Source organism: Schistocerca cancellata, chromosome 1, assembly GCF_023864275.1.
Source record: "Schistocerca cancellata isolate TAMUIC-IGC-003103 chromosome 1, iqSchCanc2.1, whole genome shotgun sequence".
Taxonomy (NCBI): domain Eukaryota; kingdom Metazoa; phylum Arthropoda; class Insecta; order Orthoptera; family Acrididae; genus Schistocerca; species Schistocerca cancellata.
In genome coordinates this window covers 699,524,422-699,596,510 of record NC_064626.1, presented here as the reverse complement: position 1 = coordinate 699,596,510, position 72,089 = coordinate 699,524,422, and the positions used below count along the sequence as shown (strand labels likewise).

The window sequence follows — 72,089 nt, the reverse complement described above, 5'->3', positions numbered from 1 at the left end:
CGTTGCGGACGTCGGAAGACATCCTGTTCAAGTTCGGTGGTTGATCCTTCCACTCAGTTTTTTATTACAGAGGCCCTCTGACCGAACACGCTGAGCTACCGTACCGATGGCCAAGTGCTCTAACATCTGAGCTACCGAAGCACGACTCACGCCCGGTCCTCACAGAAGACGAGATACTGGCAGAAGTAAAGCTGTGAGGACCGGGCGTGAGTCGTGCTTCGGTAGCTCGGATGGTAGAGCACTTGCCCGCGAAAGGCAAAGGTCCCGAGTTCGAGTCTCGGTCGAGCACACAGTTTTAATCTACCAGGAAGTTTCTTACAGACAGTCTTTCCGCTATGCCCGTCGTACAAGCCGGGACAAACACTCTGAATGCAAAACACATTTTTTGACACATGGAAATGTGTCTACAAGGATTTATCATAAATTCGTGATTATTGTTTCACATCGTTCGGTTCATTTTCTAAAGACGCTTTCTCTTCATTCCCACAACTACCCTGATCCCAACGACTACACTTATTCCAAATACTGTCATTATTTACAACTATAAAAGGGCGGAAGTTTCGTATAGCTCCCCTGGTTTATATCTAAAACGGATTACGATTGCGATCCAACAGTACTTGAGCTCACAACATAAGGGGCAGTCAAATGGAAAAAGATGTAAGTAAGCTTGTAACACCATAGCTCTAATACTCTACTGATTTATTTTGCTTTTGTTTTATTTAATATTACATCGTTGAGCTTCTGTAAATGTGTTTGTTTGAATCGATAACATAAAATTGTATACTCCTTTCTTTGTTAAAACTTTGATGTCATGATTTCATTCTATGCAATATAGTATATCCGTCATTTAAATTCTTTGTCTCATTTGGAGGGAACAAAACTTACTGTATATAATTGTAATTTTGTGTGAATAACTTTTGGTAGAAATGTCAATATGTGCAAATGTTCTGTTTTAATTAATATGTCTGGTTACTGTTATGTGAACTGCTGATCCTCACTTAGGATTCTTGTTCTTTAGTATGTAAAGGGTGTAGTGGTTCCCCTCGGGACCGGAACTGTGTAGCGCGCGCAAATTGTGGTTGGCTTAGGTAGAAAAGGTGGAACCAAGAGTCAGTCGGGGACGAGCTACCAAACTGTGCACTTCCATGTAAAAGTGGCATATTGTCCTGGTTCCGAGAGAGGCTTTTTCTGCTACTTTCCAATGCCTCGGATGGATGGATAAATAGTTGGAACTATTCTGGAATTTGTATCTATCATCGCCACCAAGAAATGACAGAGTCCAGCAATTCTGTCTGCAATTCCACCTGCCAACATGCAATCGCCACCTCATTGCGCAATCACTGTAATGGAGCACTATAGTAATGTACAGTGAAGGATCAGCTTAATGGATGTGTTAGTGTGCTGAATTTATGTACCTACCTTGATTTTTCTCCTTATCATAGCACCTCTCAGGTTCCTCTCCGTTTGAACTAAAGTGATTTCCGAGTGTCCTTACTGAAAGAACATTAAAGCCCAGTGTTTTGCTAATTGATGCCTCTTGAACAAAGTAAAAAGAAAGTTGAAGTTAATCTGGCAAGAGAGTGAGTTAAAGTTAATGATGCTTGCTGAAAATAATTTTCCTAGTAAAACTGCTTATTAATGTGTTGTTGCCAACTTCAAATTAAAAGTTCTTAAGACTGAGGCTAATAAAGTTTTGCTTAGTAAATGATCACATTACTGCCTGTTGTAAATCGAAGAGGGTGAGTCAGTATCTTACATATATGTTAATTTTGTTTCTCACTGTAGTAAAAGTGGAAAACTGCAGTTGTTAAACGTTATATACTCATGTTTGCTAAGTGTTTGTCTCTGCTGTGTATTAGAAGTGCATATTAATAGTATAACAGGATCCACAGTTTGTCTATTGTGCTAATGCTCGGTAACAAGTAGCGGAAAGACCACTAACTATGAAAACCATAATTTCTTTATTCAAATGATAGAGGGAAGCAACCTGTTAGTGGATTCCAATTAACTTTCATTTTAAATAGTAAAGTATTTAACTGAGATAGACTTAACCTATATCCAATTAATGATCCTGCAGTGAATAGTAATAATAACGTTATAAAGACCATTCATTTTCTGTAAGCGCTGAAAGTAATAATGTGTTTCCTTATCTGTTATAATTTTGCAAATAGTTTGTGCTGCTCTAGCTGCTAGCTTCAATCTTAACGTAAGCATATGTATGTGTCACAGTTCACTGCACTCCCGTGTGACAAAGTATAGGTTGTGTTTATCCATTAAAATTACTAATAACTATTTTCTTGAACGAGAATGTTAATCATTCTCTTGCCTAGTTAGGCTGGCGACCGTTTTCTTTATCCGTTAAACAGTGCAGATAGGCAAAATTTTGTTTGTTACTGTTCAAATATTTACGTAATTTTGACTTTCATTTCCGATAAGCCACCTCCGTTAGGTACAACACGGTCAACATAACAAAATTCCTCTCAGAGTGTAACACTGCTCTGTTGCTTTATATCATAATTGCTTTAACAAGATAGTTTTATTTCACGACCTGCCTACAGCTTTGAGGTTATGGTACAGCAGTAGCAGACGGTGGTGTTATAAGCTCTTTATTATTTCAAAAGCAATAGCCGCAATTGTTAATACATTTATCCCCCTACGATTTAAGACTGTCTGAGCCTTCATGGAAAGATGTTTGCGGTTGATTACGCAACCCTGTTTGGACCAAGGTGTGCACCTCTTCGTCCGAAGCACATCGACAGCTACGAATGTCTTTCTTCAGGGCTCCAAAAATGTGCAAATCGCACGGGCAGAAATGGGGACTGTATGGAGGCTGAGGACTTTCCAGGGAAAGATCTGCAGCCTAGTGGAAACAACAGGAACGCCAGGTCTGGGAAAGTCGTGATGACCATTTCCTCGACTGCAAAGACCCGCTGCTCACTGATTTTCCATAACACGGCGCTACTATTAACACACAGCGGTACGTGGACGCTCTGCAGAAATTGAAGCTCGCAATCAAGTCCAAACGCCCAGGAGTGATGACAGACGACGTCATTCTGTTGCAGGACAACGCCTGACACAAGTCGCCAAGGTTGTTTAGATTACGCTGGAGAAATTTCACTGGACAGCCCTTACACATCGTTCACACAGTCCCGTTCTCTCCCAATGCGCTTTCTGTATTTTTCTAGCCCTGAAGAAAGACGATCGTGGCCGTCGATTCCCTACAGACGAAGAGGTGTAATCCTGGGTACAATCATGGTTCGGAAGCAACCGTAAACATTTTACCATGCAGGCACACACTGTGTGTCTATTCTTTCGGATATGTTCGAAAGAACAGACACCACACATTCATACAACTGATTCTTCCAGATAGGCAATGGATCCATTTTCAGTGCAGGTGCACAAGAACGTCCCACCGCCTGCGAGAATCACTGAGTAGCGAGCATGGAGGAAATGGACAAGGACTGTGGATAGATGGCACTCGCTGCAATGTGAGTCGAAGATAGCTGCTATAACAATTTGTTCCGGATGGCGCAGTGGTCTTGCACGCATGCCGAAATACCGCATGCACTTTACTAATTAGCGTTTTCGTAAAGAATCCCGCTAGTTGGGCAATGCGAGGCTGAGTGTTACGTACGGCGCAGCGTCTCATCGAAGACAGAGTGACCTGTATTGCAAGCAGTAATAAAGCGATTAGCTGATTCCAGGAACGCTGCATTCATTGAGGCATTAGCAACGAAGCATGAGCTTTTTGCAGATTCCAGGAACGCTGCATTCATTGAGGCATTAGCAACGAAGCATGAGCTTTTTGCAGATATTTTATACGGTATTGGTGCACATAGAATACGCTAGTGACAGTGGATAAAAAAACTCGAGTTCCACCATTTCTTGAAGAGGGATTCTTTCCTCTGAAGTAGCGCAAGCAGTATATCAACCTCTTTCACTTCGTACTTTGAATCACGTTTTTATTGAAACATTCTGTTTTATAACATTGGCTCATTTAATAATTGTAATCATGTAATTATATATATTAAATAAATAAAACAAAAATGAATTATAGACTCATGGACCCTACCACCAGGGAGAATTTTTGGGAATAGTTATGGGCAACGCCTGAATAGGGATAGTTTATTTTCTTTTTTATGGTAGAGTTAAAGTGGCGGTCTCATGCAGGGGTAGATTCGATTTCCGTTCCTTTTATTTTTGGAGATTAAATTAGCTCATTGAGAAGATAGGTTCACGATAAAAAAACACAAAAACAGAAGTGGATAGGCTGACGGTTTACGAAAGTAAAGGACGGCGTTCGAATCTAACTGGAGTCAACTGTCATTTTTATTTAGATCCGTGCAGGTAATATTTTAAAGCTTAATTCGCTACAAGCTGTGTAGTTGTAGGATTTTCTAAGTTCCATAATCATTAAAAAAGGCAAAACAAATGGTTAACGCACGTGCCTAGTAAGCAAGAGATCCCGGATACGAATCGTGGGTCAGTACACATTTTCGCTCGTCGTCGCTGATTCCCCATAATGTCCAGATGCAGCTGACATCTGTGGACCCTTCCCCTTCCTTTCCTTCTGCCCGCTTTACCTTCAGTTTACATATAATAAATTAACTGTTATCGGGATTACTTTAGAAATAATAAACAGGTTACTTACTTTTTCCACCTGTTTCGTTCTCATTGACTGGATCTTTGACTATTCCATTGTGGTTGAAAAACCGCTCGCTATCTTTCACACAAAAAACTTCCTCAAACTTATTTACCTTACTACTAATATGTACTACTTTAGTGGTACAAAATGTAGCTAGTTGTAATCTACTGCAGCTTACTCACTACATCGCACAAATTTAAATCAGAGCTTTAAGTCCATCACTGAGTTTCCAATTACCTTTGCAAGAATCAAGCACCTTTGTGGTATCGCATGAATCTCCCTACAGTGATAGGCTGCAACTTATTAGCATATGCGTGTGATGTCTGCTGACTGGAATATCACCACTTATCGCAGACACACACAACCGAATGAACTAAGTATCCCATTAAAGCTGTGCTCCGAGGGAACAGTATGACTTTGGTAAGTGCTTTCTTCTTTTGTTTCCAACACAAATTTAGAAGATACAAATACAGCGACAGGTTAATTCTGTGTTAGCCGTTTTCGATACAATTTATTTAATCCATACAACATCTGCAACTAGAAATAATTTCATTCTCAGTAACGATATTTTGTTTCAGTGGCTATTATTAAAGACGAAACGCGTGTCATAACTTCTGTATATAGAGCAGTAAATGTGGGCTCTAAATGTTTAGGGGTAAAATAAATATGTTTCCCGGCCCTTCCCGAATCAACAACAGAAGTTGTTCTGCTCGATATTCTATCGCCTGGAGCCAGATTTATCGTAGCTCGCTGATAACTGCTCGCAGTGTTTCATTGTTTATGATATCGTGAGTCGCCATAAAATTGCGGCTGTTCGTCTAAACAGATATATGTTACTCCGTGACAAGAGTTACAATGTAGCGATAGGAAGTGCACCATATCATATTTAAAAAATCCTGACGTTTTTAACACGTCGTCCTCTTTATCAGAGCCGCATTTATGAATGTGAATACAATGAAAAATCGTTGCTTTTCAGAATAAATATTTCTATCCTGTGTATCCTATCATTTTGCAGAGTGTCGTGCTAATTCTTTGCATTCAAAATTATACCGAGGGTAGAGAATCTCAAACTGAGAAGTTTCAGATTCGAAACTAATAGTTGGAAATGATTATTAACACATACATACATATATTACATATGATATCAAAACCTTCAGTACATAGCACCTGTTCAAAGAGGTGGTCGCCAGAGTCAAAATGCCGCTTGGGGGTTTTGCTACGCTCTTTTAATTAAGGCGCTTGGGCAGTTTCCACCGCTACATCAGTACCTTCTATGTTGGTGAGCTATGGAGTGAGGACTTGGTAATGTGGGATGAAATTCTTGATATATATTGCCATTCTATCCCAACTGTCAACCTATCAGTGCGGTAACACCTGTAGTCAGGAGCATTTGCACGAAGTACCGTAGGACGACGGTTCAATCCCGCGTCCGTCCATCCTGATTTACACTACTGGTCACTAAAATTGCTACACCACGAAGATGACGTGCTACAGACGCGAAATTTAACCGACAGAAAGAAGATGCTGTGATATGCAAATGATTAGCTTTTCAGAACATTTAGAAAAGGCTGGCGCCGGTGGCGACACCTACAACGTGCTGACTTGAAGAAAGTTTCCAACCGATTTCTCATTCACAAACATCAGTTGACCGGCATTGCCTGCTGAAGCGTTGTTGTGATGCCTCGTGTAAGGAGGAGAAATGCGTACCATCACGTTTCCGACTTTGATAAAGGTCTGATTGTAACCTATCGCGATTGCAGTTTATCGTATCGCGACATTGCTGCTCGCGTTGCTCGAGATCCAATGCCTGCCAGCAGAATATGGAATCGGTGGGTTCAGGAGGGTAATACGGAACGCCGTGCTGGATCCCAACGGCCTCGTGTCACTAGCAGTCGAGATGAAAGGCATCGTATCTGCATGGCTGTAACGGATCGTGCAGCCACGTCTCGATCCCTGAGGCAACAGATGGTCTCGTTTGCAAGACAACAACCATCTGCACAAACAGTTCGACGACGTTTGCTGCAGCATGGACTATCAGCTCGGAGACCATGGTTGCGGTTACCCTTGACGCTGCATCACAGACAGGAGCGCCTGCGATGGTGTACTGAACGACGAACCTGGGTGCACGAATGGCAAAACGTCATTTTTTCGGATGAATCCACGTTCATTTTACAGCAGCATGATGGTCGTATCCGTGTTTGGTGACATCACGGTGAACGCACATTGGAAGCGTGTATTCGTCATCGCCATACTGGCATGATGGTATGGGGTCCCATTGGTTACACGTCTCGATCACCTCTTGTTCGCATTGACGACACTTTGAACAGTGGACGTTACATTTCAGATGTGTTACGACCCGTGGCTCTCCCCGCATTCGATCCCTGCGAAACCCTACATTTCAGAAGGATTATGGAAATCCGCATGTTGCAGGTCCTGTACGGGCCGTTCTGGATACAGAAATTTTTCGACTGCTGCCCTGGCCAGCACATTCTCCAGATCTCTCACCAATTGAAAACGTCTGTTCAATGGTGGTCGAGCAACTGGTTCGTCACAATACGCCTGTCACTACTCTCGCTGAACTGTGGTATCGTGTTGAAGCTGCATGGGCAGCTGTACCTGTACACGCCATCCAAGCTTTCTTTGACTCAATGCCCAGGCGTATCAATGCCTTTATTACGGCCAGAGGTGGTTATTCTGCGTACTGATCTCTCAGGATCTATGCACTCAAATTGCGTGTAAATGTAATCACATGTCAGTTCTAGTATAATATATTTGTCCAATGAATACCCCTTTATCGTCGGCACGTCTTCTTGGTGTAGCAATTTCGATGGCCAGTAGTGTACATTTGCCAGAAAGTTTGACAGGTTTCATTCATTAAAACAGCGTTTTGACGTCAATGAACATACTCTACATAAGGCTGCGTGTAATTACAACTATTTTCGAGACAGCATGCCTAATTTATTTAGTTTACTTTGTTAAGGAACGTACGTCATCGAGTTTTACCGCAATGAACCACTTGTAAATTCATATGGGGCAGTCAAACGGAAACGTGACTGGTAGAGAAAAGTAAGTAAATTTTTTATTATTTCAAAAGTATTCGTCTAACTATTATCGCATTTATCCTAATGTCAGACAAGCAGTTTATGCCCCTATGTAAAAAAGGTTTGCGGTTTCCAACTGAACCATTCTTGTACCTAGGAGCGCAGCTCTTCGTCCAAAGCATATTAACGGGGACGAAATTATTTCTTCAGGGCTGCAAAAATCGCGACCGGCACGGAACTTTCTGCACCATTCAACAACGTTGGTTTTGGACGGCCATGCTGCCTCATACATATTCTCCGTTCTCCGGTGGATGCCTACCGGTTTTGTCCTTAGTAACCAAGAAAAGATTAACAGCACACTGCTCCTGGCATATGGTAAGAACGTTCATGTTTCCCCGTTTATCGAACGCACGTTGGAATGTCACGAATGCCACACTAATCCCTTGCCTACATGTCTGTGGTCACATTCAAACTTCTTTTTCTGACGGACACACGTCCAGATCGTCCGCTCCCAAGACTCTGCCATCTCTCTCCTCACATCCACCACTGCTGGCGGCTCACCTCCAACTGCGCAACACTACGCGCTGTTCACATCCAACAGCCCAACGCTACACAAGCGAATATTCCAACAATGAGTCCAACCAGACACACACTGCACACAGCACAGTCGGCGTTTTTCATACACAGCACTACGTGGCGATACCAGCATAAAAACCTGAACAACCTACTTAACAATATACCTGCCTATGAGTCGCGCTACGTTACATGTACGCTGCAGCAATGCCCTCAAACGGAAGCTTTCTAATCGCCCCTTGTAATGTATTTACACAATTTAGTCACCTCGGGAAAGCTGTTAACTTCCTTTCTCAGCGTTTGCTGAGATCTTTTACCTCAAAATTCAAATAGGTGTAGTTCCCTGGAAATGCATTTCTGTATCATCTATTGTTCTCCTTATCCTCCTAGGGATTCCTTCCTGTTGTTTGTCATCCTTCTGGGAATACTGAGGATAGTATTCGCTAATGTTTCTATCTAAAAATATTTCGATACAGATGTGTCATATCAATAGATTGCTTTTACCATATTTGTCTGAAACGTGGATCGTCAGAAATAACACATATGTTATTTTTCACTCATTAAACATCTGTGTAATTTGATTTCTTGCATACACTGACAAAAGAATAAACAAAAAGTTTTCAGAAGAGCAACTCTGCTATTACCGATGTTCAGTTATTACGTGGTGATTTTCTTCAATGTGATGAGAGTTCTGAATGTTGGAATTGAATGTGTGAGTAGGAAAATACTAATGCGTGTATGTGTATGTGTATGTGTGTGTGTGTGTGTGTGTGTGTGTGTGAGAGAGAGAGAGAGAGAGAGAGAGGGAGAGAAAATGGGAGACGCATTAAAATAAGGAAATACAAGACAAGTAAACGAACATGTCTGTGTGCAGAGTGATTTTACTTAATGAAAGGAAACTGCAGAAAACCTTACCTGAGACTATAAGGAGCAAAAAAGATATTATGGTCATACGGTTGCAAATCCATTCAATGGTTGTGACCCCAGTTAGACGTAGAGATAAAAAATCTTTTACGGAACAAGTTTCTGTGATTGAAAGCGCACATGAGAACGTCTCAGGCAAGTGGGCATTTTCTGTGTGCGCTAGTGTTACAGTTGTATTTTGACAGCAAATAATCAACACCGTTTCAGCTTGAATGTGTAGTGGGGTAGACGTTGCCGAGACGATTGCGCACGGAAATACGGAAGTAAGCTGGACCACGATTATGTTGTGGCCACTGTACCCTTTGTACCACCAAAGACACGTCTTCCAGCAGCCTTTCAGGCTCACCCGTTCAAAGTTGGGATGTGCCGTGCCTCCGAGGCGCTGTAAAGGATGACTTGTCCACAGGGCGGTCGCAGTAATCCCCGCCCATATACTGAGGCTGAACCGGAACTCATAGTTCGCAGCCACAGCACCATTAAAGCAGTCGTGCAGACAGAACGTTCGAATTTGTCCGGTACTGTGCTTTCAAAATTATTGAAATCTACAGTGTCAAAGATCTTTTACCTCAAAATTCAAATAGGTGTAGTTCCCTGGAAATGCATGTCTGTATCATCTATTGTACTCCTTATCCTCCTAGGGATTCCTTCCTGTTGTTTGTCCTCGTTTAGCAAAATCATTCTGTATAGAAGACTTTGTGCTCTGCAGAACCCAGAATACCCAAAACTAATCCCTACTATATCACGGCTTGTTTGGATATATTCACGGGTTTGTCCATACTACGGGGAATTGTCATGAACTCACAAAATTGAAAACGACGTCCAACACTTTAGTTGGGGTAAAACACTAGCTTATCGTGGAACTGTTTGGATAAGAAACGCCGACTTGCATCATTTACAGGTGTACAAATCGTTCTCATTGTAGTCCAAACTGCAGAAGAATCACATATTGTTCGTAAATGGACTCGTTCAGGCAATATTTTCTTTTAAATACATGAAAAATAATACGAAGCCAGACATGGCAAAATGTGTTTAAAGGATTTCCGGCAAGAGGACATAGACCGAAAATCAGTTTTGTCAGTCCATATTAACGAAAATGCTGGGTTACGAAAGCTGCCTTTTCGCATCACGTAATCCACTTCTTAGTAATTCGATACGTGTAACAAAAAAAATATACATTAAGGAGACCAAATCCACTTATTTCTGGATCAACTGTTCCTGTAAGACCGGTAGAAATCAAAACAATATTTCCTACAGCATGAAGAAAATAACTGACCATTTTAAAGGCGTTAGGGTTACAAATGAGCACACATACGCCAGTAACTATAGTCGCAACAGCCGAAATTCGCCGTGCAATTCAACAGGGAATTTAGTTATCGCAAGTTATAGATATTCGCCCCACGAAGCGCAGTTTGAGCGCCCTCTTTAGGATTCAAATCTTATGCGAGCGTCCCGTGGCAGGGGGTGGCTGGGAGCGGATGGGCGCGTGATGGGATTCTGATAGCGGAGTCACTGGCCGGGATGGCACCGCGGGGACGCCGGAAGCTGAATATAGGGCTATTCGGGGACTCGGCTGCGTTCTCAGTTTGCAGTAACGATACGTGCGATGAGTTAGCAGTAAACACATACAGAGAGGATATTGCTCCATTTATATCATTTCAGTAGTCTGCTGCGCTAACGCCAACATCGGCAGATGACTACGTACGTTAAAATGGTCCATTTTTCCTTCAGACGCTCGTAAGATTTTATTTGCAATAGACTTTGCGAAGTTTTTGGCAATCGGTTTCCTTTTTAGTTCGTTGCCGTTTGTAAAAACGGTTATAGTATATCTATGTGGCTCCAGAATTGGCTGTGCGTACAAATGATTCACATGAACGATAACCCAACTCAGAATGTGACACGGAAAAAAAAAAAGAGCGGGCTGCTTTGAAAATGAATTGTGTCACTGCTGAGGTCAATCTGAAATATTTCACGTTATGTGAATACACTATTGTATTTCTTAGAAAGTGACCAGCAGCATTCTTCTTAGGTAATGGAAACCCCCTTCCGACCTTTCCTCATGAAGTGCCCAGACAGACTCACATAATTATTAGCAATGCGAAGGTTTGTGTGTCAGTATGTACGTCACTACTTCACGCTCAAACGGCTGGACGGATTTGGCAGAAATATGGAATGGAATAAGCTTATACCATGAATTAACACACACACTACTTTCAAAAGTGTGTAGTACAAGATATTCATTTAATTGAAGTATATAACGCGAAATGTGCAACAATACTCTTAGAAAATATGTTACTCTTTGGCTTTTGAACTGTATCGTATTTGTGAAAATGCTTTTATTGTGTAATATTCAGTTAGTAATGTAATGCTTGTACAATCCTCAAAGTGTATTACGCATACTTCCAGACAAGCCCGTTGCATTTAAGCCACTGAGCCTCAGGTGCATCTGGGTCGGCCACAGGATACTTCGCCGTCGTATATGGACGAAACCATTGCGGGCAATGAAAAGCATTTTGCCGCTGTCGGCAAAGTTGATGTTGTTATTTACAGTTATTGTTTAGTTTCCCGTACATTGCTTTTCTATACTTGTACAATAAAGTTCATTATGCAATACTAGACGATATTTATTGTGAACCTACTTGTAACATACTTGTGAACATAACTTGTAACTCCTGAGACGCTTGAAGACACACAACGGTGACATTCAGACCCTGTACGAGACGAGCCTCTACATGTAGAACGTGATAGGCTTTTAGTGAGGCTGGATGTTATTATGATATGCGACCTTATCTGCAGGTAAAAGGTACATGTGTGAGGGGAAAATGACGTCGTTGCACGTACAAGTAATATAAAATTCTCGCTGCAGCAAAATAGAAACTGCTTATTTCCTTTCTGATTGATTTAATATGAAACCACGCGGTTTTCTTATGGATGTCTGAGGAAAACATTTCAGACACACGGTCGCTCAGAATCCACACGAAAATGCATCAGCGGGTGGCATAATGGCTGTCAATGAAAACACCCCCTTCCTTGGGGCGTTGATTCCCCTCACTTTTCGCTGTCGAAAAAGACAGTTCGCAATCGAATGAGCTACAGGATGGAGTCCTTGACTACCTTTGACGTTGTTGACACCCCTCCCCACCCCCACACCCCAGACGATTCAAACCTCCTACAAGGAATCATAGTCCAACAACCCCACTGAACATGACTGTACCACTTTGGGATTAAGTGTGACCGCAGTGTTTGCTCTGGTGTACAGAATGGAACCAACAGGGACAATCAAAAACCATTCGAAATTTTTAACGTGGTACTCACTCATACCTCAGTGTCACACTCCCCATGCTCAAGTCACAGGGAGGTGCAAAACAGGAGTGCTGCAAAAGCATAAGCACCCTTACCGCTTCGGATGGCGTTCAGATTTAGTTCAGTATTTTTGAAATGTGCTTAGTGGTTCCAACCTATACACCAGAGCAGAAATTGTGGTCGCACTGTACACCGACGGGGTATCACGTTCATCGGGGAGGGTGGACCACGATATCCTTAGAGAAGGGTTGAATCGAGTAGGGAGTGTCAGTTGTGACAACGTTTGTCAAGAACGTCGTCCTGTTGCTCGTCGCACAGTGAACTGACGTTTCTGTCAGCGAAATGTGTAGCAATCAACGCTACAAGGAAAGGGGTGGCTTCATTGACGCGCTTTGTAACACCCATTGAGATTCTTCCTGTTGAGCTTAAATGTTTACCTCGGTCACCAATACGAAAACCGCCTGATTTAAATGCCGGGCGTCTCGCTTCTGACCTCCATCGCAAAGACGTGAAGAGCGGACTGAAATGTTGGTAAGGTGGGGTGCGATGACCTCATCGTGTGACACTTCCGCGGTGGCGTTGGAAAATTGGTGGTGAATTTTGGTGCCAGTTTGACATCAGTTACCCACTTTAACGTCACATGAACCTTTTTTTTGCATATCTCGGCACGTTGGTGTTTGAAGCGTCACCGAACCCCCGGGTGATGTTGCAGGGCGGCACGTTTTACCATCATTACAGAGGAAGACTCTGTATGTACATCTTTCCAAAGTTGGTTTCGGAACTCGGCTGTTCACTAGAGGACGTCAAACGCCTATAGGCTGTCTAACTTGTTTTATTTGTCTCCCAGCTTCGGCGATTTACTACGCTATCTTCAAGTCCCTGATCCACATATAGGAAGATTCTACCTCGTTCTGGTCAAAACAGGGGCCAGCATTCTATAACTACTGGTATCTGTAGATTTCTGCTTGCTATAGCGATCACTTGAACCATCGTATGTCGGCAGATGACGGTTGAAGTTATTGACCAGTATTTGAATGCTAGACACTGCTTTGACCAGAACCGGGGTGGAATCTTCCTACACGTTGGTCAGTGGCCTGAAGATGGCGTAGTAAATCGCCAAAACTGGTAGCCAAATAAAATAAGTTTGGGATTTAGACAGCCGAAAGGTGTTTGACATTACAGAGGAAGGTCGTAGGTATCTTTGAGTCAAATTTCAAACTTCTGCGACGCAATGGGAGACAATTTCGGCATTTCGAGAAAGTGACCTTTTAATTGTGTTGCTGCGACAGATCACTCTGCAATTCGCACTTCAACGTTTGACAGAGGGTTTATCTCTTATTTTATTGCAATTGCCATTTCAACTACGGAGGAGGAACTTGGTGATTGAAATTTCGTGAAAAGACATTGGTGTAATAAGAGGCGCCTCTGTTTTAATGAATGCAACGCCAAATGGCGTACCATATCTGTGGCACTCTGTTCCCTATCTGCTGATAATACAAACAGACAATGACAGGGGGGTACGCTGGCGACACTGCAAAGCCGACTCCGTCTGCGCATAAAGTGTCACGCACCTCTCTATTTTACTTGCATGTCGCGGTAGCTGCGAACAAGGACGGGATAAAAATTAAGAAAAGTTTTGTTCGAATGGCTCTGAGCACTATGGGACTTCATCTGAGGTCGTCAGTCCCTTAGAACTTAGAACTACTTAAACCTAACTAACTATTGAACATCACACACATCCATATCCGAGGCAGGATTCGAACCTGCGACCGGACTGAAGCGCCTAAAACTGCCCGGCCACCGCGGCCGGCTAAGAAAAGTTTTGTTGTGAAACTGACATTTCCAAGAAAAACTGTTCTGTTAACACCAACAATTACAGCAACATTGCTCTTTTATTTGTACCAAGTAATTGCATTTTTCCACGTCGTATTCCGTCCACGCGTTTCAGCATTGTGGCTTTCTATTGATTTATTCGTGTCTGACAGTCTGTAAGACATTTATTTCGCCAAGTGAGCAACTTTCATTTTCGGAGGCTATCCTCGTAACGTGGGATCCTTTGTCCCTCCTTTGAGGCGGTTTACAACTCGCAGAGAGGTAGAGCGGCGGCATTCGGCGTCCATATCCATTAGCCACGTTCGCAAAACCGCCGGGCGCAGACCCGGCGCAGGTAACGGCGGGCATTATCGCCCATTCCGATGCGCGGCTGGAAGCGGCCGTCAGCTTGCTGCGCCAGCGGCTACCGGTGGTCCGCTAATGACGGCCAATAATTAAAACACGCGTGGCCTTTGATCGGCACAAGACGCGTGGCCTGCGCCCAGGGCGTGGCGCCGTAATGGCACGCGGGCGCGCCGTCTCCAGTAATGACCGCCGCGCCGCGGGCGTCGGCTGCAGCCTGGCGTCGAGCGGCCTTCCTTTTGTGGCAGACACGCGTGAGAGCAGCCGGGCCTTTCACGTGAGCCGATACTCTCTCTCTTCTGCCGCCTTTATTCTCCCCTTTTATTGTCCGCCCGCCAATGTTGCGCTTTGTGTGGCAGTCGGTAATAATATACTAGCGTGGAGCGGCGCTTGTTGCTGCCGCCAAGTGTACCGCCGCTGTGTGTCGCCGCGTCACTTTCACTCCAGTCGGTCCGTACACCGACAACGACAGTACCAGCCCAGATCATTTAATCTGGGGTATCAGTACAGCAGCAGATCGACTTGTTGCCTCCAAGAGAAAAACCGTCGCAACATATCCGGCAAGCGGTAGCCTGGAAACGTTTCTTCCCACGTGTTCATCATCGTCGTAAAATACAGTCTAATGCCAGGACGAATTTTCACCCTACAGCGGAGCGTCCGCTGATTTGAAACTTCAGCCATATTAAAACTGTGTGCCTAAGAGGGGCTCGAAGCTAGGAGCCTTGCCTTTTGGTGACAAGTGCTCTACCGACTGAGCTACCGAAGCACGACTAGCGACCCCCCTCCCGGCTTTACTCCTGCCAGTACCTCAGTCGTGCTTCGACTGCTCAGTCGGTACAGCACTTTCTTGTGCAATTCAAAGACCCCCAGGTTTGAGTTCCGGTAGGCACAGATTGCGTGGAAGCATAGTCTAACGCTCCATCAACAGCGAGAACAGAGCAATATACCACGATCTAAAAAAATTTAACACGCGTTGGAACCGGCACGTGATTTTTAACACCGTTGGAAGAATACCGGGTGTTAAAAAAGACTGATACGATTTCATACGACACTATCTTCTACGCAAATGAAAAACTTGGAGTGAATTTCAGGTTATAAACCGAAATTGAAAGCCTTTGGTAGGTGCCAGTTGTAAGTGACCGAGTAATGCCGTTGTTGATAGGCATCTCCCTGTTGCAGGTAGAGGGTTTGAACAAAAACATGGAAACAGTCCGAGACATGCATGCTTGGACATAAATGCAAGTGCTAGCCATTCCTACAGTTTGCATTGTTGTATTTGACCACGGATGGCACCTGTGTAATGTCCTCAAGTGTTGCAAGTGTCATTCATGGTGAAAACAGTGTTCTGTGTAGCTGTGAGTGCATTACGTAGGAGCTAAGTGAATCTGAACGTGGGCGAATTGTTGGAGCTCATATAATGGGTGCTTCAATAATAAAAGTCGCTGAATTGTTTGGTGTTTCAAGAGGAGCCATATTGGACATTTACACCCGCACAGAGAAAGCGGGAAAACATCATCCGCTAAGTAACAGCGTGGACGAAAGTGTGTTGAGTGACCGTTACAGGAGGACAGCTGAGGAGTATTGTGACGTAAAGTGAGAGGACGACAGCTGCAAAAGTCACGACATAACTGAATGTCGCACTCGCGAACACTGTCACCACCGAAACAATACGAAGAGAGCTCGATAGGTAGATAACAGGGAAAAGCGGTGCCAATGCCGTAAAACTTGGTCTATGGTGCAGTGGAGAAAGGCGCTTGGTGAGTCATGTTTTCCTTGACACTGTTGCCATCTCCTGGCCGCGTCCGCGCGCCTTGCCATGGTTCGCGTCATACTTCGGGTACGGGTACGTGTGTTTTCCTTAGCGCAAGTTAGTTTAAGTTAGAATAAGTAGTGTGTAAGCCTAGGGACGGACGATCTCAGCAGTTTGGTCCCACTCGAACATATCACAAATTTCCAAAATTTTTCCTGGCCGAATTTACGTCCCTAGAGTGAAACATAGCGGGCGTTCGGTGATGATTTGGGTTGCCATGTCTTGATAATCCACGGGCTCTGTGGTTATTCTGCAAGGTCGCATTACATCAAACGGTTATATGATCATTTTGGCTCATCAGGTCCATCCCATGATAAAAATGTTTTTTCTCCGATGGTGATGCTGTTTTCCAGGATGATGGAGTCCCCATTCACACAACTCGCATCATCCAGGATTGGTTTTGTGAACTGTCGCATCTCCGCTGGCCTTTATGATTTACTTTGCAGAGAAGGGTGCGTGATCGCAATGCAACTCCATCATCGTTACCTAAATTTGCCACTATCTGTAGGAAAGATGGGTTAAGATTCTCTTGAAAACCACACAGGACCTGCATTTATCCATTACGAGACGACTGGAAGATGTTTCTAACGCCAAAGATTTTCCTCGACTGTATTAGGCATGGAAATGTGTTGTGTTTTTGGCGATCCATATCTTTGTCCCCCTCCCCCCGTAGCTCACACACTAGTTAATATGTGTCGCGTCTAGATGCTGCTAACACGGCAACCAAATCCGGTTTGCATTGCCCAATTCAATGCATTTCAGATACAGCTCCAGAGTACGCCATTGAACGTCCTAAAGTGTAAAAACGTATCTGTTCCTAATTGCAACACTGGCCTTGAAGCTCGCTTGATCTCACAACACGTGACTTTCTTGTGGGCTTTTGTGGCACACTACCTTTGTGTCCCTTCCCTTCTTACAGCTGAGGGTGAACTACAACGCCTCATGCCAACAACAGTGAACACATGAACTCCAGAAGTGCACTCGAAGTTACTAGACGAGTTTAACTATTGACTATACGTTACTCGTGTTTCTGTTACGGAGAATACTGAACAATCGTGAAAATTATAAGAAAATGTTCACCTTAAACATAATTGTAAGAAGTACCCCAAGGTTGCATGTGTATACGTATGCTTTTGAAAGATACACGCTTTTACAATCGAATGCCTGTCTTGAAAATAAAATTTCCCCCTGTGCGTAAGTTAAAATTTACCCAAATTCTTTATTTTTGAATTAATTAAAGAGACCTTGAATGTGTATGTCGTAAGTGCAAGTTCCTCCTTTGTTCAGATACTAACTATAGTTATTTCTAGAACTGTCGGGGTAAACAAATTTAGAGGCTGGAGGACGACGCGTGATACCCAACGAACCCCTTGGTGTCCAACTGGACGTTCAATTAGAGAAATGGTTCGCCTGTATAGAGTGTTTTTCCGAGACAAACTGTTGTGGATTGGCAAGAGAGCCAAACCGGTGTGAGAGGAAGCCGAAAGGCACGCGTTTTAGCTCACGCAGGCTGGCGTGAGGTCTGGAACAGGTCAAGGAAATTAGACTAACAAGAAAGGACGTAGCTGTCAAATACATAACTTTAATCCATAAATGGTGAACATCGCTCTTGACGGTACATGTTTTGCAGCATCAATAGTAACTGGTAATGGCGCCTTGCTAGGTCGTAGCAAATGACGTAGCTGAAGGCTATGCTAACTATCATCTCAGCAAATGAGAGCGTATTTTGTCATTGAACCATCGCTAGCAAAGTCGGCTGAACAACTGGGGCGAGTGCTAGGAAGTCTCTCAAGACCTGCCGTGTGGCGGCGCTCGGTCTGCAATCAATGATAGTGGCGACACGTGGGTCCGACGTATACTAACGGACCGCGGCCGATTTAAAGTCTACCACCTAGCAATTGTGGTGTCTGGCTGAGACACCACACAAACACAGCCCAAACGTCCGTGAACAAGGATTTGTTTATACAACTTTCGCATTTTTCGATACACACTTTTTCCCACGTTTTCTTCGCAGATAAATTTTGAGCAATATGAACTAGAAATAACATCATTTTCGTCATCCCTATTAACTTTAAACTCAGGTGTTATCATCACATAAATTTTGTTTTCCTGGTGTAAGATCATATACCGATGCCTGGCTGTGTATGACTTTTTCAATGAGATTTGCATAGGACCCATCCACCATTCACAAAAATTGGTGCCTATCCATTCAGATTATTTCTCGATTATCTGTCTCATGTAAAATATATTAATCCAGGCATGAGCTGCCAGTTCAGAAACCATTTTATTCTTCAACATCTAGTATCTGCCATTCTATACCCAACAATAGAAAACTAGTCTACAGAAACAGGAGACAAAGTACAACTATAACAACAAGTGAATAATAAATGGGTAAAATCAAACGGGAAGGAAAATAGGGAAATATTCAGAAGATTGAATACAAAAACTAGAGACAATAAAAGTGAGAACAAAACTGTCAAGAATTAGATATGCTTATGACACGAACAAAGTTTCATACACATGAAAACGTATCTTCAATTAACACCACAGAACTGATCGTGGACTCCATTACAAGAATACGTTTACGATAAGCCTACCATAGTACCATAGCGCACACCAGGAGGAGGTAATGTAAAAATAATAGTGATACTGGGCGTAAAATCCAGCTACGTGTAGTTAAATACCTAAGAAACGAAAACAGCGAAAGGACTACTATGTGGAAAAACCAGAGACCCTAGTGATTCTACTACACAGTTACTAAAACTTAATTAAATTAATTGACAGAAATTATAAAGCAGGTTTGAAATAAATGTTTGACAATAAATGAAAATGTTCCATAAAACTGTACTAACTAAGTTTTTTTTAATTTAAGTAATCAGTTTTGACTGATTTGATGCGGCAAAGACAGTTTATCGAGGGTTACATTGTGTAAACCCATTAAAAGAAATATCTAACTCCAGCTTCAGAAATTTGTGTCTTCTCTCGTACCTTTACTGTACGTTACATATTTATTTCAGTCGCAAAATACGGTAGAAATGTTGTAGTACTGCTCAGGTTTGAAGGGCTACAGGCGACTGTGAGTTTGCGGCCTAACAACAATCACTTTAACTAGTAAGCGCTCCACACGACAACCTGGTCCACGTGTCCATTGAACTGATTTTGTCCCTTGACTGTGGTTGTTGCTGTTGTTAGCCTGCAATAAAGGTTATCACTTTTTATCAGCGTCTAAATGTACTTGAATGCTAAAATAATTTAATGAAATGGTGGTCCAGTCATTATTGTAGTCAATTGTTGATAGATTGTTATTATATAAACATGGGGTTGACCTTTTATAAAAATTATGGCTCTAGTTTTTTGATCATAAAATACGACAAACAGTACAAGTTAAGTGTGATGACAACTAAATCATGAACTGCTGACAACAGTAATAGACGGAACAAATACTCCACTGGGTGGCGATTGGTTGGCAAAGACTAAGGTGTGTCTCATTGAAAATGGATAACGTCTCGCTAAAAAGATGTCTTGGATGTAAAATCAAAGTTAGAGTAGCCTTCAATAGGAAAAATAGTGAGAGAGTGACTCCCCCTCCCCCCCCCACAATAGAGTTGATTTCCGCATGGGTAGTGTGTCTAGTGTGTCACATCAAAAGTTATAGTGTGACATGGAACAGGAGAAATCATCAAATAGTACTGAGATCTCACGATGATGGCATGAGTTTTGGGGGTGACTTTGCCAACAAGGACCCCATGTAAAAAGTCCATCTTAATTTGACCTCGTTCACCTCAGGTATTACACACACAAACTGCACGCCAGCAGGAAGATCATATGAACATCGCTAAGTGTAGTATGATTCATGTGGACCCTAGAGTCATTACTGCACCACAGCCTACAAACGAAAAATTACTAAGCAGTTAAAAAGGCTTTGCAGCAGTATTTTTATTCTCTCACATAACTTCTGAAGTCTGATGTCCATAACCATCTTACAGTTCTGAGGAAAATTACTAAGCAGTTAAAAAGGCTTTGCAGCAGTATTTTCATTCACTCATATAACTTCTGAAGCCTCATGTCCATAACCATATTACAGTTCTGAGGATTTCGAACTATCCCCTGTCTCAATGATTTAATCCTACTCAGTTATACACGAGGTTTCAATCATGCGTTTATTCAGACACGGACAATGATTATAACTTAAGAAACAGAATCATTCTCAAAATACAAACAAGCAAGTAACATTTGTCATCTGTTGTGATTATTTCTTAGGGCAGTTTAATATTGTTTCTTGTACCTACAAGACATTTGAAAATCATGCTTTTCAAGGCAAGTTTACATAAACGCTTGACAAATTATCTTCACTAGTTCAGTTGTATCAAACATTAAATCAGTTTCGCAAGTAAATGTACAGAATAGCAGAGGTACCCGGCTTCACTCAGGGAGCTAGTATTCGAATTTTCCATTCATGCAACAGAATCCTGGTCTTCCTCTACAGATTTTTTGGCATGGAAAAATTGTCAGATATTATTATCTTATTTTTACGATTACGACGTGTTTGTGTTATATTCTTTGGATTGAAGTGGAATGCTTCATTTGTTAGGTTGTACTGTTTACTTGTCCCTCTCCCTGTTTCTCACGATATTTTCATGGCTGGCTTGAGTTTGCAGTCTTTAATTATAAGCTTGTGTTACAATTCTTGAATTTTCAATTCAATCATTGCGTTGTTCTCTGGCATAAACTTCCTTCGCGATCTTCATCTGTTTCGTTTTCTTGCTGTTCTTCTCGTTTTCGCCTTTTTTTTCAGAACTAGCAAGAGCTCCTCCTGTTTTACGTCTGGGCATTATCTAAAATACAAATCAAATCATCTTTTTACTAAGGAATACACTAAGTATACCTTATTCATGTTTCACATTTTACTTTCGATTTATATTCAGACACTGTATCACTTTGACTACTCACACTTCAGTGTTTGTTTTTATTCACTTACTGCACTATTTTTTCGTTTCCTACTTTCGTAGCTTATAAACTGACGTTCGAACCCATGACGGGTATTACTTTATATACCACTACTAATGGGTAGCCCGACCAGTGGCGAATTCCAGAACATACTAAAATGGGTTAGAATGATCCACAATGTTCCAGAACATTCCACAACATTCGAGAGTGTTCTGGAATGTTCCACAACGATCTGGGATGTTCCCAAACATTTGGGAACCTTCATGAATGTTCCATACTATTTCTGATCGTTCCAAAACATTGCAGATCGTTGTGCAACATTCCAGAACATTCTGGAATGTTGTGGAATTCTCTCAAATATTTTCGAATGTTCTGAAATGTTCTAGAAATTTCTAGTGGGCGAAACGTCCTCGCCCTTACATCTCAAAAAGCACGCCCTTCAGGTGAAAGTGGGAACTTTCCTCATGGATGGAGGATAGACAGTTACCACACCATATAACTCCCTTGATCGTATCAGACCCATTTCTGAGTTTTAGCAACATGTACATTGTACATTTATAATATACATTGACAGGATGAAAATCCACGTCTTGAAACATCCTATCGCTTCCTCCAGAAGGATCCCTGGCAAGAGACTTTAAATTTACAAAGTTACCCAGATGAAATATGGCACTAAAGACACATGTAACGTTCTCTGGGCTGGGTGAAGCATTAAGCTGCAGCGCGTTTTCGCCAGAGTGGGGATCGTCCTTCACTCAGCATTTCATGTAGGAGCAGAAGCGAATGGGTCTTATCCCCCATCTGGTCCATGGCAGCATCAGTAAGACAGCTGGGCCATTGGCGTCATATCAACCTGGCATCATTTGCAATCTGGCTTAGCGGACATGACATGTAGTGAGAGAGTATGAGACACGGGAATGGATGCATAGCGCCTAGCATTTGCAACTCAGGTAGTGACATCTCTGCCCCAGTCTTTCTCGTGAAGGAGTGCAGTCTTCCCTTGGATAAGGTGGTGACAGTTTTGCGCTTGGTGATCAATCCATCTACCAGTGATGATTTCCTCTCTCTCATTGTGTGAGTGGGTAGCCTGTGACGTTTCCACAGTCGCCAGTGCCCATCTGCATCAGAGTGCACGATTGCAGGAACAACTCGTCCAGATCGTGGCCATAAGCAGAGGGATGTGTCCGCCTGCTGGGTCCCTCTGGGGCTCGATGTGGCACCGGGACATCTGTGGGTTTATCAAGGGCCTGGTGTGAGATTAGGGATGTGCCTCCAGACCAGCAGCACTATTCACAACCTCTCGGTGGCCGGTTGCTATCGGCTGTCATTTACTCAACCCTCTGCAAGGCTGTTGAGGAAGTGAGATGAGACAATGGTGACTCCCCCCCCCCTTCCCCCACCATTGTCCAGTGGGCCACCTCAATTCATAGCCATCCAGGGTAGGTTGGTTTATGGCAGCCACGGTGTGTGGCGCATCTCCCCTTCCACCTTCATTTTCGGTGGGCTGCAAAGGCTGCAGGTGGAACAGCAGCCGTCCCAGCATTCATTCAGTGTTGAAGATCGGTCCTCCGCTAAGAAGGTCTCTGGGTCGCCCGCTGCAGGCATTCTCCTTCAAGCTGGCACGTGTTCGTTGTCGCCGGTTGCAGGATGTTACCTCCCAAAATCTCCACTGTCCTCGTAGTATGTTTCAGAGGCAAGGTTTTACAGCGATCTTAATAAATACACTCCTGGAAATGGAAAAAAGAACACATTGACACCGGTGTGTCAGACCCACCATACTTGCTCCGGACACTGCGAGAGGGCTGTACAAGCAATGATCACACGCACGGCACAGCGGACACACCAGGAACCGCGGTGTTGGCCGTCGAATGGCGCTAGCTGCGCAGCATTTGTGCACCGCCGCCGTCAGTGTCAGCCAGTTTGCCGTGGCATACGGAGCTCCATCGCAGTCTTTAACACTGGTAGCATGCCGCGACAGCGTGGACGTGAACCGTATGTGCAGTTGACGGACTTTGAGCGAGGGCGTATAGTGGGCATGCGGGAGGCCGGGTGGACGTACCGCCGAATTGCTCAACACGTGGGGCGTGAGGTCTCCACAGTACATCGTTGTTGTCGCCAGTGGTCGGCGGAAGGTGCACGTGCCCGTCGACCTGGGACCGGACCGCAGCGACGCACGGATGCACGCCAAGACCGTAGGATCCTACGCAGTGCCGTAGGGGACCGCACCGCCACTTCCCAGCAAATTAGGGACACTGTTGCTCCTGGGGTATCGGCGAGGACCATTCGCAACCGTCTCCATGAAGCTGGGCTACGGTCCCGCACACCGTTAGGCCGTCTTCCGCTCACGCCCCAACATCGTGCAGCCCGCCTCCAGTGGTGTCGCGACAGGCGTGAATGGAGGGACGAATGGAGACGTGTCGTCTTCAGCGATGAGAGTCGCTTCTGCCTTGGTGCCAATGATGGTCGTATGCGTGTTTGGCGCCGTGCAGGTGAGCGCCACAATCAGGACTGCATACGACCGAGGCACACCAGCATCATGGTGTGGGGAGCGATCTCCTACACTGGCCGTACACCACTGGTGATCGTCGAGGGGACACTGAATAGTGCACGGTACATCCAAACCGTCATCGAACCCATCGTTCTACCATTCCTAGACCGCCAAGGGAACTTGCTGTTCCAACAGGACAATGCACGTCCGCATGTATCCCGTGCCACTCAACGTGCTCTAGAAGGTGTAAGTCAACTACCCTGGCCAGCAAGATCTCCGGATCTGTCCCCCATTGAGCATGTTTGGGACTGGATGAAGCGTCGTCTCACGCGGTCTGCACGTCCAGCACGAACGCTGGTCCAACTGAGGCGCCAGGTGGAAATGGCATGGCAAGCCGTTCCACAGGACTACATCCAGCATCTCTACGATCGTCTCCATGGGAGAATAGCAGCCTGCATTGCTGCGAAAGGTGGATATACACTGTACTAGTGCCGACATTGTGCATGCTCTGTTGCCTGTGTCTATGTGCCTGTGGTTCTGTCAGTGTGATCATGTGATGTATCTGACCCCAGGAATGTGTCAATAAAGTTTCCCCTTCCTGGGACAATGAATTCACGGTGTTCTTATTTCAATTTCCAGGAGTGTAGTTTGTTATGAATACAACAAGAACCCAAAAATAATCTCTTTGAATAAACACAGTACAAATACATACGTAATTACTTGAGTGATCATAATAAAAATGGAAAGAAGTAATAAGCGTTGCCGTATTGACTGAACATGACATCCTAAACAATTATAATTGTCTTAAAAATGTGGTGTGAAGTATCTCTGGTCAATGTGTGAGAGTTGTATTAAGTTATTTTCTTATGCAACACCTACCATTTTTATCTCTAACCCCTCTCTACTCATAGATTATAATTATGCTGCATTTACTCCTGCTGTTCTTAGCAATTCCTGTCGCGTTGTCGTCAAGTGCCGAAGTGCTGATGCATTCGTGCAGCTGGAACTTACAAATTTCATTAGTTCCCTTTTACTTGTTGTTTTACAAGTCTCAAAAATGCCTCCAATTTCCACTTGTTGGATCGCCGTTGTAATAAAATATAAAATGGTAAATTAGTTCTCCGATGTAGGTTGATCCTCATCCTCACCAGTGGTGCCCTTCTTACTGCTGCCCTCTTTTTCTGAACCTGAGGTACGCCACATCAGTGTGATTCGCACTGTACATGCTAATGCTTCTTATTGCGTTTTCCTTACGGCGCTCTTATGGCACCAGCAAAATACAAAGACATCGAGAAAGCTCCATCACATGACTAGCGACGGCCCAGAATCCCAGCAGACATAACGTCTCCATGCGCCTAATGTGTGGGCAGCTAATCCCATTCATTACACACCCGAAAATCTAGCCAAACATACGCAGTGTCATGGCCGCAATCTCGTCATCGCTAAACAGAGGAAAGCAACGTACACTTGCTTTCTGGTTAGTACATAAGATACCACAGGAAAAGGCCAGAAATACTTTCACAGGCCATAGTGAAATTATGGAAGACAATACTATGAGAATTATATAGCTGAATTAGACGGTCATGATAAGATAGTTTCTTGACTGACATTCTTATACTCCTTGGAGCGTGATAATGGTTAACGACAGTCTGGTCCAAAGACATAAAGGCCATTTGTCAAATAGGTAAATACAGTCTGGACCCTGAACTCAGTTCCGTCAACATTCAGGGGTTATCATGCCATAACGAAGGCGTCAGTTAGTACGAGGAGCTGTCACCTATGACGAATTTCTATTCCACCCTGACTTTGATTTCCAAGCAGGCAATGAAGGTGTCGATATGATGTAACAACCACGCTAGTGGTTTGACCAACTTTGCTCAAGGAGTCGTACCACAAGCTAATAATTGACAGTTACAAACACTTCAATTACAGAAGTTAAGAAAAAAGATAAATGTAGACTACGCTACATAGTATCAGACTTCGTTAATCCATTGAAGTTCTGTGTACAAAGCGATTGTTTCGAACTGTGTCTACAGCAGTCGAGCGCCGTTTTCTATTTGGCCTCCGCTACGTTTCTCCTGTGACGGGTTGGGTGGTCTAATCTGGATATGATGATGTCGTTGGTTTCACTGCTCACATTGATGCTGTTTTCCCAGTTGTTTCTTTGCTGCTGTGATTCTCCAGTATCCCGCTGTAACTGGTTTGGATTTCGTTGTTCTCTCCAGTTTCCGTTTTACCATTCGTTGTAATTATTGTTGTAATTGTTTCCTCTACTTCTGTTCTCCCTCTGTGACTGGTTATTCCTTCTATAGTTCAAGCTGATGTTCCACTGTGATCAATAATTTCCCCTATTTCGTCAGATGTCGTTCCTTCCCTGAGTCTTTCCAACTGCTGTCATTGCTTATGTTCCTGTCTCTTGTGTTCCGTAGTTCGTTGACATGGCCTGATTCACGTAGCGAGCTCTTGAATGATTCAATGGAATCGTTGTACCTTCTGATGGGGAGTTGTTTGTACTGCAGAAGTAAATTGACATAACAGTGCCTCATAATTTCCTCGGTACTGTACGGCTGATTCTTAACTAGCGACTCAAAGAACCTCAGCGAACTACAGAATCCTGAGGCTTCTAGGTGTTTGCACAACATAATCTCCTGCTTGATTCTTTCTTGTCTGACTTGCGACCAATATGGATTAAGGAACACCTCCTTGAACTCTTTATATGAGCGATGAGCGACAGCTGCGCATATGTTCCACAATCGACCCCTCTAATAATCCGTAGATAAATTCGAGCTTATATTTCAGTGGCCACGATTCCGGTAGCACTTTACCGTACCGAGTTATCCAATTTATGGCTGTAACTTATTGTTATTCTTGTTGTACATTTGGAAATTTTGAGTGTATAAGAAATGTCTGTGGTCTAATGCTTCGACATTTCCTGCGAACGAATTTTCTTTCGTTTCTGCAGCACGCGTCTCCGTAAATCGGTGTACCAATTTTCCTTGTGCACTGTTAAGGCCTCGTCTAGTGTCTTGAGATTCGTGGAGTAAAGTTTCCGTCTGCGAAAGACTAACACAATTGCGTTCTGCCTTGGTTTCTGTCATACTTTTCGTCACCGACGGCTCGCGCTCTGTTGTGCGAACTATGGCGGCTGGTGTGTTCTCCTGCGGCATTCGTCTCTGTGCTGGCGATGCAGTCTCGTACTACGCATCAAAATGTCGTAATACATGCTCTTCTCTCCTTCCCTGATCATGCGAGAGTGCTGCCACACGACACCCTGATTCCAAGTGCGCAAGCAGTTGACGTGCTTGCTGGACGTCTTTTGCTAGCCCGTTGTGCAGTGAGGTGATCCGACTCTACTCTTCTTTAACTTGTGATATTTCTGCCTATTTGCTGTCGATCTGTTGAATGCACTTCACGTTTTCGCTAATTTGTTCTTGCGTTTGCTGGACGATCTTTCTTCCCCGCTTTTGGAGCATGGCAACAATCTTTTTGGTTGTGCATATTTCGGTTTTGGCATGTTTCACTCGTTCTTTAGCTAACAAAGCGTCCTTGCGTGCACCATGGGCTACTAATATTGCCGACGTGGGATATCGTTTTACCTCGTTCGCAACCTCTAGCTTGTCTATTGATGTTTTCTTGACGTTTTCTACCTCTTCCTTAACATTCGCAACTTCCTTCTTAATCTGTTCTATATTTTCGACAAGATACCATCCGCATCTCCTTGTCTCCTTTGTGACTAATTCCTTCATCTTCTCCATTTCCTTGGGGTTAATTCCTTTAAATCCTTCATAGCTAACTTCTCTTTCTCTTGCATCTTCTTCTCCACTTCCTATCTCTTACCCTCCGCTTCCTGTGTGGATCGCATGAGGGCCTCAAATTGAGATGCTCCGCTAATACCTCTGGGACTAGACAAACTCGATTACTTTCCTCTTCGTGGTTTTCTTCGTGATCTTCCACTTTCACTAACGTTACGTCTTGCTGTGCCTGCAGAGTCTACATGTCGATCTGCTACGGTTTCAGCTTCGCTGTCGGTGTATGACTGAATTACTCGTGATAAACAGAAAATTATGCTTTCAACATATCCTCAAGGTCAGCTACTGCATTCGTGTGAGAATTCTCCGCAACTTTCTCTTCTTTAGTGCTACCAGTCTAGCACTGGTCAATCTCTGGCGAATTTCGAATATTCACACTACTTTGGAGCAAACGTGCCTTGCTTCTAGTGAGCATGTATTCAGGGTTTTATTCCCGAGAGATTTCAATTGCTCCTCGTCGCAATGCAACACAATTCTACCTTGAAATTTCCTCTTGTGAGTCACTGATTCTAAATCCCCGACAACACGTATCAAACGAAACAATCCTAATCTACGGTTATCTTCCATCCCACGCGTTAACCCAACGCCATTCTTCGTCAGGAACTATCAACAAGTTACACAGAAATCACAACAACAAATGAATGAAAATAAAAACAAACAATAAATACAAATTTGCAAATCATCGATGTATTTAGCGCCAGCAATTGTCATGGTTACGAGAAACTAATTTACGTCGCCGCACCAACAGAATTTCAACAAGTAAAAACAGAAACCTTGTAGTGGAAATGCATCTGAAGGTCACAGAAGGTGCCATCAATTCAGGATACTGGCAGTGGTCGCCAAACTGCAAGACTGCACTGGTCGTGCAGGCGACTATGAGTTTACGTCCTGATAGTAACCATTTCATTAGTAAGCTTTCCACATGACTGCCTGGCCTATGCATCTATTAAATTGATTTTTCCTTAGACTGCTGTTGTTGTTGTTGTTAGCCTGCTTTAGAGGTTATCACTTTTATCGGCATCTAAATGACTTTGAATGACAAAATAATTTAATCAAACTGTACCCCTGTCATTATTGTAGTCAATTGTTGATAGGTGATTTATTTTATCGACATGGGCTTCATCTTTTATGAAAAGTATGGCACAAGTTTATTGATCATAAAATAGGGCACACTATACAAGTTAACCGTGATGACAAACAAATCATGAACTTTTGGCAACATCAATAGATGCAACAAATACGTAATACTTCACTGGGCGGCGATTGGTTGGCAAAGACTAAAGTGTGTCTGACTCCGTTATTTACTCTGGTTAAAAACGTGGATAACACAATCTGAAATTATCTAACGCTGAAAGACTTTGATGGTTTTATTGTAGCCAGCCGGGGTGGCCGAGCGGTTCTAGGCGCTACAGTCAGAAACCGCGCCACTGCTACGAGCTGGAGCAGGAGTACTGTACCGCTTTCTGTATGTGTAGCGCTGTCTTAAGTGTCAGTCGTGGTTCAGGCGTCATCAGACCAGTGATACGCGGCGCACGTAATTTGTTATCATGGGGCACGCAAAATTCTAAGTCGCAGCTGGCGATCTCTTAGATGGATTGCAATTACACTCTAAGGAGACATGAAATATCGGCAGATTCCAGCGTGGCACTCCCTTTCACTGGTCATACCATGGACCGGTTTCACTAAATATATGTCATTGTGCACAAGGAGATCAAACGTCAAGGCGGCAGACCTGACACGAATTGACCGAGATGACTGAGTCCCTTAGAACTTAGAACTACTTAAACCTAACTAATCTAAGGACATCACACACATCCACGCCCGAGGCAGGATTCGAACCTGCGACCGTAGCGGTCGCGTGGTTCCAGACTGAAGCGCCTAGAACCGCTCGACCACAACGGCCGGCCTTCTTAAGTAATCTGATCTACCCATTGGCCAATCCTAATCAAAGTTAACAATGTTCTTTTCTTTTTGGAAAAACCAGCCAATCGCAGACTCGTAAATTCCCGCACAGAGGCGAGAAGATGCTGTGCTCTCAACTTTTTTTCCCTTGACCACTTTAGGCAGAGTGTTTTGAGTCTCCGTTTCGGCCTAAAGTGAACAACACATTTATCACAGAGATCGTTATCTGGTCGGCCCAAATATTTCAATGTGTCCGACCAGGGGCCTCACCTTAGAGGAGTCTTTCTGTGTCCCAACATGCCATAAATATTGCGTTCAACACTGAAATTCTTTTGAAGGCCTGAGGCTTCCCAAAAGAGTGTCAAGCAGTGGGATGACACAACCTGACGGCTCCCTCGACAGTGTCCGGTCCGGAATGAACATGAAAAGTCGCGAATTCACAAAGGGCATTTACGACATTGTCGAAATACCTGGGCCGGGCAACCTAAATTTCCCTCGTGCCCTTGCTCCTGCTGTGGCTAGAGGTGCCCAACAGGTATGTCCAGATAGGAAGTTCTTCGGCATCTTCAGCCGAAAGCATTTTGTGCATAGCGGCGCGAGAAATTCTTGGGAATAGTATTCTGGCTCTGGTAAGTGCTTCGAGATGTACCTTTTCCTAATATCTGCATGTGGCTTCCAAGCTGCAAACGTCCACTGCAAGATTTCCTGTTCAATAACCAAACTGTCTGCTTGTTCTCAACTCCAGAAAACACTATTCGAAGGAGAGACATCATAAAGATCCACATGCATTAACAACGTCCATACTCCCATCAATTCCTGCTCATGTTGATAACTTGCTATCACCTCGCTAAAACGATGTTTTGGGGGTAAAATCAACATTAGAGAGTAGCCTTGAATATGAAAAATAGTGAGCTTGTGACTCGTCCTCTCTCAATGTTTAGTATAGGAAATATACTAATAATTGTATAAACCTCTAGTAAATGATGACTTGTATGTTACGGAATAATAAAATTCAAAGAGTAAAATTCAATAAAAATCATCTCACACCACTGATAAATTATACAAGCTTCTCCCAATCTCAAAAGTGAGAAATTTTTGTTGTTTACATTTCACAAAAGGATCGCCTTTTTCGTCCATCACCTTTCTGCTGATGCATCAACAGTTCTCCAGTTCACGCTGGAATAGGCCGAATCATCAACAGAGTCACCCTGCCAATCAAGTCACGCACCAGGGTCTTCTGACTTGTGACATGGACGGCTGTAGTAGGCCTCTAGGAGTTGCTGCCGCAAAACGGTGCTCTCTTCTGTTCGTAGTCACCGTCAGAGGCGGCGTTAAGTGCTCTAGTCTTCCTTACTTTTGCGTTTCCTTTCTCCTGCGAGATGGGTCTGAGGCTAATGGAATCACGTTATTTCGCCTCCCTGGCACCCTCACCGCGTAGTCCCCTTAAGAATAAAAACTGATACAATCTCTTTTTTTCTGAACGTAATCACTGCATGTTATTTACAAGCTCACGCCGCTTTTAAACACTTACAGCAGTTGTACAAAATTAAAACCAAAAGAACCTCAAGAATTTTACTTGTGTTTTACAGTTTCTTACACAAATTGTTAAAAATTCATTAATTTATAGTGAATAAAGAAGGTGTTAGTTACTGATAAAGTGCATGAGATTCAGTACAATAAACATTATGACTTGACATTTTTAAGAATTTTTAATTAAACTGTAAATCGGGTACGCATTTCTGCTTGCCTTATAAATTATAAGTTACATCTGGTGCATCCTTAGCAATTATCCAGCAGTGGTCTGCCGAAATAGCAGAAGGTCAATTTCCTGCATATCTCATCCACGTCTGCAGCGTGCTGGTGAAATTGGCGAGCAATTTCACCAGCAACTGATTCGCGATTTTCACAGAATGAGCTTGAATAAAGTGTATTTCAGAGACACGTTACGGACAAGCTTTTATAACATGCCAACTGTTCACCCACAGGCTCCTTATAATTTTCTTCTGTTTCATAGGAAATTGAAGTGATCTAGAAAAATATCGTCGCCAAATCACTCTTATCCCGTCGGGACGAGGCGTGGGTTCTGAGGCAGAAATCAAAAGAATGAGAGAACACAATCACTTATAGAAATACTGTATTACATGAGTATTCAACTTTGACACAGAGCGTCCTTGTCCAAGTCCGTGTACAAGTCCTTCGCAAAGACGGGGTAATTTAAACACTGCAACAGTACGCAGTACAGAAATAAACATAATTCTTGAGGTCAGTTCTTATGTACTACAATCATAGAAAAAAAGAAAAAAACGAGAGCTCACAATTTCATTTGACAATGTGAGGTGCAATGTCGGTTAATGATGTCACATTGGCACCAAATTTCACAGTAATTCTGCCCAACGCCATCGTAGACGTCTCACACGATTTTAAGATCATCACAGCCGCTTTTGCTGACATTTCAACCCTTGTTTGATGCCTTTATGACGGAGGTCAGTACCGCGACACCAGCGATAAAATCACACGGTTTTATTGTGACTGTCCGAGGAAAACATACCAGACACACCGCCGCTCAGAAAGCCTAAGGTGTTGGCGTAAAGAGCGACAATGAAATCACCCCTTTCCTTAAAGCGTTGCTTCCCACAGATTTCGCTGTCGAAAACGACAGTTCGCAGTGCGATGGGCAACAACCTTTGACGCTTCCGGACATTTCAAAATTTCTATAAGAGTTTTGTGGGGCCCATTCCCGTTGAATGTGATTGCGCTCCATGGAGTGCAACATGACCGTAAGTTTTACTCACATGTACTAGAGACCGTTAAAAACCATTCGCCGAAGTGAAATTTTCCTTTCACTCTCTTACGACACTGTCTCAGTCAGCTATTTCGTTAACATTATTGATTAAATTTTCTTCTGAAGGTGCTCTACATTTAACCCTTAGAAGCACAGTAGTTTCGTAATAAGAGCAGAAAAATTGATTACTAGTTTTAATGCTGTTGAAATTCACACTGTTTTGACTTAGAATTTACACGAACGTCATTTTTTATATTTTTATTTGCTGTAAGAGTTTTTTTTAATATTCAAGGAAGATTTTATTCAAAACCTCGCGCGGCTCGCACGAGGTGTGGCTTAGGTGGCTTTTGTAGCCCAGTTTGAGGCCGTTTACCAGTTTCACAGACCACACACCTTTACAAGCTGTACATGAGTTGAGGTTCCGAAATAAATACTTATTTTAAACTACTTGGTTGTTTATTTCCATAGTTTCCTCGCGGTCGAGATTTTGCAGCTTGACTGTTTTCAGAAGTGAAAGCATAACCTTTTGGTCAAGTTTAATTAGAGTGTTTCCTGAGTAGTAGGTTGCAGGTCGTCGAAATTGGTGAGACGCATACCTACGACGAACAGATATTTTTTTAAAATAACGGTGCACACTTGTTTTAGTGAAAAAGCTGTTTGCTTGCATGAAAAACTTCTTAATAAGCCTCGGTTTTTACGCGTCTTGAAATTTACTGTTAGTCAGGTACGTCATTTTTTCGAAATCAGATTTCAAGACTGCGTTATAACTTTGTTTATATGCGCTCCAACATGTAACCATCAGTTTTTGCCCCTTCCTACTTGAGTAGCTCTTTCATGTCGGCTAAGGGGAGAGGTGGTGGGCTCCTGTAACTTAGGCATGTGGTTGGACCTATCACCACAAAAACACCCACAAGCGGTCAAATTAAGGACCCTGGGGCCAAAGGGTGTCACCAAAACGTGAAATGCCCTTTCATGTAAGCATGTGACGAACCAGATTCATTTTCAATGCTACAGTGTGCGAGGTTGCACCATAATATGGGAAATAAACATTTTTATGTAGTTGTCTTCTCAGTTACAGGCACAAGAAAGTGTTGAGCATGTGAATACAATGTTCAGCAATGATTGTAACATAAGTACAAGTTTCATTAAAAAATGGGTAGAAAATGCAAGTCCCTCAGAACATTGTTATTCGCTGCGAATAGAAATGTTTTCGTGGCATTCACGAGGATTTCCGTTGGCCTTATATGAAATATTCAGTTTGTTGATCTCCCTTTTGAACTGAAAACGATGTTCTTTACTGGTGAAGATTATTGTATTTCCAATTTTGGAAATCAGTATTTGCACAGTAATGGAAACGTCCTCTCTTTAGTCAGGAACTGGTACTTTATACTGTTAAACAACGCACATTACATGTGGGTTAAATTTTAAATCTTTTCACAAAATTAGACCCATCGATTATCGAATTAATTTTAGTTCACCTGCTTGTCTTTGTGCAGTTTGGTTTGGTCACCGCAATAGTACATGTCTTACCCTGTTTTCGGGGGGCTTTGGTGTCTTGCTTAGATACGATGGCTTCACTTTTCACAATACCCCCTATTCTTCTCTGACTTGAAGCCTCCTTAGAGCTGTAATGCGGCTGGGAACGGTATCTCAGCGTCCTAGGCTGAAATGAAAGCAAAAAGGTCACGAAGCAGCCAATCACTTACCATACACCTGCGCGCTACGTGTAAATATGTGGTACCCTGCTATACACACCATCTCTGCTGAAAATATAAATGACCACTAATTCACCCACTCTACCTACCCAAGCACATCATACTAGCTACGCTCACGAAAATGAAATTGTTGCGCTCTGACCGTCTTTACCAGCCGTCACTAAAAACCCCATTATCTCGATTCCTGCGCTGCATGTTGATCAAAATCACATCCCTAAATTCAGTATAGAAATGAGGTAAGGCGAAGAAAAGGGTGAGTTCATGATGACTGTTGGTCGTGTCAGAAGTTGCTGAAATTTTCAGCTGGAGACTGAAACATAGCAGGCCCAGAGGACGCACACGTGCAGCTTAATGCCATTTCTCGGACTATGAGAAAGATAGAATCACTGCCATGAGATCATTGGAGCATCACACCGATACATCAGTTGGTTGCAGTTCAATGGCTGCAGACCGAGTGGAGACAAGGTGGAAAAAGACTACTGTTTGGCAATAAATAAGCACAGGTCCCTCCGGAAGGAATAGACAATGAGAAGCTGTTGGGTTGATCAACTGCCTTTGACGAGTATACGGATGGCAGCAACTGTAATCCGTAACAGAGGTCACAGGCAAAGGGGCTCCACGTACCGATGAGAACAGATTACTGGAAGCTGGGTTGAGTTTTCGACTTGTCGTGTGTCACTTACCACTAACAGCACTCCACGGACTACAGGAACAAATGCCATATTGCAGCAGGATAATGCGATACTCCACACTGCTGGTCATATAAATAACTCCTTGAGAAATTTGAGGAGACTTATACCTCTGCTGAATAGGTCGCTAGAGTAGCTAATCATTTTCCGTTCAAAAATGTTTATGTCATGATGTGTTTCGGGCACACCCACCATCAGAACATCGAAAAGAAAAGTCTTCATACAACATATGAGTCACATGTGTCAGCCGTCAGTATCAGTTATCAACTTGCTTAAAGAACGGATCCTTGATTGTCCTGTCTGTGTGTCTTATTTTTGACCTATAGAGCACGTCTAGCATACGGAAACGTATTATTTCATACCAGCCTCCGGGCAGCAATCTTCATGATCTGAACCAGCGTGCATTTCAGATATGGAAGGGAATTCCAAATAACTTAAGGAAACTTGCAGAGGTTATTTGTCTTCAAATCACCACTGATGCAAGAGTGTATTCATTCTGTGGGGGAGTGGGGCGGTTCGGGTGGGGATGGTGGCGAAGAGGCGGGAGAGTGAGGGAAGAGGGAGGGAGAGGGGACAGGGGGGCGGGGGGAGTTTCACATCTTAAGATGATGTTGATTACGGACTTCAACTCCGAAAGGAAGAAATACTTAGCCATTTAATATCTGTCAAGTGATGGACATCTCAATAAAGTTCGGTAAGAATCGATTTTGACTTTCATGGGGTAACTGTTTTCATCTACGTCACTCTATTTCACAAAGAAGGCCCGTTTCTGCCTTCCACACGCCTGTTTCTATTCACTACATTAGCTGTGCGGCTAATGCAGCCTGCATCGCCTGTGTTGTCGGCAGGGTACGGAAACCTGGCGCCCAAGACGGCGGCGGGCAAGGTGGCGACCATGGTGTACGCCATCGTGGGCGTGCCGCTGATGCTGCTCTGCCTGTCCAACCTGGGCGCGCTGCTCGCCGACACCTTCCAGTTCGCCTACTCGCAGGCGCACGCCTGCTGCTCGCCCCCGCCGCCTCCGCGGGCCTCGGCCCAGCCGCCCCCGGCCGGCACCGCCCAGGCATCGGCCCCCGCCGCCGCCTCGCCGCCCCCGCCGTCGCGGCAGCCTCCAGAGAAGCCCCTAGTGACGGCCACCCTGCGTCGCAACCGCCCTATGGCTCCCGAGGTGAGGCGCGCATTGTCTTCGCACAACTTGCGCGCGGCAGAGTTCTCGGATTACTTAGGAGCTGACCCTGTAAAGAGGCAGCAAGAAGTATTTAATTAGCCTCTACCACTGACGTACGTCAAGCAAAGTATCGGATTTACTATGGCATAATTTAGCTTTCCTTTCACTTGCTTCATTCTCAACAAGCTTTTGGTAAGAACTGTTTACGTAAGTTACTAACTTAGAAGTTCGTCAAATCATTTCTTGTACGTGTCGTGGTTGGGTTATGTTTTCACTTAAATGATTAGCTTGCTTATGATTTAACTGCCAGAGATTGCTTTTTGCATACAAATTTCTTGAAAACAAATCAATGATTTGAAAAACCCACCTGTGAGTTAGTAGATTTGTATAGAAATTAGTGCACCATAATGTCGTCATCAGAGCACAGACTGCCCGATGCAAACAAAAATTTTCAACAGTAAAGCAGAAAAAAATCTCGACAAACTTTCCTAGCGAATTCGTTTACCCACCGCTCCGACAGTGTAATATTTTACTGCGTGTTGCCGGCCACTACTTCTCTTTTTTACTATGGTCTTTTATTGACGTCATCTATCATTAAATAATCTGTGTGCAACACACTAAAGACTGAATGGTTAGTTACTCGTATATGTATAAGTCATCTGTAGCTTTCAGGTTGTCACGAGAACCCATTGTGTGCGAGGTCGCAAGCTGAATCTTTAGTAAGGTCATTTGAAAGTGCTGTGTTAATAATTATGACAAGAAAAATTTTAGCTACTATTGATTCACCATGTGCATCAGGAGGGCGACGGAAAATGAGTGTCCGAGAGGTGCAGACATTAACCTTTTCTGGGACATACGTATTACGCTTCACAAAATGGACATCGTCGACATTCGGCTCTCTTGAATATTTTAGTTAACTATTCTTCCGTGAAGATCACATTAATGGTAATGATAATTTTTCGCTTTCAGGGTAGGATCTGTCAGAAACATAAATTGCTTTCTCAGACTACTAATGGTTCAAATGGCTCTGAGCACTATGGGACTTAACATATATGGTCATCAGTCCCCTAGAACTTAGAACTACTTAAACCTAACTAACCTAAGGACAGCGCACAACACCCAGTCATCACGAGGTAGAGAAAATCCCTGAACCCGCCGGGAATCGAACCCGGAAACCCGGGCGTGGGAAGCGAGAACGCTACCGCACGACCACGAGCTGCGGACTCTCAGACTACTAGTTACGTCCGAAAGTGATTGGAAGATCCAGTACCTCAGTGTACTTAACAGATAATAAACTTTTCAGAACGCTTTGCTCATAGTGTTATTTATGTGAACACCTTAGCCATTTCAGACAATATAGTTTCAGACCTATTTCCAACAACTAAGCGACTTGCAGCTCTTGTAAACATCAAAATTCTATGTCTGCGTAAAGTCGTAATAATGTGAACTGAGCATGTATACAGGATGAGTCACAAGTCATGTCCCAGTCTACATTGGTGATTCAATAGCCCTGGCTCTTAAGAGAAAGTCGTAATTAGTGAAGACAGAAGTAATACAAAGACATAAACGCATGTTGCAGATATTTTCAGGAAAAGCATGTGGAAAGTGGACCCACATATTTCGTTCAAAAAATGGTTCAAATGGCTCTGAACACTATGGGACTTAACATCTGTGGTCATCAGTCCCCTAGGACTTAGAACTACTTAAACCTAACTAACCTAAGGACATCACACACAGCAATGCCCGAGGCAGGATTCGAACCTGCGACCGTAGCGGTCACGCGGTTTCAGACTGTAGTGCCTAGAACCGCTCGACCATCCCGGCCGGCGGCCAGATGGGGACCCAACATTGTCAGGTGCTGATAACGCCCTCTGTCAATAGTGTGGGACGTCCCCGTGTTCTTCGCAGTGACGATTTTACATCTGACGCGTATCACGTCTCTTATATAGAGTAGCTAGGAATAACAGTACGCATTTTTGTTTTACCAAATATTAAAAAGAAAGACTCTTGCAAAAGCATTAGATCAGTTATGCGTGAAAAATTACTTTAACATCTTGGTAACATAGTGCAAAAGTTTCATTGTCATCCAGTTATTATTAGAGGAGTAGTAAGTGTATTCAAAGAAAATAACTTTGCATACTCTTACGCCATTGTGTGAGGTAAGAGTAAGGGGGTATGGGGCAAGATTACGCAATGCGTACTTTTACCCATAACTGTAGAAAATAAAAGGATTAAAAAATGTACGGAAAGACAAATTAGGAACTCTATTATTTGGCAGTTGCGAAAAATAAATGTCATAGTTGCACTCACTACCTTTACCAGTTTTAAGACTTTTTCTTGAGGCAGGCTTTGAACACTCAGTACTTTTGGATGCTTGCCATACGGAGCACCTGTTTTCAATGTGGGCAAGAGCTTGATGGTAGAGCGGCTGTATTAATGAATCTCGAGTTGGCGTGCTCGGTCGGCTTTTGGAAAAGAAAATGCACTATGGAAGACGTAATTATATTCGAAGTCTACCTGAGAGGTACTTATTCCTGAAAAAACCACTACCCAACGAAAGAACAGAAAAAAAAAATTCAAATTCTCTAAGATGAATAATGAAGCATCTAAGGTAAATAAACACAAACAAAAAAATGTTTGAATGATTAAAAAATTCGAAGTACAGGTTATGGGGTGAAAATTAGTTTCTTGATAAGGTACAAGTATGCACTGCGAACTTGTACTCCGTTAGACTTGCGTTCTTTTATCCCATTCCGCTATTTTCTCTTTTGGTAATCGGCAGATAACACACACTACTAAAGTCATGGAGGATACTGGAAGCTTAAAGACGCCAGTTTCGGTACCGCAGTTGTCTAATTTTTAAATAGATTTAGCTTCACCTAACACAGTCAAAACTATGAAAATTTTATATCGAAAACGTACAAACGTTGCTTATAGCTTTTCTGCAGCTGTAGGAGGCCGACTGCCAAGAGGTTCCAGAGACAAACTGAGGAGGTGATGATGTTTACGCTGCCTGTGTGAGAATGGTGAACTTCTGCTTTAGGGACCTGAATGTTCGATGAGTACTCTTGAGCCACACGTACTTCTCCGTAAGAGGCCAGTTAGTAATACTATAAACGAACAACCCTAAGGCATTCTGATGGCTATTCTACCTGACCCTGAGAAATGAAACTCATATCATTTACATAGTCGTTAGTGGTGTGTTCGTATACGAAGTCAGTAGAGAGAGCCAGGGAATAGTGACTATGATGTCGTCATAGCGACAATGGCTATTAAAGTTAATCATTCAGTTGAGAAGGTAAGGAGATTATTTGTGACAGAGAGAGAAGATAAGCACCACACTAATGAATAGCACAATGAATAGACACCATTTAGGTCCAGTACGATGGACATAGAGGAATTATGGGCATAGTTTAATGGGTTTGTGAATCGTGTTATGGAGAGGTATGTGCCGCCTTAGTAGATTAACGGCGGGAAAGACCAACCGTGATGTAACAACGAAAAGGCTGTAGCACTCTCGGTTCAAAAGCGAATGCGCAAATGACGACAAACTCAAGATGCTGAAGGTTCGCGCTTCTGTGAGAAGATCGCTGCACGAAACATAAACAACTGTCGCGATCATACCTTAGCGAAAGATCTTATCGTTAAGCTGGTTTAGGGCTCCAGTGCATTCACTAGTCGACCAGCCTGCGGTGGCAACAGAAGACTGAGAAAGATGGTGTAAACATACCGTCGTCTGACCGTCGCACAAACTCCCGTTTGGAGAGCATAGTAATAGGAATCCCTGGAGTAGTGAAATAACTGTAAGAGATGAAAACAAATAAATCGCCGAGTCCGGATGAAATCCCAGTTCGATTTTACAAAGAATACCGTACGTCGATGGCCTCTTACTTAGCTTGCATTTATCGGAAAAAAGCACAGGTGACTCCTATATATAAAAAGGGTGAAAGAATGGACACGCGAAATTAGAGACTAATATTCTTAACATGGGTTTTCTGCAGAATTCTTGAACATATTTTCAGAATATAATAAATTTCCTTGTCGCGTAAAAGCTTCTTGATACATATTTATCAATAAGATGACGGCGGTCAACGGTTCTTTCTTTCAGTATGGATGCACATCATGCCATATATCTTAAGGGAATCAGGACAGTGAGTGGCTCGAAGAGTTCTTAACTAACAGAACCCACTACGTTGTCCTCGATGGCGAGTGTTTATCAGAGACAAGGGTATCTTCAGGAATGACCTAGGGAAATGTGGTATGACCGTTGCTATTTTCTGTATACATAAATGAGCTGGCGGACAGGGTGGGCAGAAATCTGAGGTTGTAAGCTGATGATGCTGAGGTGTACGGGAAGGTGTCATCGTTAAGGGACTGTAGGAGGATTCAAGATGTCTTAGGCAAAATTTCTAGTTGGTGTGGTGAATGGCTGTTAGCTCCAAATGTAGAAAAATGTTAATCCAGATGGGTAAGAAAAACAGACCCGTAAGGTTCGAATACAGCATTAGCAATGTGCTGCTTGACAGGGTGACATCGATTAAATGTCAAGGCGAAACGTTAGAAAGCGATGTGAAATGAGACGATCACGTAATAACTATGAAACTTACTGGCAGATTAAAACTGTGTGCCCGACCGAGACTCGAACTCGGGACCTTTGCCTTTCGCGGGCAAGTGCTCTACCAACTGAGCTACCGAAGCACGACTCACGCCCGGTACTCACAGCTTTACTTCTGCCAGTACCTCGTCTCCTACCTTCCAAACTTTACAGAAGCTCTCCTGCGAACCTTGCAGAACTAGCACTCCGCTGCAGAGTGAAAATCTCATTCTGGAAACATCCCCCAGGCTGTGGCTAAGCCATGTCTCCACAATATCCTTTCTTTCAGGAGTGCTAGTTCTGCAAGGTTCGCAGGAGAGCTTCTGTAAAGTTTGGAAGGTAGGAGACGAGGTACTGGCAGAAGTAAAGCTGTGAGTACCGGGCGTGAGTCGTGCTTCGGTAGCTCAGTTGGTAGAGCACTTGCCCGCGAAAGGCAAAGGTCCCGAGTTCGAGTCTCGGTCGGGCACACAGTTTTAATCTGCCAGTAAGTTTCATATCAGCGCACACTCCGCTGCAGAGTGAAAATCTCATTCTGGAAACATCCCCCAGGCTGTGGCTAAGCCATGTCTCCGCAATATCCTTTCTTTCAGGAGTGCTAGTTCTGCAAGGTTCGCAGGAGAGCTTCTGTAAAGTTTGGAAGGTAGGAGACGAGGTACTGGCAGAAGTAAAGCTGTGAGTACCGGGCGTGAGTCGTGCTTCGGTAGCTCAGTTGGTAGAGCACTTGCCCGCGAAAGGCAAAGGTCCCGAGTTCGAGTCTCGGTCGGGCACACAGTTTTAATCTGCCAGTAAGTTTCATATCAGCGCACACTCCGCTGCAGAGTGAAAATCTCATTCTGGACGTAATAAATATTGTAGTAGGGAAGGTATTACGGGAGGAATTTAGAAAAGTGTGGTTCATCTTTAAAGTAGACCGCATATAGGATACTAGTACGATCCATTCTTGAGTACTGCTCGAGTGTCTGGGAAGATATCGAAGCAATTCAGAGGGGGACTCCTAGATTTTTTACCGGTGGCTCTGTCATCATGCAAGTGTTACGGAGACGCTTTGGGAACTCAAATGGGAGTCCTTGGAGGGAAGGCGACGTTCTTTCCCAGGGATACTATTCACAAAATTTATAGAACATAAATTCACAGCCCACTGGAATACTATGCAATTGCTATCAGCGTGTATTTCGCGCGAAGTTCGTTCAAATGTGTGTGAAATCTTATGGGACTTAACTGCTAAGGTCATCAGTCCCTAAGCTTACACACTACTTAACCTAAATTATCCTAAGGACAACCATACACACCCATGCCCGAAGGAGGACTCGAACCTCCGCCGGGACTAGCCGCAGAGTCCATGACTCCAGCGCGTTATACCGCTCGGCTTCGCGCGAAGTCGAAGAAGATACAATAACAGAAATTAGGGTGTTATGGAGCAATGTAGAAAGTTATTTTACCTCGCTCTATTTGCGAGTGGAACAGGAACGACTACCAGCGATACAGCGAACCCTCCATCAAGGACCATACGTTGGCTTGCAGAATATGTAGGTGCAGACGTTACACTGACATCTGACCATACGTCCTTGGGTATTGATTTTCTTTTTTTCTTTTTCATGCAGTGTAAATGATGTCCCTCTTTTTGTTATGATGAACACTTGGTAGCTCGGATAACAGTGGTGGTGGTGCTGATGCAGGTGCGTCAGCTGCTGACGGAGTGCGCAGAGTATCAGGTGTCGCAGGCGGGCGGCGGCGCGCCGGACGCGGCGGCGACGCGGCTGCTGCGCGAGCTGCGCAGGCCGGCCCCCGTGGGCGGCGGCACCGTCGCCCTGCTCGTCACGCAGCGCCGCGACGACGACGACGACGACGAGGCGCCCGGCGCTGACGACGACGACGACGACGAGGACGAGGACGACGAGGAGGAGCGCAGGTGCGTGCTGTGAGGGCAGGCAGCAACTACGACTGTGATCGGGGTATTTCTCGTCGGAGTTGACATTGTTAAAAACTGTGAATCAGCTCATTCACACTTGTGACAATTCAGCGCCAGTAACGGTCAAGGCACAAAGCAAATAATGACATTAGCTGCCACTGGGCATTGATTTAAATCACGACACAAAGAAATTAACGAATTAGCTGCCAGAGGGCATTGGTTTAAATCGATAGGTAAACTTGAGAATTTGTTCCAGATCAGGATTCGAACTCGGCTCCTCTGGGAAGATCCTCTGACCACTGTGCCATACGGACACACTGGCCATCACAATTGCACAGACAGCCCTAGCACACCATGCGTCAGACTCATCTTCTCAACTTAAGCACACATTACTAAGTAGCGCCCCTTCCTCATTATCCCCATTACTCGAGCGATTTAGCCTATTCCTATAAGAGTTCGAGCGTGGTGTACATCCGATTGAAGTGATAATTTGGTCGTCCTCACCTTAATTATATCTACACTCCTGGAAATGGAAAAAAGAACACATTGACACCGGTGTGTCAGACCCACCATACTTGCTCCGGACACTGCGAGAGGGCTGTACAAGCAATGATCACACGCACGGCACAGCGGACACACCAGGAACCGCGGTGTTGGCCGTCGAATGGCGCTAGCTGCGCAGCATTTGTGCACCGCCGCCGTCAGTGTCAGCCAGTTTGCCGTGGCATACGGAGCTCCATCGCAGTCTTTAACACTGGTAGCATGCCGCGACAGCGTGGACGTGAACCGTATGTGCAGTTGACGGACTTTGAGCGAGGGCGTACAGTGGGCATGCGGGAGGCCGGGTGGACGTACCGCCGAATTGCTCAACACGTGGGGCGTGAGGTCTCCACAGTACATCGATGTTGTCGCCAGTGGTCGGCGGAAGGTGCACGTGCCCGTCGACCTGGGACGGGACCGCAGCGACGCACGGATGCACGCCAAGACCGTAGGATCCTACGCAGTGCCGTAGGGGACCGCACCGCCACTTCCCAGCAAATTAGGGACACTGTTGCTCCTGGGGTATCGGCGAGGACCATTCGAAACCGTCTCCATGAAGCTGGGCTACGGTCCCGCACACCGTTAGGCCGTCTTCCGCTCACGCCCCAACATCGTGCAGCCCGCCTCCAGTGGTGTCGCGACAGGCGTGAATGGAGGGACGAATGGAGACGTGTCGTCTTCAGCGATGAGAGTCGCTTCTGCCTTGGTGCCAATGATGGTCGTATGCGTGTTTGGCGCCGTGCAGGTGAGCGCCACAATCAGGACTGCATACGACCGAGGCACACAGGGCCAACACCCGGCATCATGGTGTGGGGAGCGATCTCCTACACTGGCCGTACACCACTGGTGATCGTCGAGGGGACACTGAATAGTGCACGGTACATCCAAACCGTCATCGAACCCATCGTTCTACCATTCCTAGACCGGCAAGGGAACTTGCTGTTCCAACAGGACAATGCACGTCCGCATGTATCCCGTGCCACCCAACGTGCTCTAGAAGGTGTAAGTCAACTACCCTGGCCAGCAAGATCTCCGGATCTGTCCCCCATTGAGCATGTTTGGGACTGGATGAAGCGTCGTCTCACGCGGTCTGCACGTCCAGCACGAACGCTGGTCCAACTGAGGCGCCAGGTGGAAATGGCATGGCAAGCCGTTCCACAGGACTACATCCAGCATCTCTACGATCGTCTCCATGGGAGAATAGCAGCCTGCATTGCTGCGAAAGGTGGATATACTCTGTACTAGTGCCGACATTGTGCATGCTCTGTTGCCTGTGTCTATGTGCCTGTGGTTCTGTCAGTGTGAAGTATCTGACCCCAGGAATGTGTCAATAAAGTTTCCCCTTCCTGGGACAATGAATTCACGGTGTTCTTATTTCAATTTCCAGGAGTGTATATATGGTGTCTGTTTCTTCAGACATGTCCAAAAGGTGAGGAGAACCAGTTGTTCAGTATGGATACACATCATGCTAGAACTCTTAAGGGAATCGGTGAAATGCTGCGAGTAATGAGGATAATGGGGAAGGGACACTACATTAGAAGTGTGTGGATAAGTTGAGAATTTGGGTCTGACGGGAGGTGTGCCAGGGTAGTCCGTGCAGCTACTATGACCACTGTGTCCAGACGGCGCAGTGGTCAGCACATCTGCCTACTAAGTAAGGAACCACGGTTCGAATCTCAGTTTGGCACAAATTTTAGATTTCCCCATCGATTTAAATCAGTGTCTGTTAGCAGCTAGTGGCATTAATTGCTTTGTGCGTTGACTGATACTGACGTTGAATTGTGTCTTGACTCATGATCATGGTGGATGTGGGTCAAAACTTCTGTCTGTTCTTTCAGATATGTCTGACAGAACAAACAACACATATATAATTATTATCATACAATTTTGCCCTTAAAACAGTGATTGAACTTCAATGTTAAATGTTTATTCAATTTTCCCTTTTTTCATATTTTCTCCTTTTTCTTTTCCCAAAATCACTTCATTCTTTGACTGTGTTCGTCTTTCCCTTGTTATGTCCTCGTTTCCCCTGGTCTCTTCCTTTTTCTTCAAATTTCGTGTTCATAATTTTGTTTCTGAATTTGTGTCTTTCATCTATTATTTCTTTATTGATTCCTGGTTGTTTTAGGTCTTCTTCTATTTCATGAAATCAGTTGGTTTTTTTGGTTGAGCTGTTGACTACATCAAAAAGCCTCTTTGTGAGTCTGGTGTTGTTCATCGACGTTTTCTGATTATGTCTTTGAGTCTGTATGTTCGTATAGTTCTTTGGTTAGCCTCTTCATCCGTATACCGTCTCTATGTACTGCTCCACAAATTTTTCAAAGGAGTTTACGTTCTATCTTTTCTGTTTCTGTGATGCCTGATGCCCTGATTGTGGTCGTTTCTGACGCACAGAGGACTTCTGGTAGTACAAATGTACTTTAAAGCCTGAGTTTCGCCTGTCTTAAGATACTTCATTTACTGTAGAGCGTCCACGTGAGTTCTTACGCTTTTTTGAAGTTTTTCTGTTCCTTCTGTATTGGATACCTTGTTTGATCCTTCTATTTGTATGTATTCTCCAAGACACTTGAATTTTTCCACTCTGTTAACGAATCTGTATCTTGTGTGCATGACTTATGCACTGTTATTCTTTCTCTCCATATATTGTGTTTTCTAGTATGATAACTGTAATCCCGTTTTAGCAGAGATTTCATATAAATATGCCAGGGCTTCCTGCGCTTCTTTTCTGTTGTTGCTGAGTATTTCCAAGTCATCTGCAAATGCTAGGCATTTTAAGATTGTCTTGTTTGAACGTGTTCTTTCTAACTCAAACCCTTTTACTTTTTCTTCCCACTACTTGATAATTTTGTCCAGGACTGTGTTGAATGGATGTGGTGAGTGACCACCTCCTTATCTGACCCCTGTATGTGTCTAAAATGTCTCTGAGACTTACTCATAAATTTTATTTCGGATGTGGTGTCTGTGAAGTCTATCAGTGCCTTGTTTTCCTGCCTATTCTATATTTTTTTAGTGTGTCAAAGAGAGTCTGCCTGTCAGTGGAGTCATAGGCCTTCTTAAAGTTCACGAATGTAACTATAATATTGTTAGCCTGTCTGACCTTCAAGAGTGTTCGCGGGTTCCAAGTTTGTTCAGTATAGGACATTCCGTTTCTGAACCCTGCCTGGTATTCACTTATCTTTGTATCCACTTCTGATTCCAGTCTGTTCAGTAACATTTTCAACAGATTTTTGTAAGTGACCGGTAGTAATGAGATCCCTCTCTAATTTTTAGGGTCTGTACTCTCTCCTTTTTTGTGGAGTGGATGAATCCGAGCGCATTTCCATTCCCGTGGAGTTTTCTCTGTTCTCCATATTTCCAAGAGAATTTTACGAATTTCCTTTGTAGCTTTTGATCTGAGAGTCTCGGCGATAACGCCATCTTCCTCTGGGGCTCTGTTTTTCTTTAGTTGTTTTATAAACTCCTGTACCTCTGTGACTGTAGGCGGCTTCGAGTCTGGGTCTGATAGTGTTTTCGTGAAGTGTAATTTTTATTTGGGTTTCTCACATTTGAGGAGTTTATCAAAGTATTCTTTAAGAATATTGTAAGAATATCTTTAGTGTTTGTTTCCAGAGATCCATTTGTTCTTCTGAAACATATTTGGAGGCTGACAGCCCATTAATTTTTTCCCTACATATTCTGTAGAAATTTCTCGTATTATTTTTCTTGAAGTCTTCCTCGATTTCATTTAGTCTGTTTGTGTCGTATGCGCTCTTCACTGCTCTAATATCTCTCTAGGATTGTTTACTGTACCTTGTAGAAATCCTGTCATGTTTCTGTAGTTCTGTTGCTGCTGAACCTCTTCCATGCCTTAACTCTTCGTTCAACTGCCTGATCAAAAGTTGCATTCCAGCATCTATGTTTGCTTTTTCTGGGAGGCTGACACCGAGCATTGTCTTCTGAATTGTCTCCGCCAAGTGTGTGCAATTCTCTGATGTATTCTGATTAACTTCCAATAATTTTGTCTCGTTTATCTTTATGTATTCTGGATATGGTCTTATAATTTTGCTCTGTTTTGTCTTTCTATTCCTTGGGATTGGCCTAATCTTTAGTTTTAGCACGATGGTCGGACTCGAAGAATCCTTTGCGAGTTCTCACATTTAGAATTTCACTTGTATTTTTACTTGTTATGGCTACGTGGTCTATTTGGAATTCCCCCTATATATTTTTGAGCGTTTTCTACATTCTGAATTTTCGTCTTGGTTTCTGAAATCGTGTCGACATAAATTTTCAGTTAAAAGTTTGACAATACTGTATGAATTGCTCCCCATTCTCGTTCGTGCGTTTGTGTGCTGTAGTTGTGCATTGAAATCTCCTAGTGCTATCTTGACGTGTCTTTCTGGTATTTTGTTTGTTATTTCTTCCACGTCTTGCCAAACGTTTTCGACTTCTTGCGGTCTCTTCCTGTTGTGATTATTTGCAGGTGCATGCGCTTTGATCGCTGTGTACATTCTGTTTCTTTATTTGAAGGTTACTGTGGAGATTCTTTCTGATACTGAACTGAAATCTATGATGTTGTCTATGACAGATTTATGTACTGTAAATCCTGTGCCAAATATTGTTGGTGTTCCCCTTACAGCAGGTTTTCCTTTTTACATCCTGTAGTTTTCCGTGTTGAAATGGTTCTCGTCAGTAAAACGCGTCTCTTGTATTGCGAAGATTTGGATGTGAAATTTTTCTAGTACATCAGTATGCTGTTTAAGTCTCCCTATCTTAATCAGTGTATTGGTGTTGAGTGTGCCAATAAAATGTTTGCGAAGAGGTTTGAAGAAGCTCTGACTCTCATCCATTTTTCATGATGTTCCTGGTCCCGCAGAATCAGATGACCAGCAAAATTCAGAAAATTCACTGGGGCCTTGGGGTAGTGGTATCTTTCTTGTGGCTCCACCATGAGATTTTTCAAGTTGGAGGTGGTTGTGGTGACTTCTGTTGGAGGTCACAATTGTTAAAGACTTGATTGTTGAGATCAAGACGTATTTATAGCAGCCGCACCAACTAGGTGAACGGACGCTGACCACTAGTCGCAGGATGTCGGAACAGGCCTGTGTTAGTATTCGGTCCGCCCAGGGTATTTCATTTCCGCAGTGCCAATAATATCTGTCAGGGTTTCCCCTATCCGCCACGTGAGGAGGCGTCCGATTTCCAGCATTTACCTCTGTTGTACATTCATTCTTTCTTCATTCATTCGTCGTGTTCTGTAGATCCCAGTAAAAAGGTGAAAATTCATGGACATGGAACGAGTTAAGGCATATACTGACAAAAGATCAACAAATCATACAAATTCTGATATTATCCATCTGAAAAATTAGAAATAGCGCTTGTGAAGACAACCGATACCGGTATTTAGTTTACAACACACAAATGTGAGAAATGTTATCAATATTATCCACAGTTCCACGTCACATTACGGGAGTCCATTTCCAGTTGTCTAGTTGTCTTCGCTCAATCCTTCTTAGACACGCACTTTAACAAGCACATATAGGCATGAAACAAAATTAAATAACAAACATGAACATGGCTGACGTTCAACATTCGTATTTAAGTTTTAAAATGGTTCAAACGGCTCTGAGCACTATGGGACTTAACATCTGAGGTCATCAGCCCCTAGATGTTAGAACTACTTAAACCTGACTAACCTAAGGACATCACACATGTCCATGCCTGAGGCAGGATTCGAACCTGGGACCGTAGCGGTCGCGCGGTCCCAGACTGAAGCACCTAGAACCTCTCAGCCACACCGACCGGCCATTTAAGTTTTACTGAAGGATAAAGTAAGTCAACAGGTTTCACAGATTTTATTGCAGGGTGACCTGCTTTCGATACCGACTAAGGGGATATTCATCATAATAAGTTACACACAGTCCAGCCGCATTAATGTGACCACCACCAATGTTCATCGTGATCATGTAATAAGCACACACAGACGACAGGTGGCAGCACCAGCGGGGACACGAGAAACAGTGCAGTCGTTTTCGTAATACGTAAACGAAGCGATTTACCTGACGTCCTAAAGTGCATGAGCACTGTCTTTCGGGCCAACGTAGGAAGGATTTCGGAAACGGCTAAGTTTGTAAACTGTTCGTGTGTCGCCATGGTTACAGTATACCGTGCATGGTAAAATGGAACTATCAAAAAACCGGCACTGAGGCAACTGTGGTGCACCACGGGCCTTAGAGGACAGGGCTGGGCCACGGCTACGGAGATGTGTATGGGCGAATAGACGTTCAACTGTTGAACAACCTACCACTCAGATCAACCAAGGGGCTACCTACAGTGTCTCCTCAACAACCGTTCAGCGAACGATGCTGCGTAAGAACCTCTGCAGTAGACACCTGGTTCATGTACCCATTCTGACTGCCGAACCCTACATGCAGTTTGCTTTTCCTCCGCACGATGGCATCTACCAGCAGGACAGTGCAATGTGTGAACAGCTCGCAGTGTTCAAGAACATACGTGGCTCGAAGAGCATCAGGACGAGTTTTCCGCATTTAAACCGAATCGAGAATCGGTGGGACCACCTCGATCGAGCTGTTCGTGTCATGGATAACCTAAAATTTTCGCGCAGCTGGATCTGCACTGGAATAGGCATGGCTCCACATCCCTGTTAATATCTTCCAGAACCTCACTAACTCACATTTTGTACGTTTCTCAGCGTTTCACGCTGCAAAAGAAAGTTATTCTGGCTTCTGACAGGTGGTCACATTAATGTGACTGGACAAAGTAGTTACACAGATTCACATTGCATGGAGATATAACCACATAAGCTGAAGTTCTTGTAAAGCCAACATTAAAACCACTGGCATAGCAAGCCGCTAGAACTGATATCAGACTGAAAAGTTTGTCAACTGATTGTGTCACTAGGTGGAAATGCGCAGTTTAGTAATTTTCTTCTTACGTCACTCCAGTTCACATAATTTTATTATCTCTCTGTGCAATGTGAACTTATGTAACAAGAACTTATTCTGATGAAGATCCCATTAGTCGGTATCAGAACCAAGTCATTACAATAAAATTAGTGTAACCGATTGGCACTCTTTAATCCTTCATTAGAACTTAAATGTGGTTGCTGAAAGTCAGCCATGTGCAGACTGTAAGATTTTTACTGTCCCTTGTATCTAAGGTTCTGACAAAGTACAAAGACTGTAAAATATTTATGTAGAACTGTCAACGGATCCTAGCCAAGGCTGGACATACGTTACGTACCACGAATAATGGAGATGTGACCCTTGTGCGCAATTTCTGGTTAAGTCACCTCACAAGGACAATTATAAATTCAAAAATTACAGGGCCGCCACCTGCCCAAGCACTTCCTAACAATTAAGGAAAGACCGAACTGGAAATTATCAGTTTAATTAAATAAAGAATTTCATTATAAGAATGCAATTTTTTTAAAGAAACTAACAAGATCAACAGCGTTGTATGTTATATACACTCCTGGAAATTGAAATAAGAACACCATGAATTCATCGTCCCAGGAAGGGGAAACTTTATTGACACATTCCTGGGGTCAGATACATCACATGATCACACTGACAGAACCACAGGCACATAGACACAGGCAACAGAGCATGCACAATGTCGGCACTAGTACAGTGTATATCCACCTTTCGCAGCAATGCAGGCTGCTATTCTCCCATGGAGACGATCGTAGAGATGCTGGATGTAGTCCTGTGGAACGGCTTGCCATGCCATTTCCACCTGGCGCCTCAGTTGGACCAGCGTTCGTGCTGGACGTGCAGACCGCGTGAGACGACGCTTCATCCAGTCCCAAACATGCTCAATGGGGGACAGATCCGGAGATCTTGCTGGCCAGGGTAGTTGACTTACACCTTCTAGAGCACGTTGGGTGGCACGGGATACATGCGGACGTGCATTGTCCTGTTGGAACAGCAAGTTCCCTTGCCGGTCTAGGAATGGTAGAACGATGGGTTCGATGACGGTTTGGATGTACCGTGCACTATTCAGTGTCCCCTCGACGATCACCAGTGGTGTACGGCCAGTGTAGGAGATCGCTCCCCACACCATGATGCCGGGTGTTGGCCCTGTGTGCCTCGGTCGTATGCAGTCCTGATTGTGGCGCTCACCTGCACGGCGCCAAACACGCATACGACCATCATTGGCACCAAGGCAGAAGCGACTCTCATCGCTGAAGACGACACGTCTCCATTCGTCCCTCCATTCACGCCTGTCGCGACACCACTGGAGGCGGGCTGCACGATGTTGGGGCGTGAGCGGAAGACGGCCTAACGGTGTGCGGGACCGTAGCCCAGCTTCATGGAGACGGTTTCGAATGGTCCTCGCCGATACCCCAGGAGCAACAGTGTCCCTAATTTGCTGGGAAGTGGCAGTGCGGTCCCCTACGGCACTGCGTAGGATCCTACGGTCTTGGCGTGCATCCGTGCGTCGCTGCGGTCCGGTCCCAGGTCGACGGGCACGTGCACCTTCCGCCGACCACTGGCGACAACATCGATGTACTGTGGAGACCTCACGCCCCACGTGTTGAGCAATTCGGCGGTACGTCCACCCGGCCTCCCGCATGCCCACTATACGCCCTCGCTCAAAGTCCGTCAACTGCACATACGGTTCACGTCCACGCTGTCGCGGCATGCTACCAGTGTTAAAGACTGCGATGGAGCTCCGTATGCCACGGCAAACTGGCTGACACTGACGGCGGCGGTGCACAAATGCTGCGCAGCTAGCGCCGTTCGACGGCCAACACCGCGGTTCCTGGTGTGTCCGCTGTGCCGTGCGTGTGATCATTGCTTGTACAGCCCTCTCGCAGTGTCCGGAGCAAGTATGGTGGGTCTGACACACCGGTGTCAATGTGTTCTTTTTTCCATTTCCAGGAGTGTATCAATGAGCTTAATTAAATGTGATAATTTCTTAATTTTGAGACAGTACACCGTTCACTTTGATTTTTTCTCCCATTTTTGTTCATCACAAGCAAGCAGATAAACTTAAAAAAATCAGGGAATAGAGCATTAATTTGAAAACTGGCATGAATGAGAAAGATAAAGAATGCAGATTTTACCCTTTACGTAGCACATTTATTTCATTACTGAATTTGATGCACATCCTATGAATACACGACTGGTCCTGAATAAAAAAGCTTAACTAAATAATTCGCAAAAAATTGTAGAATCTCGCAATTAAAAAAGGAAAAACACACAAAAGGGAAGTGGAACACAATAATTTAATCATTCCATTTACATGCCCACGACTGTCCGAAAGGAACAAAGTAACTTCCACATTTTTAATTTCAACCACCATCATCGCCGATGTTTAACAAAACCATTATGCCACATTCCGAAAATACGTAACTACACACGCTTCAGTTAAGCTGAAGTACTTAAATATGCCATTAATTTAACATAGGGGAGTTCTAATTCGAGCTACGCCCTATCAGCAGAAACCCTCTCTATGAGCTACGAACTGTACTCACCAACCGCTAGCTGCAGAGTGTCCTTTCTCCACCCTGCTTCGCCTAACTACCGGTGCAACGGAAGCTGCCAGAGGGGTGGGCTTCCACCACCAATCTGAGAGACAAACCAACCTCAGACTAAAAGGGTAAACCTCTCTGTCCAGGTACTGGGATCCTAAGTTGGTCATCCTGTGCTACCCTCCAAACGAGAAGCAAACAACACCTGCTCCTAGGAGACGACAACCAACTCAGCGTTCCCCAAAAAAGAAACCCGAAACCACGCGTAAAAACACTCATTCAGTCACATTCACGCACTCACAGGGTAGAGTGAAGGGAAAAACGTAATAAATACAGATCACGATTTCCTATGGAACACAAAAAAATCAAACAGAATATCATTTAATAATCCTTAGTTTGGTTGCTCAGTCTTTCTGGGAGAGTTAATGAATTAAAGCGCAATCAGGCGGTGGACAGAATAGGATGCACAGAATCCAGTGAGACAAGCGTCTTATGAAATGACCCTATAGAGACGTTTCAAGATGTAAGAAGAAAATTTTAAACACAAGTTTCGGGCACTGTTCTGTTTCCACTTGTCGGCGTAATTAATTAAGAAAACTTTTCGTCTGATGTCAGTCCTAGCAGCTTGCTACACTTGTGGTTTTAATGTTGGCTCTACAAGGTAACTTAAATAGTGTCCTGTCTTACTTTAGACTCGGCAACAGCTGATTTTATGTTTTTTTTTTTTAAACTGCCACCGATTCACTAAGTGCTCCTCTGGTGCTGCTAACGCCGGCCACATCTGCTTCAAGTCACACCAGCTGCTGCATTCACGTAACCTGTATGTTAAATATGCACACGGTTCCAGTATCTGCATTGAGCCAGCCGCCATTCCACTCTGTTCCAGTGATATTATGTGTGACACGAAGAGACAGCATAACAATTGTTATCTACAAACCTCTCACATGTCGTATTGCTGCTAAACTCAAAATGGTTCAAATGGCTCTGAGCACTATGGAACTTAACATCTGTGGTCATCAGTCCCCTAGAACTTAGAACTACTTAAACCTAACTAACCTAAGGACATCATACACATCCATGCCCGAGGCAGGATTCGAACCTGCGACCGTAGCAGTCCCGCGGTTCCGGACTGCAGCGCCAGATGCTAAACTCAACAAAGATCTATGAACACACTGAAGAATGCGTCATCTCTCTCTCCGTTTTACGTACATTTCCGTCGATTAAAGCGTTACAACTCTTTTCCCTTCGTACATTCAACAGAATAGCTCTTTCGGAGTGCCTTAGCAAATGCCTCAGTAACTTCTCTCTTTCTCTGACTAGGGTATGCATCTTTTGCTGCATTAATATCAGCTTCTGTACATAACCGTTAGTTCAGGGTTATCGTAGATGTGGTATTTGTTCGGAAAAACACAGTTTTCTCCGCCTTCTGACTGGTTTGACGTTCCTGCCATAACTCGTCTTCCGTGACAGTCTCTTCATCTCAGAGAAGCGTTTAAATTGAACATTCACATTAATCTGCTGTACACTTCACTCTCTGTCTTCCCCTAAAATGTCTACCTTCCGTTAGCGGGCAAACTGTTCCGTAAAATTTTTTCAGATGCCCTATCATGCTGTATGTGTCTCTGATTCGTGTTTTGACATTTTTCTGGTCAATTCTGTAGAGAATCTACCCATTTATAATCATCTTTAATTTTCAGAATCCTCCTGTGGCACCTCGTCTTAACCCTTCGATTCTGTTTTTCCCACAGTTCACGATTCATTTCGAAACGTTCTCCGATACTTCCTCTCTTATTTTACATTAATTTCCTATTGAGATGTTTTGATGCCTATCGAAGCAATTCACACTGCTTAACAGTGAAAGAGAATAACGGATGTCCAAAGCGTAACAAACAACACATCATAAGCAAACTGCCTGCCTCAGGAGGCGCAAGGCTAACAGTTGTGCAAGGCTCTCTACTGAATATCAGATCTGGCTGTTAGCTCCGCGTCATTGAAGTCCAAGCACACATCCTCAATCTGTTAACCTTACCTGATCTTACCTGCAGTGCACTGCTACAGTGTCGCGCCTCCACATATGAACTCTGACAATGAATGATGGTAAAACAACATCACTTTGCTTGTGGTAGGTAAACCAATAAATAAATACCAGAAGAAACTGGTAAAATCGTAATATATTGTTGAGGCCCAGTGTCCTCCAGTTTTGTAGGTGTTCATTTTTTACAACAATAGCTCAAAATTACCAGTTACTTTTATCAGAATTTACGGAGCCCAGACGATCGTAACTCACCCTTCCCGAAGCGACGCTACCAGTATCTACGATGATTTATTCGCCCTCGAAGGAAAATTCTAACCTGCCACAACTCTGCTAAGTTATTCAGAATATGCTTCATGCTCTCTGCCATACGGGACTTCAAACTACAAAGCCAGGATTGTTTAGGATCTGTTGGCACTTAATAAGCCTATATTCACCAAGAAACAAAAATAAACTATCCCACTAACCCCAACATTGTAAGCAAGTGGTCATCAGCAACGATATAAGCACAATACTGGGACAGTGAACACTGGGACAGTCAAAGTATGCTACTTACTGACATGAATTGGACTGATATCTTCTCGCCTAGCATAAGTTGTGGTTGTTACCTACTTTTGCCTGAGTTCATTTGTTCTCACGGATCAAACTACACTTTGTAAACACCAAAAAAATTCACTTCCTGCGCGTCAACATTTGATTAGGCGTTATTGACTCAATGTGAGCAAGGAAAGAGCTTATCATACCGTAACTGTGGAGCTGAGTTTCGCTGCACATCCAAGCTCGTCCAACTCCAGCCGCGTTCTTTCCTATCAATGGAGCGTCTGCCCCATTGTTGGCCGTCCTGGCCGTTAGTGACGTCACACCATCCACTTTAAAAAGTGTTAATGCTTCTAATATTACAGTAGATTAAACGGTTGGCATCATTGGAAGCCGGCCGGTGTGGCCCAGCGGTTCTAGGCGCTTCCCTCTGGAACCGCGCGACCGCTACGGTCGCAAGTTCGAATCCTGCCTCGAGTATGGATGTGTGTGATGTCCTTAGGTTAGTTAGTTTTAAGTAGTTCTACGTTCTAGGGGATTGATGACTCCAGATGTTAAGTCCCATAGTCTCAGAGCCATTTGAACCATTTGCTTCATTGGAAATACTCTTAGAACTGCTGATACTCCTCCTACCACTTAACTATGACGATCTGTAACTTCATCGTGTACTATTTTCCTTCTTCTCATTTTCTGTTCCTTGGACTCTTCCACCAATTAGCGAAGGGGTGCCCGTCACTTCATTCTATGCAGGCTAGCGTTCCTCTTCCACACTTCGAAAACTTCTCGACATCCCAGTCTGAATTACTCTAATGCTGACTTGCATTTCTGTGTTCACCTGCGCCTTTGTCCTCGACAATGGATGCCTGCGCTCACCATTGGCTCGCGTGAATTATGATCATCGTCATCATAAAGTAAAATTAAAATATCTTGTTATTCTTCACTCGTGATTCTTCTTATTACCAAATTCAATCAGATTATATTTTACATACATTTACACATATTAGACCTGATAACTTCTCTCCCTTATTTTCCTGTAATAACATACTACCACCGTGATGACGGTGTACAATGGGATAACGCATCACTGCCACATCTCAATCTGCATACACTGATTTGCTCCAGACGCATACTCTCAGAAATTTCTTTCTAACATTAAGTAAGATTATTGATAGTAGTAAACTACTTGCTGTAAAGAATGCTTTGTTTGCAAGTGCTAGTCTGCTTATGTCCTCTTTGCATCACTCTCTATGTGTTATTACGCTTCCAGGGTACTACGACTTCAATAACTTATTTACACGTCACTATGTCAGACCAAGTAACTTTTATTCAGCTTCACACTTTAAACAGACGCAGACAAATGAGAGAATTTTTCAGAATAGTCACCAAGTCCCTATAAACAATGATCCGCCGTCCGCTGTGACCGAGTGGTTGCAGGCGCTTCAGTCTCGAACCGCGCGACCGCTACGGTCGCAGGTTCGAATCCTGCCTCGGGCATGGATGTGTGTGATGTCCTTAGTTTAGTTGGGTTTAAGTAGTTCTAAGTTGTAGGGGACTGATGGCCTCAGATATTAAGTCCGATAGTGCTCAGAGCCATTTGAACCATTTAAACAATGGTCGGAAGTTGCTCTCAGTCGGTCAGTCCTTTGATGACAGAAATCCACTCATCGGCGAAGGCACCATTCGAGGACCGCTGTGTGAACATCCCCATTGTTAGAAGAAAATCTCTTTCCCCGCCAGGTGTTCTTCGTCGACTGACTGGGCATTGTCCTCTGTGGTCGATGTCGACGTCCCCCCATCCGCATCAGTGGCAACCACGTCTGTGCGACATTCATCATATTGTTTGCTTACTAACTGTAAGTCTGGACGGAACAATGCATTTAGTCCATAAACTGCCAGAATTTCACGGTGAATATGTGCGCAAATTAGACGTCTTACGCGCAAGACTCCTACTCTCTTACGTACTTCAATTTGGTCTACCTTTCAGTGGCCGTGCTACTTCGCTCACACACTGTGATGCATCTGTTAACAGTGCCGCAGCATAATTTCGTCTGGAGTACACCCGGAACATGTACTCTCTTCTTACAATGCGCCACTCTTGTTGCTGAACAGTCTTAGCGTGGGACAAGATGCGTAATTCACTCTCTGAAGTTCGTACGTAGAGTTTCACTTCGTCTATCACTTCTTTACCATTCAGCTTAATGTTTAATGTCTACCTCTAGCACCACGCATGAAATACATTGTCTCTAACCTCTTTCTTCTTCGGTTTTTCATGCTCTAAATTTCAATTCCTCAAGTGTTACTTTGAAGGACAGTATCCGAAGCATATTTCACAATTCTGTCTCTCAGTGTTTTATTGCTGAATGTTTTTCCGACAGGCTCAGTTTACATTTGGCGTCTCACTTAGTGATTTTGTGCCATTGTCTCAGAAACCATTGCATGCGGTAACCTCAGGTATACGCTGAGATGAAAAAAGTCATGGGATACCTCCTAATATCGTATCAGACTTCCTTTTTCCCAGCATAGTGGAGCAGCTAGACGTAGCATTGCCTCAACAGGTCGTTAGAAGTCCGCTGCAGAAATACTGAGCCATACTGCCTCTATAGCCGTCCGTAATTGCAAAATTTTTGCCGGTGTAGGACTGAGTGCACGAACTGACTCCTCGATTACGTCCCATAAATGTTCGATGGGATTACAGTCGGGCGATCTGGATAGCCAAATCATTCGCTCGAATTGTGCAGAATATTCCTCAAACCAATCACGAACAATTGTGGCTTCTGGTGATATCGTTGTTTGGGAACAAGAAATCACAGAATGGCTGCCAGTGGACTCCAAGTAGCAGAACATAACCATTTCTAATCAATGATCGATTCAGCAGGACCAGAGGACCCAGTCCATTCCACGTAAAGACAGCCCACACCATTATGGGTCCTTCACCAGCTTGCACAGTGCCTTGTTGACAACTTGGTTCCATGACTTCGTGGGGTCTGCGCAACAGTCGAACCCTACTATCAGTTGTTATCAACTGAAATCGGGACTCGGCTGACCACGCCAAGATTTTCCAGTCTTTTTTTAGGTTCAATCGGTACGGTGACGAACCCAGGAGAAGCGCTAAAGGTGATGTGTTGTTAGCGGAGGCACTCGCGTTGGTCGTCTGCTGCCATGGCCCGAATTTCGCAGCACTGTCATGCGCTGTCGGTCGTTAAGTGAAGGCCGTGAGCCATTGCCTTCTCCGTGGCGAGATGCAATACCTGAAAGTTGGTATTGTCAGCACACTCTTGACACTGTGGATTTCGGAATGTTGAATTCTCTAACGAATTCAGAAATGGAATGTCCCATGCGTCTGCCTCCAACTATCAATGCGCTTTCAAAGTCTGTTAATTCCCGTCGTGTGACCATAATTAGGTCCTATATACAGGGTGTTCCAAAAATGACCGGTATATTTGAAACGGCAATAAAAACTAAACGAGCAGCGATAGAAATACACCGTTTGTTGCAATATGCTTGGGACAACAGTACATTTTCAGGCAGACAAACTTTCGAAATTACAGTAGTTACAATTTTCAACAACAGATGGCGCTGCAAGTGATGTGAACGATATAGAAGACAACGCAGTCTGTGGGTGCGCCATTCTGTACGTCGTCTTTCTGCTGTAAGCGTGTGCTGTTCACAACGTGCAAGTGTGCTGTAGACAACATGGTTTATTCCTTAGAACAGAGGATTTTTCTGGTGTTGGAATTCCACCGCCTAGAACACAGTGTTGTTGCAACAAGACGAAGTTTTCAACGGAGGTTTAATGTAACCAAAGGACCGAAAAGCGATACAATAAAGGATCTGTTTGAAAAATTTCAACGGACTGGGAACGTGACGGATGAACGTGCTGGAAAGGTAGGGCGACCGCGTACGGCAACCACAGAGGGCAACGGGCAGCTAGTGCAGCAGGTGATCCAACAGCGGCCTCGGGTTTCCGTTCGCCGTGTTGCAGCTGCGGTGCAAATGACGCCAACGTCCACGTATCGTCTCATGCGCCATAGTTTACACCTCTAGCCATACAAAATTCAAACGCGGCAACCCCTTAGCGCCGCTACCATTGCTGCACGAGAGACATTCGCTAACGATATAGTGCACAGGATTGATGACGGCGATATGCATGTGGGCAGCATTTGGTTTACTGACGAAGCTTATTTTTACCTGGACGGCTTCGTCAATAAACAGAACTGGCGCATATGGGGAACCGAAAAGCCCCATGTTGCAGTCCCATCGTCCCTGCATCCTCAAAAAGTACTGGTCTGGGCCGCCATTTCTTCCAAAGGAATCATTGGCCCATTTTTCAGATCCGAAACGATTACTGCATCACGCTATCTGGACATTCTTCGTGAATTTGTGGCGGTACAAACTGCCTTAGACGACACTGCGAACACCTCGTGGTTTATGCAAGATGGTGCCCGGCCACATCGCACGGCCGACGTCTTTAATTTCCTGAATGAATATTTCGATGATCGTGTGATTGCTTTGGGCTATCCGAAACATACAGGAGGCGGCGTGGATTGGCCACCCTATTCGCCAGACATGAACCCCTGTGACTTCTTTCTGTGGGGACACTTGAAAGACCAGGTGTACCGCCAGAATCCAGAAACAATTGAACAGCTGAAGCAGTACATCTCATCTGCATGTGAAGCCATTCCGCCAGACACGTTGTCAAAGGTTTCGGGTAATTTCATTCAGAGACTACGCCATATTATTGCTACGCATGGTGGATATGTGGAAAATATCGTACTATAGAGTTTCCCAGACCGCAGCGCCATCTGTTGTTGAAAATTGTAACTACTGTAATTTCGAAAGTTTGTCTGCCTGAAAATGTACTGTTGTCCCAAGCATATTGCAACAAACGGTGTATTTCTATCGCTGCTCGTTTAGTTTTTATTGCCGTTTCAAATATACCGGTCATTTTTGAAACACCCTGTATTTTCATGCGAATCGCCAACATACAAATGACAACTCCGCCAGTGCACTGCCCTTTCATATCCTGTGTACGCGATACTACCGGACTCTGTATATGTGCATATCGCTACTCCATGACTTTTGTCATCTCGGTGTAAATCTCTAGTTCCAAGGAGCTTCTTGAACTACGGCGCCCTCTTTGAGAGGCAGCCACGCTACACCGGGTCAACACGGTGTCTCTTAAGGCGGCTGTCACGAGTAGCTTAGCCTCCTCTTTGCTGTACGTGTAAAGCTGTGACAGGTTTCTGCCGCACCTGAAGCTGGCTCGTGTCGCCTGGTGTGTTGCACAGCGCGGCGGCGCACGACACGCCGTCACGGGTTCCCCTGATCTGGAGGCCGACCGAGCAGCAGCAGCAGCAGCAGGCCGGCGGCGGCGGCCCCCAGCTGCACCTGCAGGCGCTGCCCCATAAGCGGCCGCCCACGCCGCCCCCGAGGCGCGTGTCGCACGCGCATGCGCACGCACACCAGCCTGACGTCACCGCCGACGCCACGCCGGCTTCCTGCACCGCCACGGCCGACTCCGCCGCCCCGGGCGCCAACCACGACGCCGCAAGGCACCGCAACGTACGTCTCAATCGTCGACTGCTGCAATCTGAAACATCCTCTTTGCTATCATTAACAATTATTTAAAACTGTCCATATAAATTTCTTATTGCACTGAACCAACACTCGTAAGACAGTCGCGCTCTAACTGCATAGTTACGATAAAGACTGTGGATACATCAGAACGAAGTAGGGAAATGCACATAGATACTCCAGGGAGTACCATTATAGTACAATACTACAACAAGCGTGCAGCTGGGAGTGGGAAGGTGTCAGGTCAAAACACCTGACATTTAAACCAGAAAGACAGCTTTATTTTTAAAATATCCAGAATGAATCATTCTGCAGCGGAGTGCGCGCTGATATGAAGCTTCCTGGCAGACGAAACTGTGTGCCGGACCGAAACTCGAACTCGGGATGATAGGAGATAAGGTAATGGCGGAAGTAAAGCTGTGACATGTCATTCGTCATGCTTGGGCAGCTCACCGATCAATTGCCGGCGGATGCAAAGGTCACGAGTTCGAATCTCGGTCCGGCATACAATTTTATTCTGCCAGGAAGTTTAGGTATGGAAAAAAAAAGTTATATATACTTGATAAATTCAAATGACTTCAAGCAAGTGAACAATGTAACTTTAGAATTAGAAATTGAACAATTTGCCCTCAGATATCAAACCGTTGAGCTTCTCCCCCTCTGATGGTTCGCTTCCAAAATAAATAAAGCACGGTATGAACTAAAAAGAGAGAGAAAAACATATCACTTAACAAATGTTCCAGAATAATAAATCCAACATGAAATAAAGTTAACTATTAGAACAGGCAATGGGCCACTATACAGTAGCACTGAAATAAATAGGTAACGATAAAAGGTGTATGCATAAAATTTAAAGGACAACGCCTAGCTGACTTCAAGAACAAATAGTAAAATTAACCGTGAGTACCAAAGCCAGCACAAATACTACTGACAAATTACAAACCTTACTTGAACCCCATGGACAGGAATGTCTCTAAGACAGGCCGACAGAAACTTTGGGGTTGTACATAGCCTGACTAAATTGAGATTATTGAGATTAATTCCATTTACGAGTGTATAAATAAAATTTGAACGTGAACGCCCAAGTGGCTTCAACTGAGACAGGAAAACGGAACTTGGATTTATGATGAGTACACAATAGATTGGGGATATAACTAGTAATATTCCTAAATTGTCAACTGTGCTCAAAACAAGTACAAATAAATACGACTGACACAAAATAATCTATCAGCGTAATTTAAGGGGACCCACAAACTCATTTTAAATAACACTGAAGCCAGCTAAAGCCTAAAACACACAGTACACTGATCCCTGCGACGCACACATACTAGTGTGCTCACCAAGCAAGTCCAGCGTGCGCCACTGCCTAGGATTCATTAATTTCAGTCTTTAGGCATAAGTAGTAGATTAAATTTCAGAACTATCATCCACGAAATCCTTACGGCTTGGTTGTCGCTCTTATAAAATGATAGAAAAGCGTCACCCACTCCATCAGAAAATACTTAGCTCGAGCAGTTGTTTATAAATCCATATTCCATATGACCGCCAGCACTTGCCCTCGGATGGCCATCCCCCACGTATGGACTGAGACCGAGCTGTTGTTGACTGCCGTTAAGCAGCGTGACGGCAAGTCTGGCGCTTGGCGGGACGTGAAAGAGGCAGTTGCTAGCCTTTCACGACTCCATAACAAAATCGAGATATAATTTTAGGCACGTGGTGCGTGTTTACTGAAACTGACCAAGTGACCAGATGTTCTTACTGTTCTTCTCGCTAGAAAGGACTAATATAACTATTGTCCCAGATTTTTACCATCATCCGAATTATCAGCAAGCAGAGCAAAATGTTTTGGCTCTGAAGTCTTTCGCTTTCGCTTCTTAGATAAAAAGTTATCGGGGAACTTGCCCTCCGTTTCAAATGCTGCCTTGTATAGACTCTCTAACTGGTTATAAATTATTAAACCTCAGGTTGAAAAGTAAAATGCTTAGTATTATGCATGTGCTAAGTTTAGAACTGTACAAAAAAATCGCTCCGAAGGACTTAGCTACACTGTAAAACGTCGCGAACAACTACGTTTAGGTTAGTGGCGGAAGCTGGACAGCTACCTGTGCCACAATGAGAGGGAAATAATGAAAGCACTGGCCTGTACGTTGGGTTAAGGATTAGAATACGCGCGTAAACTTTACAGAAATGCATTGAAACATCTTAGAAGAACCCACTTTGAAGACACTCTGGGTGAACCTAAAATTATTGACAGGAATATGGAAGAAAGGCTGATACTATCGTTAATCCGAAGGGACTCCCAGTTCCTTACTTTTTACCGGTCCAGGTCAAGTGGTGAGAGAATATAACAACAAATGATTTTTAGACGTGTTCTATAAACAACTTCAAGCAAACTTTGTCCATAATATTGTGGTGCACGTTTGAAATATGAAAATAAAACTATTGTGCCTCTTTTTAATAATCAAATTCAGGCTTAATATGTAGAATTTTGGCCAGTATATGCTTCAAAAGTTCTAAAAATCCAGCCAAAACTTTGTCAGTGATGACACCACGGTAACAGGGCCACCTACAGTACGACGCCCAAGCATGTGCGACATGTGCCGTGTGGGTAAACTCCCTCTGCCATCAGTAGTTGTGGCAATCACTTCCAGCTCGTCTACCAGGTGTGTGTTACTAGAACTTGTTTATCTAATATGTAGATTTCAGCCATTTCTTCTTTCTGAAAGGCGTAACTTGCTTTTATTCAAAGCGGTTTATTCACGCCTCGGGTGTGAAGTAGAGGACGGAGGCCGCTGTTATGGCACACTTGCACGGAAAATGTGACGGAAGCAAATTCGTTCCGGGCGGTAAATGTGCCCTATATCAGCGAAGGATTAGGCCATTGTGTATGCAAACGAGGGTATCGAGTGCACGAAGGAAAATCTCCGCAGCAAGTTAGGCATAAAATGCGTTTCGTTATACTGAGTTAAAAGCCGTAATTTTTGGGTGAACGTGAGTACTTGAGTTACAGGAGGAAAAAACAGTCGTCTTAGAGTTTTATGAGAGCCTAGTCCCAATATCAAAGTCAATTTACTTTTGATGTAATATACAAACGAAAGCTTTCTATCAGCCTTCAAATACATAGCACCTCTCCCGGTAGTGCATATTTGAAACTTTTATTGAAAAACAATGACAGACTCCGTTCACAAAATTTGCATTTGACCGATATGAACCGATTGAATAAAATGCCGTAGGAGAGAGAATTTAAAAGCACAGTATCGCGTCCGTTCCAAAGTTAGATTAAGGAAACCTATGATTTTCGTAGCTGTGTTGATACCCACTTGTCACGAAAAATTGGAACAATGCACGTAGAAGTTTACGTCACATTTTATTACATATAACAAGGTCTTTGGATTCTTTATGGGTCTTTGGATTCTTTATGAGCTTCTGTTTCGTGCTACTGTTTGCAAGTGATTTCTGCGTTCCTTACTACGTTCAAGATAAACACTATTGCAGGACAGATGAGACTTCACCTCTCTCCCATTCTTCTTGTAAAATATGTCTGAGACATGCGCGGCTCGCGTTTTATGTGCTGACACTTCTACGTGTAACATGGATTCTTCACTTAGTTGTCAACGAGTTTGATAATTAGGTGCGAGGCACTTTAGAAATCAGTTCCTTAGTTTTGATATTTCAATACTGTGCTATGTTCCGTATATACTATTTTCATCTATTTTACTGGAAAGTCGAGTACCGGAGTTGAACTCCTGCCAATTACTTCTCCCTTGATCTGGAGTGGGGATAGTGGGAGGGGGGACTGTAACTGAAAGTACTCAGCCTCAGTGCACCAGGCAAGGAGCTACTTGATGGAGAAGCGGTCGCTCCAATGTCTAGAAAGCTGACAACGTGCGCACCCACATCGCTTCCAGTGACGCAATATATCGAAGCATGACAAGTATTCGTGTGGACTTCACGTGTGATCGCAGAGTTGCTTTCCCTTCTAAGTTTCTTTAATTGCATATATGGAAATGATTCTCTGATATTTAAACTTTATTTTGTTTATTCACGAGCTGAAATGGTTTGTGACGTACTTTATGCAAAAGGGCCTGGAAAACAAAATCTGCGACATCATCAGGATTCGTCTATTGGCAATAAAGGCTGGAGAGATTGGCGAATTGCTTATCGCATGTCCTACGATCATTGATAGCTACTAGTACTGCTTCGTAGGCAGGAGTTGGCCAGTAGGAACAGGTGCAAAACGTAATATTTCAGTTGTCCTTACGTTTACGACTCTATTTAGCGAAACGGAACTTTAATGAATTTTTTAATCTATGGGTGACAGTCATGCAAGCGGAAAGTTCTTCTTCATTGCCAGGTTAATTAACAATGGATACGTTAACACATCTGTTCCTTCAGTGAGTGAGAATTTTCTCGTGAAACTCTTTTCTCGCCTGGCGGCCGCTTCCTTTCGTACTTGATGCAATGATTTGTACCATTGCATCTCAGGTTACTCCGTTTTCGCGATTTTGTACTTGAGAAGTCCATTTTTTGCCAGCGTTTGTAAACACCAAATGTCTTACGGTTCCCTCTTGTGACTGTCATCTCCTTCAGTTTTCCTTCCATTGGCTTCCCGTTTTAATATTACGCTCTAGCTGTTAAGTTTATTGCTACTTCATCTTACCACTTCTTCATGTTAACCGTGATTCGTGTTTACAGTTATTTCCTTTCACCTAATTGTATTTGTCGTAACACAAATTCTGAGGGAAGTAATATTTATTACCGTTTAATGAGTCGTAATTCTTTAGAATGATTGCAATATTTGATCAAAAGTATCCTGACAATTACTTGTGGACATTAATTTGGGGTGTGTCCAGCTTTCGCCTTTCTGACATCTTGAACTATGCTGGAGATGCTTACAGTGATGTATCTGAATGTCTCTGGAGGAATGGCAGCTGGACGCTGGGGTCTGAAGCGAAGTCAATATTTTAACTCATCCCAAAGGTGTTCCGATGGATTCAGATTTGGATTCTGGGCAGGGCAGTCCATTTCAGAAATGTAGTTGTCCACATATCACTGTCTCACAGATGGTGCTGTATGAGAGGATGGATTGTTATGCTGGTACAGTTATAGTCTCTGAACAGTTCCTCTACTTTACGTAGTACGTAATGATGAAAAGGGGTTCGCATCCCTCTGCATTTGGCGTTTTCTTAAGTGCTACGAGGGGACTAACATTCTCTTCTGTACTTCACTGTTGGCGTTGCTCTTGATGGAAGATAACGTTTTCGAAGCACTCATCAAACCCAAACCCTTCCATCGGATTGCTACAGGGATCAATGTGATTTATCACTCCAAACCACTCTTTTCCCGTAATCCACTGCCCAGTGTTGTCTCTCTTTACACCACCTCAAGCGTCACTTAGCACTGACGGCAGAAATGTGTGACTTTTGAGGAGCTGCTCGATCATTGTATCATATTACTTTTAACCCTGTGCACGAAGTCATTTCGCTAGCTGGACCGCTGGTAGCACTTGGCAATTCACGACTGTAAATTGAAGGGTATCACTACTGTCAGCTGCAGCGGGACATACGCGGAATCAGCCGCGACGAGTGAAAATGTATACTGGACCGGGATTCGACCCTGGGATATCCTTCTTACAAGGAGCTGCGTTAACCATTGCGCCATCCGGGACACAGCGTTATAGCAACTGCGCACGGACTATCTCGGCACGCCTCATGGCCGATCCACATTCCCACAGAGCGCCATCTATCCTGTGTCCCTGCCCACTCTACTCCCATTCGCTACTCTGAGTTTCCCACAGGGAGTCGGACATATATGTGCATCAGTGCAGAGGAAGGTGGATCCATTGCCCAGCTAGACATATCAGTTATATGAATGCGTGATGTCTGTTCTTTTATCTCCATTTAAGTACTGAATTAGCAGTTCAGTATCCTCATATACTTTCTCTATCTTCATCCTTGCCTTGCAATGTCTGCATGTGTACCTGCACTATCGTTGTTGGTGTAGGTCTGCTTCCAATTCTTATGGGAACCCTATCACTGTGCTTTTCACAATAACACGTTATCCGACCTACCTTCCTATTCACTCCAGTTATACCATTTTCTGCTGCTATTGATGTTACCCTGTACTCAGTTGACCGGAAATCCTTGTTATCATTCCGTTTCACCTCATTGAGTCTCACAGTATAGACTGAGCCTTATCATTTCCCTTTTCAGATTTTTTAGCATTCTACGACGTTGAAACTTCCGACATTCCATGTCACGTGTCGTAGATCTTTATCCTTCGTTGGTTATTCAATCTTTTCCACATGGACCCTCCTCTTTGAATTTTCTGGAGATCCGAATCGGGGGCTATTTCGGAATCTATGGGCAATGGAGGCATCATCATGACAGATTTTTAATTACAGGCCATGTATGGTGTGGACACACACATTATACGGTATGTCTTTAATGCAGTGGTTTCCATCGCTTTTTGCATCCTCATGCCATTGATCAGTGCTGATTCTTCCATCTTTAGTGGCAGTTTCCCAGCCCAGGGGCAATAGACTGCACTGGACCTCTGTCCGCTCCTCTGCCCCCCACCCCCTCCTCCTACTTTGACATGGCCATTGGCAGAATGGGAGTGACTTCTTATAACGTAAGTTTTCGTCCGTCATTGCCGTTGATTTTTATTCAAAATTTAAGCGGTGATGAGGGTCGAACCCTGGACTGAGGACTTTTTGATTATTAATCAAATACACTACCACTACGGGTTCATGACTGTCCGCTTATTTCGTGATTAGGTGACCTATGTCCACTTGAGGACTACTTGGGTGACGTAAGGCGGAATCATAAGATTGTCTTTGTTATGTGCGCCCTCAGTAGTGTCTGACCATAACTATGTTACACTTATCTGGAAGCTGGTGTTGCCGTGTTGTGCCCTCTGTGTGTATGGCTAAGTCTCGTTTATTCTGGCGGGCACCAGTTATTTATAGAGGATATACCAGAAGGACTCGTCAATATTCAGGGATATGACAGGAAAGATTATTCGAAATAAAAAATATGGTACTCGCTGGCGCTAAAATGCATACTGTGGTGTCACCGCCAGACACCACACTTGCTAGGTGGTAGCCTTAAAATCGGCCGCGGTCCGTTAGTATACGTCGGACCTGCGTGTCACCACTATCAGTGATTGCAGACCGAGCGCCGCCACACGGCAGCCTAGTCTAGCGAGACTCCCTAGCACTCGCCCCAGTTGGACAGCCGACTTTGCTAGCAATGGTTCACTGCCTACATACGCTGTCATTTGCAGAGACGACAGTTTAGCATAGCCTTCAGCTACGTCATTTGCTACGACCTAGCAAGAAGCCATATTCAGTTACTATCCATCCTGAACCGATAATATTGTGAATCATGTAACGTCAAGAGCGACGTTCATCATTAATGGATTAAAGTAAAGTATCATACTAATTACGTCCGCTTTCTGAATTCTAATTCCTTGTCATGTTCCAGACCTCACGTCAGTATAGTTCTTCCCTCCTCACGCCAGCGTGCGTGAGCTAAAACTTGTGCATTTCGGCCTCCTCTAGTAACACGGTGCTGGCTCTTCTGCCAACACAACACATACCTTAAGAGCTATGAACCATCTCCGCTACAGTGAAATACATCGTCTACTGGACTCATTTCATAGCTCTTGAGTTACGCATTGTAGAGGCAATGTTCAGACCACATCCTCCAAAAATTTGGAAAGCGAACAGATGTTAGTAGATGAGGTCTACTGTCTATAAGAACGATATTAGCTTTTAACTTTCGACTCGGTCGCCTACGGACCAGGTTCTTTTACCTGTCGTTGTTGTTGTTGTGGTCTTCAGTCCTGAGACTGGTTTGATGCAGCTCTCCATGCTACTCTATCCTGTGCAAGCTTCTTCATCTCCCAGTATCTACTGCAACCTACATCCTTCTGAATCTGCTTATTGTATTCATCTCTTGGTCTCCCTCTACGATTTTTACCCTCCACACTGCCCTCCAATGCTAAATTTGTGATCCCTTGATGCATCAAAACATGTCCTACCAACCGGTCCCTTCTTCTAGTCAAGTTGTGCCACAAACTTCTCTTCTCCCCAATCCTATTCAATACCTCCTCATTAGTTACGTGATCTACCCACCTTATCTTCAGCATTCTTCTGTAGCACCACATTTCGAAAGCTTCTATTCTCTTCTTGTCCAAACTAGTTATCGTCCATGTTTCACTTCCATACATGGCTACACTCCATACAAATACTTTCAGAAACGACTTTCTGACACTTAAATCTATACTCGATGTTAACAAATTCCTCTTCTTGAGAAACGCTTTCCTTGCCACTGCCAGTCTACATTTTACCTAAAACTGATAAATTTACCTTTCTCCATCATCCCTGATGGTTAGTAATATAATGACAGAATCACGCCGTCTCGCACATGTACATGGGCTACGTAAACATAGTTGACACTAGGACAGTGTCCTGTTAGCGAAAACGAGATGCACTGACCCACTTCATAGTGAACTGTCTCTTGAGAATGCTATAAAAGGCCGAAATCGCGACCGTGATGACTATAGACATTTAATAACAGTCCTAGTTGAAAAGTTTCCCCATACTAAAATATTGAAGGCCTGTAGACACAAGTAAACGGAAAATAATCTTTCTTTTTTCCCTGCCTTGTAAAATCATTTTTGAAAATCTTGCTGTGTGTAGCGTTACATTATTGTTCATTGAGCAATTGTAAACATTTTGAGGGTTTCTATTGGTTTATCAACTAGGAGATGTGGTCTTTGACATGTAATCACAATGTTGCTTTCATCCATAGAGAGAACTTTTTCCCTGTGCCTAACTCTGTTGGGAAAGTAATTAAAGCAGGTGACTATTGGAGGGCTTCAAGTATGTGTGTACACTGTAATGTGAGTGGTTGTGCTGTGGTCAGGAGGCGCTGCAGAGCCGGGTGCCGGTGTGGCTGGTGCTGGTCGTGCTGACGGGCTACATCTGCCTGGGCGCCGCCATCTTCGCGCGCTGGGAGGACTGGAGCTTCCTGGACGGCGCCTACTTCTGCTTCATCACGCTGTCCACCATCGGCTTCGGCGACCTGGTGCCGGGCAAGTCGCTGCGCACGTTCCAGCAGCGCGCCGAGCTGCAGCTGGTGGCGTGCTGCGCCTACCTGCTGCTCGGCCTGGTGCTGATCGCCATGTCGTTCAGCCTGGTGCAGGCCGAGGTGGTGGCGCGCTGCCGGCAGGCCGCCGCCTCGCTGGGGCTGCTCAAGCGGTAGCGCCGGCCCCCGCGCCCCGCCACACGGTCGCCCACCGACCAGTGGCTCTAGGGCGCCCAAGTCTCAGACCCCACCAGCACTCGCCGGATGCAACTGAAATGCCGGCGAGATTACTTGACTTTGTTCCGACGTGAAATATATCAAGCAAGATCTACACACCATCATGCTTCAGTTGGATCAAAATACTGTCGCGATCAGTGTTATGTCTTCCCTCATGTAAGAGAGGTCTTTATTGAATCTTGCTCCAAATGAATTGTTGTATTGGTTGTCATTATTTGTTAATCCTCACGCAGGCCATATCTAGACTGTGTCCAGAGAGGACACAGGTAACACATGGGGATGGAACTAATATCAGGCCTCAGTTAACTTTTTATATCTTTATAAAAGACATCATATTTACGCCAGGGACTGTAACACTTTCCTTATTTCACGATTGCAAATCCGGTCTTAGGCCATTATCAAGTGCAGATTGTTGTGGCTTTAAGCCATGTCAACTTAAAATGAGCTGTCGTTCTAGTTACTATTAAATACATTCGTGACGCTGATTCATACTACGAGCACACATATCCATATGGCATAAAGCAACATAATCTGTAGACACTCATGTTCATTAGCCCACCACTAGTCACTTATGCACTCATTTTAAATTGACATGTCTTAAAGCCACAAAAATCTGCACTTTATAATGGCCTAAGGCCGAAATTGCAATCGTGAAATAAAGAAAGTGTTATAGTCACTGGCGTAAATATGATGTATTTTATCAGGGCTCAGTGTTTGGATTTGTTCCGCACCACAATGTCGCTCGGGCTCTCCAAGTATGTTTTAAGTGTTCTTTATTTGGTTTTGTTTGCTGTAAAACCTCTTTTGACGTTACATATTTTACTTCCACTTTTCTCCACAGTTTTTTATTCGTGCCAGAGGCATTAACACAATCACATCAAGAAATTACAGAATTCAAAACAAGTAACTGAAAGAGAATATTTCCAAAAATTAGTCAGAGATGACACTATGGATGACCAAAAGCAGGTTGTCTCAAGAGCATTTGGATCTGCCTGAAGATGATCTTCCTTATTTCGGGGTAGGGAGCAAAACCAGGTGCAATGCAAGTTGTCCATGGTTCGCCTTTCTGCGAGTTGCAGCTCATAGTGACAGGAAATCCCCATTTTTGGTGCGGATTATTCAACTCACAGCGTACAATATTGAGAGCAAGCAGTGTAGTCAAATTTTCTTGGTGGGCAGTGGAGAGATTTTCAGGTGCCTGAGGCCAATGAAGAAGTTCGTAGCTCGTGATTTACACATTTCTTTTATTTAATATGTAGTCGTTTGCGAGATGATGACGACAATTTTTGGGAAGTTTTTACTTGACCTCCATCTCTGGAAGATTGGTATATAATCATGCAATGGACAACTGGCTTGCAGAACAGATTTTTACTTTCCACACTGGCAGCAACCTTGAAAGAAGATATACCTTGGCAAGTAGTGTTGGACTCAGACATCCAGTAATAAACCTGAAAGTTTCATTTAACGCCTATTCGACTTTTCTGTTGTGGCCATACTTCTACCAGACGGACTGACAGACTTGTAATGCCGTTGTTTTTAAAGTTTGTGGCTGAGAGCCGAATAATTTTCTTACTTGTTATTTGTTGATGTTTCTTTCAGCTTTGTCTTACGGCAATGATGCTTTAATTCAAGATGCCGACAGGTACGCACACATTGTAAAGGCTAATGCCTTGTCGGTGCAACCACTTTCTGCTGTCATTGGCTGTTCGCTTCAGTTCCTCATAATTGTGAAATCCTACCATCTTCTCTATGCCTTTCAAATACTTCATTCTAGGCCCTCCTCAACCTTTCTTTCCCTTCAAGAATATGAGTGATAATGCTATTTGTCTCATATATGTCCAAGAAATTTTACTTTTCTCTTTTCTGCTTTCTTTAATAATCTTCTCCCTTCGCTGACTTCCTCCAAGACACCCAGTCGGTTTATCTCTCCGTGCAGATCGTTCTCCTTATTTTCCACCATATCCACATAGCAGCAGTTTCAGGTCGATTCCTTTCAAATCCATCCAGAATTCAGCTTTCACTTCCTAGAGCAGAATACTCCGTTCAAATGATATTGCAAAAGACTTTTTAACATCTATATTCTTACATATGTTTTCATAAGTTTGCTGGTTAAAATGTTCTTCTTAGT

At 44.0% G+C, this 72,089-nt stretch overlaps 1 protein-coding gene across 1 annotated transcript; it reads left to right on the top strand.

Moving 5' to 3' along the window:
• Window positions 1-14,815: 14,815 nt before the first annotated feature.
• Window positions 14,816-69,901, top strand: LOC126095237 (potassium channel subfamily K member 18-like). Its single transcript, XM_049910024.1, has 6 exons — window positions 14,816-14,912; window positions 35,649-35,804; window positions 42,207-42,334; window positions 42,583-42,587; window positions 60,344-60,617; window positions 69,563-69,901. The coding sequence occupies exons 1-6, from the start codon at window positions 14,816-14,818 to the stop codon at window positions 69,899-69,901; spliced, it is 999 nt and encodes a 332-aa protein (XP_049765981.1).
• The last annotated feature ends 2,188 nt before the right edge of the window (window positions 69,902-72,089 follow it).

Coding starts and splice junctions, on each gene's coding strand:
- LOC126095237 (XM_049910024.1), top strand. CDS start 14,816: ATGGCACGCGGGCGCGCCGTCTCCAGTAATGACCGCCGCGCCGCGGGC. Junction 35,805..42,206: donor CTCGCAGGCGCACGCCTGCT/GCTCGCCCCCGC, acceptor AACACTTGGTAG/CTCGGATAACAGTGGTGGTG. Junction 60,618..69,562: donor ACGCCGCAAGGCACCGCAAC/GTACGTCTCAAT, acceptor TGCTGTGGTCAG/GAGGCGCTGCAGAGCCGGGT.